The sequence below is a fragment of the Tasmannia lanceolata genome, unplaced genomic scaffold (genome assembly GCF_043159265.1).
Source record: "Tasmannia lanceolata isolate RefF3 unplaced genomic scaffold, GAP_Taslan_0.1 ptg000012l, whole genome shotgun sequence".
Lineage (NCBI taxonomy): Eukaryota > Viridiplantae > Streptophyta > Magnoliopsida > Canellales > Winteraceae > Tasmannia > Tasmannia lanceolata.
In genome coordinates, this window is record NW_027518689.1 from 56799597 (window position 1) to 56863086 (window position 63490).

The following is a 63490-nucleotide window of genomic DNA, read 5'->3' on the forward strand; positions in this document are numbered from 1 at the left end:
ACTAGGACACCGACCTAGACGGGATTGACTGTTTCAACAGTTTTAGGAGAAGTTATTTAATTCAAGTTGAGGATTTTATTATCTTAAGATTTCATCTAAGATGCTATATGATTCTCATCTAAATGCAAATGGTCCCTTAGACTAATGCAGGTTTGCCTACATCCTAGTTTACTAGGCTTGTCCTAGGGAAAGATTGGGTGACTAGTGTAACTAGACCTATGGCACGGTTGCTATACATAGCAAACGTCCGTGATGAGGCTGGACTCCTAACTCTAGGACTCCCTAAAACCTAAGACTCCCTAAAACTTAGGACACGACACGACACCGGTGTTCCTAAATTGGGCTCTAAGGGTCCTTACGACGGAAACCGTAATCCAACGGTTCCGAGAGACACGAGGTGAATCGATTTCAGTTCTTGAGGTTAGTGAAAAAAGGGATGGAAGAGATGATGAAATAGTGTGAGGGAATGAGAAAGATAGAGAAAGGTGCGACTGAACTTGGGAGTGCCAAATTGCCTACGTACCCCGCGATGGGGATCAAGCCACACGTAGTTCCGCTGGGGAGGTTACTTGGATTTTGGAAAACAGAATTGGTATTTGGATCAGGAATCGGGTTTGTATTTGAGCATTGGACTTGAGATTCAGAAACATTGATTTATCAATGGGATTTTGGAATTGGGAATTTGCATCAAAGAATTGAGCATATAGGAATCATCAAGGGTTTGAATTTTGGGAATTCAAAATGGGCGGGCTTATGAGATTCGGCCAAATGGATTCAGACATGCGACTCAGATTGTGTTGGGATATGACTTGGTTAGGCAAAAGGGAGGAAGTTCTATTAGGTGTAAACGGGCATTAGTAGAATAGGGGAATGACTCGGTTGTGACATGGAAGGCCGCCACTTGGTCGAATGCGACTCGGTTGCATTGGGATGGGTTGATTAAGGAATTGGATTGAGTCAACTAAGGGGAGAGTCCAATCGGTTAAAGAGGTTGAGCATACTCGACTAGAGAGTTGGGTCAACTCGACTAGGGAGGTTGGCTAGAGTTGACTCAGTTGAGCTGGGTTGGGATCCCACTTGGTTGGATTGTATTGGGGCGATTTGACTTAAGCTGCAGGTGGCCTGGCTGGGTTAGATTTAATGTAACCAGATTTATGGATAAATGGTGTGCCTCAGTGAGTGGACAAAGGTATGGCTTGGGTTGATGTGACTCGGTTATCGGGTTTAAGGCTTATGGGTATGGGGTTTAGTGAGTTGGGTCTAAGTTAGGAGCAAACCCGAGACTAGCCATGGTCTAACCAGGAGGAAGCAGGGTACAAACCAGGGTGCGGACCAGGGTGCACCAGGGTGCGAACCAGCAGGGGAACCAGGGTGCAACCAGCAGGGAACCTGGGTGCAACCAGCAGCGAACCTGGGTGCAACCAGGGTCTAACCAGAGTGCGAACCAGCAGGGAACCAGGGTGCGAACCAGTATCGAACCTGGGTGCAACCAGCAACGAACCTGGGTGCAACCAGGGTCTAACCAGAGGCTAACCAGGGGGAACCAGGGTGTGAACCAGGGTACGAACCAGAGTACAACCAGGGGCTGGCCAGGGTGCGAACCAGGGTGCGAATTAGTAGGGAACCAGAGTGCGAACCAGCAGGGAACCAGGGTGCGAACCAGCAGGGAACCAGGGTGCAACCAGTATCGAACCTGGGTGCAACCAGCAGCGAACCTGGGTGCAACCAGGAGCTAACCAGAGGCTAACCAGGGGGAACCAGGGTGTGAACCATTAGGGAAAAATAAAAATGAAGATCAGATGGGTTAAGAGAAGAGGGAAACATGTATAACTTCAAAGTCTACCATCAAGAAGAATATGAGTAAAGATTGATCCTAGATGCTTCCTAACATGGTTTTTCTTTTAAAGTAAAAGATATGCATGAAAACAGACCCTACATAAAATTAAAATAAATGCCTACCTCTTTGAAAACCCACTTTGTGTTTGATTTTTCTTTGATGTTAATTCCTTGAAGATGATTCCTTGCTTGATAATGACCGCTTTTGATATATATCACCCAACGTATAAAATCACCCGATCCGGCAAGGATGGCCGATCCCTTGAAGAGATGAGGGAGAGGGATGAGTTTTCTAAGAGAGGGGTTCTTTTTTTTCTTCTCTTCTTCCTTCTCCCCCTTTGGATGGTGGGATGAGAGGGTATTTATAGGAGAATGGGATAGGAGGTTAGGTGAGGTTAGGTGAGGTTAGGTGAGGTTAGGTAAGGTTAGGTGAGGTTAGGTGGTTAGGTGAGGTTAGGTGAGGTTAGGTGAGGTTTGGATGGTTAGGATGAGAGGAGAGGTTAGGTGAGGTTAGGTGAGGTTTGGATGGTTAGGATGAGAGGAGAGGTTAGGTGATTTTGGATGGTTAGACCTAGGTCGAGATCTGCCATTGATCTAACGATTTACGGAAATCGGGTCTCGGAATGGAATCAGGGTCCGGGCTATGAAGTGACCCTAGCTTATTTTGTCCCGATTGATGATCCGTAAAGTCAGATCAAGATATTAATGACCTAAAACATATAAATCAATGATAGAGGGGGTTCTCACATGGATTTAACACACTAAATTCACCAATCAGGGTATTTTTCAATTTTTCGGGTCTAATCATCTCACCAGGTACATCTCTTTATCATTTTGTTTTTTTCAAAAAATTTGAGGATGCATACTTTACCAATGAAATTCTACGGATCAATATATTAGGTTATTGTTGGTTAAAGTAAGGCAAAATGTGGGTGTCTACAGATGCCCCTCTTTGGTAGAGACGACGTAGTCATCGAATACCAAAGTCAAAATGACAGAACCATTTTGCGTAGCTTTAATCGACAAAGAACCCCCTAAACACAATGCAACCTAATATAATGCAAGACCTTAGATGAAATCCTAGAATTGGAATGCAATAAAACAAACCCGCTGCGGTGCCGCTGGCAACGAGAGAAATGGGATACCATTTTCAAATGGATTTTCGGAGGGAAAGGAATATCGCTTTTGAACAGCTTCAGAGGAAATGAGACGTCATTTTCAAATGGTCTCAGAGAGAATAATGGATGACTTTTGAAAGATTCTTAATGAAAACGCAGCATCATTTTTGAATGGGCTTGGGCAAGATGAAATACCGTATTTATACGGATTCGAAGGAAATGAGACATCATAGTTGTATGATGTTCAAAGGGTATAAGAGACCATAGTTGTATGGACTCGAAGAGAATGAAATACCGTATTTGTACGGATTCCAAGGAAATGAGACATCATAGTTGTATGATGTTCAAAGGGGATAAGAGATCATAGTTGTATGGACTCGAAGAAAATGAAATACCGTATTTGTACGGATTCCAAGGAAATGAGACATCATAGTTGTATGATGTTCAAAGAGGATAAGAGACCATAGTTGTATGGACTTGAAGAGAATGAAATACCGTATTTGTACGGATTCCAAGGAAATGAGACATCATAGTTGTATGATGTTCAAAGGGGAAAAGAGACCATAGTTGTATGGACTCGAAGAGAATGAAATACCGTATTTGTACGGATTCCAAGGAAATGAGACATCATAGTTGTATGATGTTCAAAGGGGAAAAGAGACCATAGTTGTATGGACTCGAAGAGAATGAAATACCGTATTTGTACGGATTCCAAGGAAATGAGACATCATAGTTGTATGATGTTCAAAGGGTATAAGAGACCATAGTTGTATGGACTCGAAGAGAATGAAATACCATATTTGTAAGGATTCCAAGGAAATGAGACATCATAGTTGTATGATGTTCAAAGGGGATAAGAGACCATAGTTGTATGGACTCGAAGAGAATGAAATACCGTATTTGTACGGATTCCAAGGAAATGAGACATCATAGTTGTATGATGTTCAAAGAGGATAAGAGACTATAGTTGTATGGACTCGAAGAGAATGAAATACCGTATTTGTACGGATTCCAAGGAAATGAGACATCATAGTTGTATGATGTTCAAAGGGGATAAGAGACCATAGTTGTATGGACTTGAAGAGAATGAAATACCGTATTTGTACGGATTCCAAGGAAATGAGACATCATAGATGTATGATGTTCAAAGAGGATAAGAGACCATAGTTGTATGGTCTCGAAGAAAAGAAGCACCGTTCTCAAACGGGCTCGAAGAATTTAGAGATTTTTCATAGGATTGGATTTATTATTATTTTTTTGAATCGGGGATTGGATTTGATGAATTTTTTTTAATTTATTTTTTTAAAATTTTATTTTTGAGAAATGAAACATCATAGTTGTATGATGTTCAAAGGGGATAAGAGACCATAGTTGTATGGACTCGAAGAGAATGAAATACCATATTTGTACGGATTCCAAGGAAATGAGACATCATAGTTGTATGATGTTCAAAGGGGATAAGAGACCATAGTTGTATGAACTCGGAGAGAATGAAATACCGTATTTGTACGGATTCCAAAGGAATGGGACATCATAGTTGTATGATGTTCAAAAGGGGATAAGAGACCATAGTTGTATGGACTCGAAGAGAATGAAATACCGTATTTGTACGGATTCCAAGGGAATGAGACATCATAGTTGTATGATGTTCAGAGAGTATAAGAGACCATAGTTGTATGGACTCGAACAGAATGAAATACCGTATTTGTACGGATTCCAAGGAAATGAGACATCATAGTTGTATGATGTTCAAAGGGGATAAGAGACCATAGTTGTATGGACTCGAAGAGAATGAAATACCGTATTTGTACGGATTCCAAGGAAATGAGACATCATAGTTGTATGATGTTCAAAGGGTATAAGAGACCATAGTTGTATGGACTCGAAGAGAATGAAATACCGTATTTGTACGGATTCCAAGGAAATGAGACATCATAGTTGTATGATGTTCAAAGGGTATAAGAGACCATAGTTGTATGGACTCGAAGAGAATGAAATACCGTATTTGTAAGGATTCCAAGGAAATGAGACATCATAGTTGTATGATGTTCAAAGGGGATAAGAGATCAAAGTTGTATGGACTCGAAGAGAATGAAATACCGTATTTGTACGGATTCCAAGGAAATGAGACATCATAGTTGTATGATGTTCAAAGAGGATAAGAGACCATAGTTGTATGGACTTGAAGAGAATGAAATACCGTATTTGTACGGATTCCAAGGAAATGAGACATCATAGTTGTATGATGTTCAAAGGGGATAAGAGACCATAGTTGTATGGACTCGAAGAGAATGAAATACCGTATTTGTACGGATTCCAAGGAAATGAGACATCATAGTTGTATGATGTTCAAAGGGTATAAGAGACCATAGTTGTATGGACTCGAAGAGAATGAAATACCGTATTTGTAAGGATTCCAAGGAAATGAGACATCATAGTTGTATGATGTTCAAAGGGTATAAGAGACCATAGTTGTATGGACTCGAAGAGAATGAAATACCGTATTTGTACGGATTCCAAGGAAATGAGACATCATAGATGTATGATGTTCAAAGAGGATAAGAGACCATAGTTGTATGGACTCGAAGAAAAGAGGCACCGTTCACAAACGGGCTCAAGGAGAAGACAAGACCATTCACAAATGGACTCGAGAAATGAGGCACCATTCACAAACGGGCTCAAGGAGGACGATACCATTCACAAATGGATTCGAGAAAAGAGGCGCCATTCACAAATGGGCTCAAGGATAAGACAAGACCATTCACAAATGGACTCGAGAAATGAGGCACCATTCACAAACGGGCTCAAGGAGAAGACGAGACCATTCACAAATGGATTCGAGAAATGAGGCACCGTTCACAAACGGGCTCAAGGAGAAGACAAGACCATTCACAAATGGACTCGAGAAATGAGGCACCGTTCACAAACGGGCTCAAAGAGGACACGAGACCATTCACAAATGGACTCAGAAAATGAGGCACCGTTCACAAACGGGCTCAAGGAGAAGATGAGACCATTCACAAATGGACTCAGAGAATGAGACACCGTTCACAAACGGGTTCAAGGAGAAGACGAGACCATTCACAAATGGACTTGAGAAATGAGGCCCCGTTCACAGACGGGCTCGAAGAATTTAGAGATTTTTTATGAACTTGAATTTGACGTAGGATTGGATTTTTTTTATTTTTTTTTTTAATTAAGGATTTGGATTTGATAAATTTTTTTATTTTTGGAAAATGAGGTACCGTCCGCAAACGGGCTCAAGGAGAAGATGAGACCATTCACAAATGGCCTCGAGAACAGAGGCACCGTTCACAAACGGGCTCAAAGAGGACATTAGAGCATTCACAAATGGACTCAGAGAATGAGAAACCTGTTCACAAACGGGTTCAAGGAGAAGACGAGACCATTCACAAATGGACTCGAGAAATGAGGCACCTTTCAGAAAAGGGCTCAAAGAGGACATGAGATTTTTCATGAACTTGAATTTGACGTAAGATTGGATTTGTTTGAATCGGGGATTGGATTTGATGAATTTTGGATTTTTTTTTTTTTTTTTTTTTTGAACTCAATGAAATCGGGGACATTATAGATCGTGCCCAGTAAAGATATTGGAAACCAAGACTTTGACGAATGATGAGACGACCAACCTTATGAACGAAGAACCATTAGTAACAAGAATGGATTAGGAACACTTTTATGAAACTTCAACAAGATTTTTCTCAATGAGACTGTTGGTCTTGTCTTCTGGGGATTTTGATAACTGAAACCTTGAACAAGATACTTGAAATTGGTAATTTAGAACAACGGCTCTCTAACATGGAAAAGCGGGATCTGTTTTTTGACAGGTGCTTAGATGAACATTTCTTGACCAGGATAGTATTTAACTAACCGGAAGGAAATTCTGAATTTTAATGGTTCATCTTTCTGAGAAATTGGCTCAACCACCATTGCATCTGGGGCTCTTCCAAGCTTAAGGTGCCTTCCTGGGGTATGATCTTTTTACGGAAGCTGGGCTTTCTGATGTTTCTACTTCTGAACTCTTCTGAGTTGATCTTCTTTGAAATGTAGCTGTTTGACTAGATTCTCGAACCCTTTCAGGTATAATTGCAGGGAGCTGCCTAGGCCGGGCCTCCTTCACCAAGACAGTTACATCATTTGGACATAGGAACGACGATTGACTCTTTCTAAAGAGAAAACTTAGATGAAAGGCACTACTCAAAGGATTGAGCAGCCCTGAAGGAGTGAACTTAGAATAACAAAGATTGACTGACTATACTGACAAACACAGTGATGCTTCTGACTTAGTTAATATTTTGTTTGGTAAGTCTATCCTTTCGAGGAATAGTTTTTCAATTGGTAAACACTGGACTTTTTCCTTAAAACAGTAATGCCTCAAGGATTTAATTACGCCCCCTAAGATTGCTTAGCTTCAATGCCCCCAGTTTTGAGGATATCACTTGAATTTGCTTGAACTTCAGTTGATCTTCAGTCTTGATACCAGCTGTAGCCTTCTTATACTGATTCTCTTACCGTGACCAAGTCACCTCTTCGGGGTTTTTAACTTGGCGGACCGTGCTAGCCTTAACTTTTGCCTGAACCACCTTTCTAGGTTTTTGATCCAGCAGGCTATCTCCTTAGCTTCTGCCTAAGCCGCCCTTTCGGGTTTTCAACTTAGCAGGGGAATGATCTTAAATTTTGCCTAGACCGCCCTTTCAGGTTTTCAGTCTAGCAGATCTTCAAACTCCGCTCTTTTTCTTATTCATCATTTTTTTTTTTTTTTATTGTGTCTCGGGATCTAGCTCATTAGTTCTGAACACCAGAAGGACTTTTATAGGTAGGATAGGGCTTTTCAAAGAATGGCTTAAGGCTCAACAAAGATTTCGACCGAACCTGTGAACAGGTCGCCTACATATCCCAAGGTAGGAATCAGGTCGTGTGTAGTTCAGGGCGAATGCCCTTAGTTTGAAGATAAATTGTTTGAAGGTTAATTGATTTTTTCCTTTTTTTTTTCTTTCTTTCTGGAATAATTGACCTCTCTTCTACTGGAACTTGTCCCTCTTTTTTTTTTTTGAAATGATTGAATTTCTTTTCCTTTTTGAATCGACCGAACTCGGTTCAACCGAGTTGCCTACCTACCCCAGTATAGGGATCAGGTCTCGCGTAGTTTGGGGAAATGCCCCTGGTTTGATGGGTTTTCAAGAAAATTTTATTCAGGCTCGAAGGGTTTGCAAACCGGTATTCTTTTGACATTGGTTCTGATTTTGGGATTTATTCGGCCAAAGGGGGCCTTCCGATGTTCAGATTGGCTAGAGTCCGTCTGGTACTGATTATTTTTTTCTTTTTTGTTTTGTTTTGTTTTTTTTTTTTTACGGAGTTTGACGGCATTTCCAGGTAAGAGATAATGGATCTTCTTCTTCCAAGATTCTAAAGTGTGCTTTCGACTTTCATAGAGCGAAACTTGTTCTTTGACATCCTCCATCTATGGATTCGTTCTGATGATCACTTTTCAATGCTTGCTCTTGAACTTCTTATCTTGAATTTGTTGGCTTTATGTTATGAATTTGAGAACCAAGGTCATTAATTGGAAATATGAAAGTTGTTTCCACTCTATGCCCCTTGTATAGCATATATCTTCTCACTTTCTTCATTTTCTTTGAGCTTTCCAACTATGTCTTGCCCCTGGTATCGGTTGTAGCTTTTCTAGACAATCATCTTATTCTTGAAATAATTTTATCAATTCTTCACACTCTTCAGAGGGTAATGTATTTTCAATCGGCATTTACTGAATCAAAGTTTCAGTGCCAGCGTTTACCACTTCAATTTCATTTTTGAAAAGCTGGGATTGGCGCTCCTCCTCTTGTTCAAGTAATTGCTGTGACTCAAGTGGAGTTTCGTCAATTTTGTCCTCATTTGAGGAGGGAGTCTTATTTTAAGATCAGAAGCACACTTAAGAAACAAACACAAGTGAATTATTGGACACGACCTATCCTGAACATGCTCAGGATTCACAACTCTAAATAAAAAAGAGAGATGATTTGCCTGGACTAGGCATTGACCTTGAAATGTAAGACCGGACTCAACAATTGTACTGACCATGATGACTGATTCGCATAGGGGAATGCCCCTAGTTCAAGGATTATGATAGTGAACTCTGAAGGACTTAGCAAAATATTCTTGAAAAAGGTTGCCCTTAGAGTAAGAAAGGACTAAGGGTACAAGTAAGATTGGATCATCTGGACCAGGCATGATCAGATCATGAGATTGCATAATCGAAAGATTGTGAGATTCTGCTCCTGCCAGTTAGGGGATGGCATGAAGATACGATCGAATTGTATGACAGAAGAATGAAAGACGCACGATCAAGAGATTAGATGAGATAGCATAAGATTGCTTTCAACGGATAGATCATGAATGACTAATCCTATGAGATCTTTGAAAATGATGGGATTTATATCCTAACCCCAAAGGGAAAGTTTTTAATCTTCACACATTTTAACAGTGTTACCTGAGGGAATCAACCCTAATCCTAGTCTAGCGGAGTGGAGAGAGGATCTCGACTCATGACTTTGTTCGTGTATCTAAGGACCGATCGTAGCCATTGGAAGATGGACTACGGCCTAATCTAGACACAAATAGGTAGGATATCCTAAACTAGGCTCACACACGTGATGCACATGTGTTCGTATACTACATGCATGTGTGGGTTAATCTAGGGGTAAGGCCAAGAGTTCCCTTAGCGCGAATCCATGTTCGATATACTGTACCAGTGTCCGGCGTATCAGTACGTGAACAAGAGATCCGTTTACGTACCATAAAGGTACTAGGCTAAGGGTGGAATGCTTCTCTAGCACAGAGGCACCAGGTGATGAAATCCCAGTCAACCATGCTAGATAACACTCCGGGTTCCTAAAATAGGATGTGTGTGCACGTGAGATGCAAGGGTTTAGATGCAAGTGATGTAAGTGTATGCAATATGTTTGCGCAATCTACGATGCCTTCAGGTTTTGTTAGATTAAGTTCAAGTAAAATGTGATGAGAAAATAAAACAAGACAAAGTAATCTATCAAGTATAGAGTTTTTATGAGCCAGTTAAATTAAATTCAAATGAATTATCTTTTGAAATTTTAATGAAGTTAGGTGATCCCCAGCAGAGTCGCCAAACTGTGGGACCCGATCCCGCGAGAGGGGTGGGGCGCGAGCCGCCGCGCTCTCTCTCTTGGTCTCTCGTACCCACGCGATTGGCGTGTGCATTTTAATGTTGATTTGAATTAATCTTTCCTGTGAACTTGGGATCACTAAGGCAATCCGAATTCCACACGAAAGAGACTGACAGAGTCGCCACCTAGATGTGGGATCTAGGACCCGTAATTAACCAGAAATCTAGACTCACTACCTGGTTACGAGAATGGAAGGTATGGGGAGTTATCCGCCACATGCACCATTCCTGCCCGATAATCGGTCTTCGATTCCAAAAGCTAATTCTTTTAAATTTATTTTAAATGGCTCATTCAACTCTATGTTAATGTGCGAACTAAGTGACATGCATCCTATGATCTAATTTTAATGTGAATCCTAGATGTGTATCTTGATTTATTAATTTGTCTGGATTCATTCTAAGTGAAAGTTCTCCTAGAATTCTAATTTCATGGAAAATCCTAAGTGATTTGATTAAGCATTTACAAGAAAATTAATATACAAAACACCACAATTTGTTTGTGGTGCCGACTCGCGGGTGGTATGCCATCAGACATCCAAGCTGCCTACGTACCCAAGCCTTACTGGGATCAGAGTCGACGTAGTTCGGTGCACCTAAGCTAAGCTACTTATGCCTAACTCAACTAGGACACCGACCTAGACGGGATTGACTGTTTCAACAGTTTTAGGAGAAGTTATTTAATTCAAGTTGAGGATTTTATTATCTTAAGATTTCATCTAAGATGCTATATGATTCTCATCTAAATGCAAATGGTCCCTTAGACTAATGCAGGTTTGCCTACATCCTAGTTTACTAGGCTTGTCCTAGGGAAAGATTGGGTGACTAGTGTAACTAGACCTATGGCACGGTTGCTATACATAGCAAACGTCCGTGATGAGGCTGGACTCCTAACTCTAGGACTCCCTAAAACCTAAGACTCCCTAAAACTTAGGACACGACACGACACCGGTGTTCCTAAATTGGGCTCTAAGGGTCCTTACGACGGAAACCGTAATCCAACGGTTCCGAGAGACACGAGGTGAATCGATTTCAGTTCTTGAGGTTAGTGAAAAAAGGGATGGAAGAGATGATGAAATAGTGTGAGGGAATGAGAAAGATAGAGAAAGGTGCGACTGAACTTGGGAGTGCCAAATTGCCTACGTACCCCGCGATGGGGATCAAGCCACACGTAGTTCCGCTGGGGAGGTTACTTGGATTTTGGAAAACAGAATTGGTATTTGGATCAGGAATCGGGTTTGTATTTGAGCATTGGACTTGAGATTCAGAAACATTGATTTATCAATGGGATTTTGGAATTGGGAATTTGCATCAAAGAATTGAGCATATAGGAATCATCAAGGGTTTGAATTTTGGGAATTCAAAATGGGCGGGCTTATGAGATTCGGCCAAATGGATTCAGACATGCGACTCAGATTGTGTTGGGATATGACTTGGTTAGGCAAAAGGGAGGAAGTTCTATTAGGTGTAAACGGGCATTAGTAGAATAGGGGAATGACTCGGTTGTGACATGGAAGGCCGCCACTTGGTCGAATGCGACTCGGTTGCATTGGGATGGGTTGATTAAGGAATTGGATTGAGTCAACTAAGGGGAGAGTCCAATCGGTTAAAGAGGTTGAGCATACTCGACTAGAGAGTTGGGTCAACTCGACTAGGGAGGTTGGCTAGAGTTGACTCAGTTGAGCTGGGTTGGGATCCCACTTGGTTGGATTGTATTGGGGCGATTTGACTTAAGCTGCAGGTGGCCTGGCTGGGTTAGATTTAATGTAACCAGATTTATGGATAAATGGTGTGCCTCAGTGAGTGGACAAAGGTATGGCTTGGGTTGATGTGACTCGGTTATCGGGTTTAAGGCTTATGGGTATGGGGTTTAGTGAGTTGGGTCTAAGTTAGGAGCAAACCCGAGACTAGCCATGGTCTAACCAGGAGGAAGCAGGGTACAAACCAGGGTGCGGACCAGGGTGCACCAGGGTGCGAACCAGCAGGGGAACCAGGGTGCAACCAGCAGGGAACCTGGGTGCAACCAGCAGCGAACCTGGGTGCAACCAGGGTCTAACCAGAGTGCGAACCAGCAGGGAACCAGGGTGCGAACCAGTATCGAACCTGGGTGCAACCAGCAACGAACCTGGGTGCAACCAGGGTCTAACCAGAGGCTAACCAGGGGGAACCAGGGTGTGAACCAGGGTACGAACCAGAGTACAACCAGGGGCTGGCCAGGGTGCGAACCAGGGTGCGAATTAGTAGGGAACCAGAGTGCGAACCAGCAGGGAACCAGGGTGCGAACCAGCAGGGAACCAGGGTGCAACCAGTATCGAACCTGGGTGCAACCAGCAGCGAACCTGGGTGCAACCAGGAGCTAACCAGAGGCTAACCAGGGGGAACCAGGGTGTGAACCATTAGGGAAAAATAAAAATGAAGATCAGATGGGTTAAGAGAAGAGGGAAACATGTATAACTTCAAAGTCTACCATCAAGAAGAATATGAGTAAAGATTGATCCTAGATGCTTCCTAACATGGTTTTTCTTTTAAAGTAAAAGATATGCATGAAAACAGACCCTACATAAAATTAAAATAAATGCCTACCTCTTTGAAAACCCACTTTGTGTTTGATTTTTCTTTGATGTTAATTCCTTGAAGATGATTCCTTGCTTGATAATGACCGCTTTTGATATATATCACCCAACGTATAAAATCACCCGATCCGGCAAGGATGGCCGATCCCTTGAAGAGATGAGGGAGAGGGATGAGTTTTCTAAGAGAGGGGTTCTTTTTTTTCTTCTCTTCTTCCTTCTCCCCCTTTGGATGGTGGGATGAGAGGGTATTTATAGGAGAATGGGATAGGAGGTTAGGTGAGGTTAGGTGAGGTTAGGTGAGGTTAGGTAAGGTTAGGTGAGGTTAGGTGGTTAGGTGAGGTTAGGTGAGGTTAGGTGAGGTTTGGATGGTTAGGATGAGAGGAGAGGTTAGGTGAGGTTAGGTGAGGTTTGGATGGTTAGGATGAGAGGAGAGGTTAGGTGATTTTGGATGGTTAGACCTAGGTCGAGATCTGCCATTGATCTAACGATTTACGGAAATCGGGTCTCGGAATGGAATCAGGGTCCGGGCTATGAAGTGACCCTAGCTTATTTTGTCCCGATTGATGATCCGTAAAGTCAGATCAAGATATTAATGACCTAAAACATATAAATCAATGATAGAGGGGGTTCTCACATGGATTTAACACACTAAATTCACCAATCAGGGTATTTTTCAATTTTTCGGGTCTAATCATCTCACCAGGTACATCTCTTTATCATTTTGTTTTTTTCAAAAAATTTGAGGATGCATACTTTACCAATGAAATTCTACGGATCAATATATTAGGTTATTGTTGGTTAAAGTAAGGCAAAATGTGGGTGTCTACAATGAGATGTTAAACTCTAAGCTTAAAAATCACTCAATTGGTACTCTTAGCCATCTTAGTTCTCTAAGATGGAGAGATACCTTCACCTTAATTAAAATACCTAACAATTTGGCAGTATGCCAACATCTCGATCATGAACATGTATATGTTCATTACTTTGCTATATATTTTATACCATAAGCATTGATTTAGGGGGAGTACCTAACTCAATCATCTTTTACTCCTGCTCATCATGTTAGTTTCACACTCTATCTCATTCTATTAAAAAAAAGGGGGGGAGTTTGCATGCTTAATTTACTATCACATGCTTATCCATCTTAGTTTGCCTCATTCAAAAGTTTGAGAGGAAGTTTTATAGCTAATCAACGTCAATTACTTCTTGAATATATCCTTGTTCATGTATACGCTTAAAACTTGATAAACTCGCCTTTTTGTCGATGACAAAAGGGGGAGAAGTTTGGAAATTGATTATCTATTCATGTTATATCTGCACTATATGCTTTTACTTGTTATTGTTTATCATTGTGCATATATTGAGGGGAGTTCCTGCATTCACTTGCCTATTATGTCACTCCACACACACACACACCTCATAATCAATTTTGTTTGTCATTATAAAAAAGGGGGAGATTGTAAGCCCAAGGGTCTACCCTCCTATCTTGTTTTGATGATTTTAAACACAATTGATTATGTTCTTGAATACTAATCAATTTGCCTTGAAGTGTTGTGATAAGATAGGTTGATCATAGAAGGAACCATCACATCACTTGATCGTGCTTGAAGATGTACCATACAAGAGTCAAAGGAGCTAGAGACCACATAGGACAACTTACCTTGGAAGAACAATCAATGTGGAGCTCACCTCAACACACTCAAGCAAAGTAAGCACACAATAGAAGATCTATGAAGACCAAGACCAAAGAGGAGCGTAATCATATTTAGACTTGTTGTAAATCCTCTCTCTTTGATTTCTAAGTCAAGGCAAAATCTTTCAAATGTTTTTTTTCAAAACTAACCGCACTCCCCGTATTAAAATTAATTGGTTAAGTGAATGGTTATGTGGTGGACCAACATGTTGGGACCCTCATAACATTCCAAATTATCATAAGATTTGAGTTCTAAAAGCCCAAAATAAATCAGCACCAAAATCAGGGAAAATCTGCTGATTTTAGGCTTCTCTGAACTCCCAGTTAGTATATTTCATACTCTGGACAATTTCTCGGAATTCCGAGAATTTTCTCGGAACTCCAAGAAATGGTCTAGTAAGTATTTTCCAACTTCTAGCCATTCTCTCGGAACTCCGAGCATTTTTCTCGGAACTCCGAGAATGGTTCTCGGAACTTCGAGAACGTCGCGACAGCAGAAAAAATAGCCGTTGGGTTTGAAATTAAAAATTGATTTTTAGGGTCTTTTGAGACTCACACCCCCAAACGGTCATATATTCTCAAAGGGCTATAATTACACATTCAAGATGATCATCTACTTCTCTTGAATGATTTGAAAAACATCCTTAGGCATTTAAAAAAAAAAAAAAACTTGCAAACCCTTTTAGCTTGAGCCTGTTTTTCTTCTCGACCAAAACTTGCCTTGTACTTACAAATCATTAGAGTTTGGATTTAGGGCTTTCATTTGCAACCTATTGTGGAGAGCACTCAAGGGGACTTCATTGTGGATCAAGCTTTCAAGAGAAGCCAAGCAATCTTTATCTTCTATTCATTGTAAAGGTGGCTAAGGCATCCTATTTTTAATACCCTAAGGAGTAGCGCTTAGAACTCGGCGAAGAAGGAGAGTCGGTGTAAATGTGTCAAGGGCATCCTCATTTAATACCCCTTGGGAGTGTAATCACCTCGGAGCCGGGCATCGTGGAGGTCTCACATAGTGAAAATCCTTGAGGACGATCTCAAGAAGAGTGGAGTAGGGCTTTGCCCGAACCACTATACATCGGTGTGTTCCTTCCTTGTCTTGCACTTTCATTTTTATTTTGGTTTGGCACTTCCTTTTGATTTGATATTATTTGAACTAACCAAAATCTAAGTAAGAGAAGAAAAAATCAAATTAGGTTTAATACTTGAATTTAAACTGGTATAAATTTTTGATAAAACCAATTCACCTCCCTCTTGGTTCTATAGACCTTTATTTCAAAACATGTGGAGTGCATGTTTATCAAAACATTGGAGCGTAGAAATCATTTCCCTATGAAAATAATGTCCGTGCTACAAAAAAATGATAAGAATATAATATCCAGGATCTCGGGTCACCATTGGTTAATCCCATCTTTTTACCTCCATCCCATCTTTATCTCCCTCTCCTGTCCCTGAAAAGGTGAGAAAGAGAAGGCGAATCATAATTTTCACCCTTTTTTGCCCTTGTAGTGTGAAAAGAGAATGATAAATAGACTGAAGGTAGCTTACCCGGTGAAGAAAAGGGGAAATTTTAGGGATGCAACTCGGGTCAGGCGGGTCGGGTTTTGAAGAACCCTACCCTACCCGAAAAATATCTCGGGTCTGATCGTGTTGGGTTTTTATAAGCTCAAGGGTTCCCATGGGTTCAAACATTCACCTTTTCCTTCTTGTTTTGATGCTAGCAAACTCAAATTGATTAGCATTTATGGACTAATGTGTTGCTTTGAGACGTTGTGCTCTATACAGGATTTTGATATGTCATATCGTCATTACACAACTCATCTCAACACATGGCTTGTGGATCCACACACACATGATCAAAGAGCTTGCACCTACATTGGAGACATCACCATTTGAAGATGATCAAGTCAAGAAGCTCAAATTAAAGATTCCACAAGTTGCCTATCAAGTGTCAAGAAGAAGCTTGGAGTTGAACATGCCATGGTGACACCTCATGTACCTTTCAACATGCATTGAAGATTGGAGGAAGTCACAAGAGCCAAACATGTTCAAGAAGTTCACTCACAAGCTGAAGAAGTCCAAGAAAGTGCAAAAGAGCAAAGACATTCCAAGAAGACTCAAAGTTCTTTACTTGTAGAATGTATTTAGAGTCCTCTTGATTTTATGTTAAATACACTTTCAAAAGGTTTTCAAATGATTTTCACGCTTAAACTTTTATATCTTGGAAACCATCAACACACCCAAAAATGTGTTTGAAAATCTAGGACCAGTTTTTTTTCCGAAAAACTCACGATTCCCAAACCCGGCCCTACTCATGATAATTCTTGGGTTGGGTCGGGTCGAGTCGGGTTTTTTTCGTGTTGACGCGTTGTAGGAAAAATAACAAATCTTCACACCAAAAATCTCTAAATTTATGTAATCAAAGAAGGAAACTATATTTCCACATCACAAACATGATCACCTCAATGAAAACGATTATATCAATATATTGAAAAATAATTTGTTATGTTATTCAAGAGATAATTAAAAATGTCATAGTCTACATAAGTCGGGTCGGGTTTCGGGTTTTTTTCCTTTAAACCCGACCCTACCCAAGATTGAGCCAGGTTTTTAAACTAAAACCCGACCCTACCCAAGACCCATGATATCTAAACCCGACCCATGCTATTTTCGGGTCGGGTCGATCGGGTCAGGTAAAACCCGACCCAAGTTGCACCCCTAGGAAATTTTATCAGTTCAAGGAAGGGAATATTTTTTGTAATGATATGGAATATTTTAATAGGCCCGCTGTTGGACTGACGGGTATTGATGGAAGCTTAAATGTAATTAGCAGTTTACGAAATGCAACTTTGACTCATGTTGCATCGTAGAGAAGTAGGCTTGTGACACCTCTCATCACCATAAAAAAAGGAAGTGATGAATTCCCCCACGCTTTTATACTTGGGCAGCCCCTTTTTTGTTTACACCCTTTTACACTAGAAGGGCTGTCCCAAGTAAGAAAAGGGTCGAACATATTATTTTTCTATACAAATTGCTATCTCAAGGCGTGAAAAATATTCTTGGTTAATTGACCAGCTTAGGTGTTATAACGTCGGACCAACTAGAAGGTTTTTTTTTTTTTTTTGAGATTATCAAAGGGAAATGATTTCAGCACAACTATGTTTTGATAAATGCTCATGTTTCTTGTCTATTAGCATTTAATTGAATAATTGTGAAGAGGTTTTTGGGGACCGTAAAAACCCTTTTACAGCCCTTTAAATATAAAAGACAAGAAACATGAGCGCCTTGTATCAAACATGTTTGTGCTGAAATCATTTTCCTTATCAAATATTTGATACCTGTTATAACGTGGGGCCAACTGGAAGGGTTTTTTTTTTTTTTAAGATATCAAATATTTGATAGCACATCATGAACGTTCACGTGAATTTAACCGGATGAGAGAGAGGGTACCATTCCCTAATAACCATCCATCTCACTCTACCAAGGTGGGACTACTCGGAACCCCAACACATGCTGCCATATGATCAGACGTACAGAACAGAGGATGCTTTAATTTCTACTAGAAGATAAATATCTTCATTGCGTAGCCGAATAGTTGAAAAGAGTGAGGCTTCTTCAGCTTGCTGCTTGCTTCTGTTCCAAACGGTGTGGGATGGAGCCACTTCGTCTTATCATCCTCTTTCAAGTTCAACGGAGAATCTTTAGGGAAAAAGAAGTTTAAAAAACCATAGTTCTTGTTTCTAGATATGGTAAATTTATACACTACAGGCTAACTAACTCTATGGGTTGGGTAACATAGAACAAAGAAAGAAGTACGTGTCCACTTTCCCTCATTTCCTTTTAAGGGATTTGCTAGGGTCCATCGCAAAAGGCATTTCACCGCTGGTGTGTCGCATGTCAGACCAGCGACCTCGTGAATGAAGACAAAAGCGTTGTTGTCTCCATTCACGAGGTGGCTGGTCTCACGTGCGACAGACCAAATGCGAAATGCCTTTTGCGGTGGACACTAGCAATATTCCTAGAGATACATGTCTAATTTCATTTTTAATATTTGGATGCTTAGCAAAACAAATATGCATTTATCCCAAGTTTTCACCACCGTCCAGTCCCGCATTCACTGCTTTTAACAGAAGGGTTAACAATTTTACCTGGCAGAGGTTACATGCAGTTCAACTTGTACTTAACTTTATATTTAATGAATAAATTGATTGTTTGATGACATCTATTGGGTAATTCTTGGAGTGTGTGATATGTTTCTTGACATCAGCTTGTCCTCAGGTAGCATCATAGGATACGCCATGCACATAGAGTTAAGTGGCGGGGAGATACAGCCTTTCAGTTCTTTGCAGAACCAAAAGATGTGACTTTCTTTCTAAAAATTTGAAAAACCTCTAAGAAATCAATGGGCATAGAGAATAAAGCGTTCTTACTGGATCTTTATCTTTTGCGGTGCTTCGGACGACATGAGGATGTGGGCTGCTGATGTGGTGGGTAAACCGTTTCAGACCCATAATAGATTATAGACACTCTTAAAACTCGGCATGACTGGACACCTATAGTGGTTAATCCTATATGTAAAAAGGTAGAAGCAAATCGAACAAGATAAACTAATTTTAGTGAGAATGTCTTCTAACAAGAATGGAGAGAAACCTTCAATAATATTCCAGAAGATGAGCTGATATGCTTACATATATTTCATAAATGAAATTGGATGAAATCAGAAAATTCAGGTCCAACAAGCTGGTAGGCAATTCGTCTATGCTTTGAATCAATAGTTGAAAACAATGACGAAGCCACGTCCAGACTCACCTTAGACTCACCTTTACAGCAGAAAAATCAGGTCTTATAAAAAAAATAAGCATGCAGTCACGCAAAAGGTCATCTAATGCGAACAATAAGCTCCTAGCAACCTGCTCCCAATAGCATAGTATTTGATAAGGAAATACCTTAAAGAAAATGAATATCCTGGCTCTTCAGAGTGGATCAACCCTGGTTTTTGTCTTGCATATCATCTTCACTCTTCCAAACGACATCCTTCAGCTCGGTTGAAAGGTTTTTATAGAACTGCAATTAAAATATCACAACACATGCAATCAATAAAGAAGACATATTAGAACTTCCTGCTACGCAGATTTAATCAACAAATATATTAGGTTCTTGGTTAATATTCCTAGAAACTAAATGATATATTTATTCAAATCATAACTCACCTATTTATCCATTGATAAAAAGAACAATAAGGTTCAATTAAAATAAATAATTTTGTGATTTAATAAAGGGAACTGACACCTGCATGACTTTGTTTTGATATAGGGCGGACTAACCTAGTTGATGTTGCATAAATAGCTGTCAAAGGCTATTACAAGCCCCAAAGAGCTCTCAGAAGCCAATCACACAGTGAATTTGCCCTTTATCAAAACATGTTTGCCCCATTATCAAAACTTAGTCATGCGGATATCAGTAGCCTCGAAGAAATAACAGAACATCTGCAACTAGGAGCTTTCCAATTTCCAAAAAAATCATAGTTTGCAAATTCATTTCTTTACTTGACTCACTTATCCTACTAACATACCCTGAAACTTCCTCAGTGAATCACAATTCATCAGATTTCAGATAGGCATAACTAAAAAAAACCAGGAATTTAAGGCAAATGGGACATTGCAGCAAGTGGGAAATATCATTAAAAATGATTTCTGCCAGTTCAAACAATACTGAAACCAAGGGTAAGGAAAAACCATATACATTGATTATATATATAATATTTACATAGCTTTTTTTTTGGTACCGAGCTCTGATATCTTGTTAGTGATCTTTATGCCACTTATTTTATCAAGAAACAATTAAAAAAAAAAAAAAGAATACCTTGTGAAACTCCAGAGTATCTCCTTTCGCTTTCCGTACCTCAACCATATGAAGTGAAGGTGCGACTTGAAATACCTGATTAAAAGGAGGAGATTGTAAGAACAACATGAGAATTACTCTAAACCCTTGAACCAGTTTTATCGAATACCATTTTCAAGTAACAACCTCTGTAGAAATATTAAGATTTCCTTTTCGACCAGCTTTCATGTTTTCCAGCCTCATCTAAGAGAAAGATAAGGGAACATTATTTCAGAGGGAAGTGAAAATCAGAACAAACCATACTTATATGCTGCACCACTTGATCATGGATAAACATGGGACATGATCGTGAATCAAATGCATTCTGCAATTCTGTACAAATCACACCTTATAGTTTTTCTTATGAACATCAAAGCCAAGAGGTTTGGCAGCTTCTTCAATCTTACTGATGATTTCATTGGCTGAACATTTTGATGTAAACCTTGTTTCCCTCTTGAATTCCTATCAAGGGTGAAATAAAGAGAAGGAACCAATCAGAAGTATGCTAGATATAATTTCCAATCCATTGGGAACAAAAGGTTCTCTAATGTCATTTCAAGAGAGGGCAATCTCAAAATTGAGTTAAAAGATCGTGTTTAATATATCAAAAGCACCTACATTTGGAAAAAAAAAAAAAACACACACACACACACACAACCATAAGTGTCATCAATTGACAAAACATTAAGGGCATGTTCGTTTGAGATTGTGACAAACGATGTGAGCCCAAAACCTGTTATTAGACTCAAAATTACATTTAAATTTGAGTCCGATAATAGGTTTGGGGCTCACAATCTCAAATGAACAGGGCATAAATTGAAACTGGCAAACAAACATAAATTGTAGGTGAACCTGCTCAATCTCAAACAAACTTCCAAGGTTTAACCCTTTTGACATGGAAATCAGTTCAAATGCATTCATAGCTGCTGGCTGCTCTTCTTCCTTCTTCTCTGTTACGTGGTATTCCTGATAAAGATCCAACACACATTTAGTTGAAATTACTCTATAAAAGGGCGGCCCAGCGCACAAGGCTCCCGCCATTGCGGGCTGGGGAAATTACTCTATGTAAGTACAAAACAAAGAAAATGCTTCTTGTAATGGAAACAAAGAAACTGCCTTTGACAACATCAAGAATCAAACTTTCATAGAATTGTTAGTGGATCTCATCGTTAACTCACTTCTGAATCCTTAAAGACGGCATCCACATCATCCAAGTTCGTCTCATATTTCTCCTCAAATAAAGGTGGCTTAAAGCCTTTCTTGAACCATTCATCCTCCAAAATCTCAGGGATAGTAATGCGCTGCCATCAGCCATGGTACATTAAATTTCACAATAGAATGGTAATTTGATGATCGCAGTAACTTCACAAATTTACTGAAGATAATGACCAAGATATAGCTTCCAGTTTACCAACTCTATTTATAATGCAAATTCAGTACCATTCATTTGATCAGAACATATTTTCCATTTCTATATACAGGCCAAGTCACAAGCTAGTCATTATTCCATTAGTCAATTGAATCATACATAGACACAACAATTACAAAGAGCAACAAGAGCGTAAAAAGTGAATCTAGAATGCCCCACACAAAAACACATCATAAACTTATGTATAAGTATTCAAATATATAAAAGGGAAAACTACTAAAAACCTACTACATCAAAACATATACAAGAATCTCCCCAAATTTTTCTTAGTTACCAATAGTAATGTCTTGCACCATAGATAGCTTTTAATTATTTCTTTTAAACATTTTACTGTTCATTATATTACCCATAGTTACAAATCCTTAAAATCAATCCCTCCATCGATAAAGGTAGAATTAATTCCTTTGAACTCTCACCCTCTCTCTATCTACACACACCATGCGAACCTCCTCACTTTTAGTAATTCTCTCCCTATTTCTCAATTTCACTTGACTCGCTGTTCTCACTCTCTTTCATTCACAAACATATGCATAACCACAGCTCCCTCCCTCCCTCCCTAAAATCAATCAAGGTAGAATTAATTCCTTTGAACTCTCACCCTCTCCCTCTCCCTCTCTCTCTCTCTACACACCATACGAACCTCCTCACCTTTAGTCTCTCTCTCTCTCTCTCTCTCTCTCTCTCTCTCTCTCTCTCTCTCTCTCTCTCATAAACATGTTTTTTTGTTGGTAAGCTGGGATCAAACCTGCGACCTCAAGGTTGAGATACAAAGCCTCAACCACTGAGCTACATGTCCAACCCCGTCTCAGTCATAAACATGTACGTAAATACAATTGATGCATTTTCGTTGGGGAGCAATAAATGAACACTTTAGGTCATCCGACCATGTGGACCCTACCATATTGGCATGTTGCCTTTATTGATGAAGGGAAAGATTTTAGGGATTTGTATATTATCTTTAACTGAGGGTAATATAATGAAGGGTAAAATGGGTAAAAGAAAAAAATTAAAAGCTATTTGTGGCACAAGACATTACTATTGGTAATTGAGAAAAGTTTGGGGGAATTCTTGTAGATATGTTTTGATGTAAAAAGCATCCATTCTAATAGAAACAATTTAATCCATACAAATGCTACATAAAAAAATTTACAAGAAGGGACATTGCGGTTCTTTCCGAGAAGCATTTTGAAGTAGGTCAAACTCATCCTAACACAGCAGATTTTAAAACAGGAGTGTTCCTTTAAAGTAAAGCATTAGATACTGGCAAAAGCGAGTTACTTACAGTCATTGGGTTCGGATCCAAGATTTTAGTAATTAATCTCATGGCACCTAAAGAAAGCCAAGATGGGAAGGTGAATTCACCAGCCGAAATCTGCATGACACAAGTGCATCTAATAAATGACATGGAGAATAAAATAAGAAAGTGGCAGTTTAAAATTGGTAAAATGCTCACTTTTTTATACAGGGTCATAAGATTAGAATCATCAAAAGGCAAGTAACCTGCAAGCAATACAAATAGGATGACCCCACAAGACCACAAGTCAGCAGTTGCTCCGTCGTACCCCCTATCATTGAGGACCTAGCCAAAGAGAGTAAATTGATGGTATTAGAAACTGCGTGAATAAGAATTATGAAGCAATTAAGTCAATTAACAGCCACCAGCACCTCTGGAGCAACATAGTTCGGAGTTCCACAAGTGGTATGAAGGAGCCCATCATCCTGCAATGAACCATGTTTAAACTCTCAACTAAGTTCTGGTTCTCAAAAAGAACTAGAGAGAAAGGATATCAAAACTATAAAGAAATAATAGACAACCTCATAACCGAGTTAATGTGGACTAACGAGGATGATGATGTTCCTCAGACGGTCACAGGGTTTTTTTATGAGATTTGGAATATGAAAGACGAATTGAGAGGGGATAAAAAATGCTGTGCCAGACTCTTTGTTTACCCAAGGCATTGAGCAATCACAAAGTTGTATGTGATTGGGAGGGGGTCCTGTCCGTTTCCCAAGCACAATACCACTGTTGTATTCTTGTTTTATCAATAAAGGTTTGTTTCTTGACATGTATGTATATATATACATAGGCACATACATATAATATATATATATATATATATATATATAGGACAGGTCACAAGTTGACAAATCCTACAGCTTTTGTTACTAAGTTACTAACAACCTAAGTAGGGCAGGTATCTACTATTGGTAGAACTTTGGGTCAGTGTAGAGGGTTGTATCTTATTGTTTGAGGCTCTTAAAGGGTATGTGACGTATGTCTAACAAGTAACAACAACGATAATCATACAGAAATAGCATGCTGGAACCACAAAAATTAATCAAATAAGCAGATCATTACAAAAGAATTGCAGAAAAGTAACACCTGCGGAACCTTAAGAGCACCAAAGAAGGCTCAAATAGAAATGGATTGGAAACTTCATTGCTACTCTTAGGCTTGGTGTCCACAACATCAAAGAGGCATAAAAATACCCTATATCGTGATTTGCATAACAGTGACGGTGATGGTGGTATTGCGAGTAAAGGCAAGAGTGGGGAGGGAGCGGTGGGCATGATTTTAAATTTCAGCCGAAACCTTTCCATTTGGTCAACAAATTTCGATTTCGAGTGCTACCGAAACGAATGAAGTAGGAATCTCTACTCATAATGGGGAATCTCGATTCCCTGAAAATCGATTCCGAAACGGGAATCTTATCGATTCCTCAATTTTTGGGAACCCCGTTTCGGAAACGTGGGAAACACGATTCCCACTCTATGGGAAATTCAATTCTCACTCTATGGGAAATGCGTATCCTACTCTATAGGAAGCGTGGTTCCTATCTACCCTCCTTGTCTCTTGCTAGTCCTCTTCTCTTCTTCTTCTTAGTATTTACATGTAAAGTAATTTAAGTACTTAAGATTTACATGTAAATAAGGGAATAACCCCCATTTGAATCCATTAAAAATAGTTTCAAGACCCAAATCTAAAAAGATAAAAAGTCAACATTCCAGTTCTAAGTACAAAAAACGAAAAAGGGTAAGGTCAAAATCTTAACTTCCAAACGATGGGGTATTCTTCCATTTTTTAAAATTCATAAATTTTATCATGTCCAAAAATTATTAAATCTCAAAAGTCCGGTAAAAAAATCTCATAATTTAGTTTCTAAATTTTTTATTTCTTGCCAGGCACTAGTCAATGCACTGGTCAACAGACTAGTCAACACGGGCATTTCAGCTGATAGTGATTTTCCTTTCAGTAAATGTTGGATCTTTTAATAAAAAAATATTTATTTTTAATATTTGGTTCATACAAGTATTTCTTATATCTTTTAGTAATTTTTTATTTTTTAAAAATATTTCACTATTAAAAAAATTCTCCGACCCTTCCTGCTTCCCACCTTCCTGAGAGCCTTCGCTTCCCGCTTCCCGCTTCCTGCTTCTCTTCCCACTTTCGCTTCCTGCTCTGGCAACCTTGACCGAAACGAAACCCACTTGGATTCGGAAAAATATGAGAACGCACGAAATTTTGGGATTTCATTAATATTTCGGTCGAAATGTGTGAAACATGCAACTTTTCAGATAAAAACAAAGACATTTTGACAGAAACCCTGAAAAAATCAACTCCACTCGCTGAAAAGAGAAGAACTATGAGATTCCTTTAAGATATTTATAAAAAAGAACAAAAATTAAAAGAACACCCATTGTGGTCGTGATTTCGTACTGAAAAATTTCCATAATTTTACAAGATGTTGGCAAAAATTTCGTACCATTTCGGTTTCGCTGATGACCGAAACCGAAACTAAAATTTAAAAATTTGGTGGCGAGGGTTGGGTTATCACCAAACTGGCCAACCCTTTGATTTGTGGAGGTTTTCAAATAAATGTGGATTGATGTTCATTTATTTTCTGCTTGTCCATTAGGCTACGAAGCTTAGAATCATCGATGGGAGAGAATTTTGGTGCATGTGACCAATAGATAGCAAGCCTTGCATGGTTAGATCACGGAGAAAGTGACCCCTACTTGCAGCCTTGAAGCTGAATTTGAATCCTAGCTTAGCTACCAAGTTGTTCATAGAAATTCTAAACTTAAGAGTTCATTCATACAAAGTAGGTTTCATGCATCAAGTCCATATACAAAATTGTGAGCTGATGATGGAACAATAAACAAGACTAAAATAACGTATTACAAATCAGATCTATGATAAAAAAAAAACGTAATTATGGCCCAATCAACATCTAATGGAGGTAAGGGAATGATCGTGGATGATGTGGTCAGGGTAGGATGATAAGGATAGGTCTAATCACAAAATATAAAGTTGTAGATCCATTGAAAAAGGTTTAGCAGGGTAGGGAATATCAGTGTAAGTTGTTAAAATGAATAAAAAAGATTTGTATCTGAAAGTAACGTTACTAGCTTTGTGCCTTGATCGTCTGCTGCAGGTAAAGGCTAGGAGGAAAAAGTGAGAAACCTAGAGTGAGGGAAAGAATGGTTGTTCTCATCCAAGACAATGAGATGAAAGAATTAATGATCAAGAACGATCAAGATCGAGAAACGATCAAGAAGATGAACAGAATGGAAGATCATGATCCAAAAAAAGATCAAGATCAAGAAAAGAAAAAGATATCAAGATTCAGGAAAGATCAAGATCAAGAAAAGGGAGAAAGAGGAACAAGGGTGTTAGAATAAGCCTATGGGCATTCTAGTAATTGTACTTTGCATTTCAGTATATAAATAAATCAGTGAGGGAGAGACAGCCTTAACTCACTTTTCTCCTTCTCAAATTTCCTCTTCAACATGGTATTAGAGCCCTAGGGTTTCTGATCCCTAGGGACAGCCAGCCTCTAAACCTCCATCTTCTCCACGACCAAAACCCTAACCCTAACCTTCCCCTTCTCCCACATCTCCCGTCTCCTCCCCTCCCTTGCTCGAAGCCTCCCCGACTCCACCCCTATTTCCCGCACCTCCCTCGCCCGACACCTCCCTCACCCACCTCTACCCTCCCGCTCCTTCCAGTCCCCTATCCTGCCCCACCCGACCACCCACCACTCTCCGGAACCCAACCCTCCTTCCCGTGACCCTCCAGCACCCACGCCGACCCTCCAGAACCCAATCCCTCTCCCCGCGACCTTCCGGAACCCAAAGCCCCCTCCTCGTGCACTCCGGCACACCCCGCCCCCCCTCCCCTTCCAGCGGCCCTCCAGCACCCACCCACCTCCTCGCAACTTTCTGGGATCCCTCCGGCATCCATCTATCTTCCCCTCCATGCGACCCTACGGACCCAACCCCAGCCCTCCCACGACTTTGTGGGCCCTCTTCCAACCCCACGATACCCCCCATTTTCTCCAAATCCAACATTTTCTTAAAAACCTAACCCTAGTTTCCACTAGTCTTCTTCTTTTCACTCTCATGTACTGATCTAGGTCAATTCTCTTCACTTTCTCTTCGCGGATTCGTCCCGTCTTTGATATGTCTCCTTCTCGGTTCTTATCCGTGGCCCGTGGAGCCGGGCTATGAGTCGTTGTTTTGATTAGTTGGTTTGTCCATCGCTCCTTTTTCCTCTCTTTGTAGCCGTTGGTTGTTAGTATTTCAGTCTCTCATCACTTGATGTCCTTATGGATCCCCCTGTCATTGTGGATCCATCTCTCGGCATGACCACGGAAGTCCATGCTGCTCCACCTTCGGCCTCTTCCTCTTCTCCTCCTACCTTGGCACCTGTGGAGGGTTCTTACCCACAGTTGAACATTGTCAAGTTTGATGGAACCAACTACATACCCTAGAAAGTTGCAGTTGAGACATACCTCCTGGGACAAGGTAAGGTCAGTTTTCTTCATCAGGATCCCCCTCCGCCCAATGACCCTTTGTATACTCGTTGGGAACAGGAAGATGCCTTGATTCGTAGTCTTCTCTAGCAAGCATGACCCCTGTCATTTCCTCCACCATGATACTCCTCCCGACTGCTAAGGAAATCTGGGGTCACACTGCCTTGACCTATTCTGGAGTTGAGAACCTCACCCATATCTGTGCCACTTACTCTGAGTGGATGCGTCTGCGTCGTGGTGACATGTCTCTTGAGACTTACTATGGGCAGTTTATTTTCTTATGTCAACAGCTTGACATCTTCATGCCCCTCAATTCCGATGTTAATGTTCTCCATCGGCAGCGAGAACAAATTCAAGTGGCGCACTGCCTTGAGAGCACAGGTCCCGAGTTTACCCATCTCTGTCATCAGATTCTCGGGTCAGGCAACATTCCATCATTGCGTGAGGCCTATTCTCGTGCACAACAGTGCCTTGGCGAGTCTCCATCACGGCTCCCCTCCGATAGTTCGGCTCTCGCACCATATGATGGTAGTGGTGGTTCTCGGCCACCCAGAGGAAGCGGATCTTTTTCCAGAGCTCGTGATCGTGGCCGTGGTGATGGTTGTGTTGGTAGTGGACGTGGCCGTCCTTATTGTACCCACGTCCTTATTGTACCCACTGCCAACGTGATGGCCACCAGATCGAGACTTGCTATACACTTCATCCAGAGCTACGCCCACCTCGATCAACTCATCTCACCACAGCTAGCCCTGTTGACACAGTGACTTTTGTGCCTGGTTCTACCTTTGTTAATAAGTCCTTCAGTTTTATGAGGGCAGATTATGAGGAGTTACAGCGGCTTCGACAGAGCGCCTCCCATCCCACTGCAGGCTTTGCTCAGGCAGGTAGTTCACCAACGACCTTACTCTCTAGCTCAGGGTCCTGGATCATTGACTCAGGAGCCTCAAATCATATGACTGGTAACTTGTCTCAGCTCTCTTCGTTTCGCTCTTTTCCTTCTAATTTCCAGTCTATTACTCTAGCTGATGATTTCACTACTCCCATTGCTGGGATTGGCATCACTTGTCCTTCACCTCATCTACCACCATCATCTGTATTATGTGTTATTAAGTCTCCCTTCAGTTTACTTTCTGTGAGTCAACTTACGAAGAATCTTGCTTGCTCTCTCATTTTTCCCTTCTTATTGTGTGTTTCAGGATCTTTCGACTGAGAGGACGATTGGATCGGGACGTGAGGTAGATGGTCTTTACCGCCTTGACTGCAGTCCTTCTACAGCTTTACATAGTTCTGTGGATGCCTTTCAGTGGCAGTGTCGGCTTGGTCACCCATCACTTCAGCGCCTCCGACAGACATCTTTAGTTCCTGCTTCTGTTTCTCCTTTTCAGTGTGCGTCTTGTGACCTCAGGAAGCATCACAGAGTGTCTTTCCCTTCCCAAGTCGTTAGTCAAGTCGATAGTCAGTTTCAGTTGGTTCATTCGAATGTATGGGGACCTTCTAGGGTGGCGTCAAATAATGGATTCAAGTATTTTATTGTCTTTATTGATGATTATTCACGTATGACATGGGTGTATTTACTGAAGGACCGCTCTCAGGTCTTTTCTGCATTTAAAACTTTCAATGCTGAAATAAAGAATCAATTTGGTTGCAGTCTAAAATGTCTTCGTACAGATAAAGCTCGTGAGTTTTTCTCTGTTATTCATGGGTTTCAGGACTACCTTTCCTCTTATTGTATTACACATCAATCCTCCTGTGCGTACACCTCGCAACAGAACGGTGTAGCTGAAAGGAAATTGCGCTACCTCCTTGAGGTTGCACTTACTCCACTTTTTCATATGCAAGTTCCTAATCTTTTTTGGGGGGAAGCCATTCTTACTGCATGTTTTCTGGTAAATCGCTTTCCGTCTTCTGTGCTGAATGGCGATTTTCAATATCACACATTATACCCACAGCAAGACCCCTTTCCCTTACGCCCCGTGTCTATGGCTACATCTGCTTTGTTCATCATTTGGGTCCTGGTCAAGATAAAGTTGATCCTTGGTCAGAACGGTTTGTCTTTCTGGGCTACTCTCGTACCCATAAAGGATATCACTGCTACAGTCCCCGTCTACGTAAGTGGGTTGTATCGGTCGATGTTACATCCTTTGAGTCCAAACCCTTCTTTGGTTTTGGTTTTGTCCCTACCACCTCCAGGTTGGAGCCTGAGGTGTCCATTTCTCTTCCTGTCCTTCTGGACATTGCTCCGGCATCTTTACCATCCACTTCTGACAGCCCTCCTGGTCAAGTCGACTCATGTGTTCCCAAAATGGATCCTCCACCGATTAAGTTTCAATATCAACGTCGTCAGCAGCAAGCACGACAGCCTCTAGCACACCCCGCCAAATCACCTTCATAGGCAGAGATCCCCTTACACTCTACTCAGGTATCCTTCACCCCTTCTCCTGTATTTGTATTCTGACCCACCTATTGCTTCGCGTACTCATTCTCATTCTACTGCACACCCAATATCTCAATTTGTTTGCCATGATCGTCTAACTCCTACTTTCAAAAGTTGTGCTCTCTGTTTTATGTTGTGTTACCAGTCTTTGGATGAGGCTCTCAATCACCCAGGGTGGCGGGCTGCCATGGATCTTGAGATGGGTGCTCTACATTATAACCAGACGTGGGATTTAGTTTCTCTACCTGCCGGTGCTCGACCTGTTGGTTGCCGTTGGGTGTTCTCCATTAAATATCTACTTAATGGTACTGTCGAGCGACTGAAGGCTCGTCTCGTTGCTAAGGGGTACACTCAGACTTTCGACATTAATTACAATGAGACATTTTCTCTAGATACGAAGATCCCTTTCATTCGTGTTCTCCTATCCCTTGCGGTCAATAATGGTTGGCATCTTCACCAATTAGATGTGAAGAATGCTTTCCTGCATGGCGACCTCCTTGAAAAGGTGTATATGGAGCAACCTTTAGGGTATGTTGCTTAGGGGGAGTTGTCCTCTTCCGTCTGTCGCCTCAGGAAATCCTTATATGGGTTGAAGCAGTCTCCATGTGCATGGTTTGGCAGATTTAGTGAGGCAGTTATGAGGTTTGGCCTAAAACAGTGTGATGTGGATCATTCAGTCATCAGTCCTCAGTAGGATGCATTATGTTGATTGTATATTCGATGATATCATTATTACAGGTAGTAACTCAGGGGGGATTCAGAAACTGAAGGCTTTCTTACAAAAAGAGTTCGCTACAGACGACTTGGGACGTCTCAGATATTTCCTTGGGAAAGAAGTTGCATACTCCTCTAGCGGCTTATCTTTATCACAGAGAAAGTATGTTTTGGATTTGTTGGAGGAAACAGGAAATCTTAGCGTAAAACTTGTGTCTGCACCTATGGATCCCAATGTAAAACTAGTTCCAAAAGAGGGTGACCTGTTGAAGGATCCTGATAGGTATAGAAGGCTTGTGGGCAAGCTCATATACCTTACTGTTACTCGTCCTGATATATCCTATGCCGTTGAGGTGGTCGGTCAGTACATGACCTCTCCTCGTACTTCACACTGGAGTGCAGTAGTTCAAATCCTCGAATATCTGAAGGGTGCACCAAGAAATGGCTTATTATTAAAACGTCATGGTCATATGCGAATTGAGGGGTTCTCTAATGCTGATTGGGATGGATCTCCTGCCGATAGGAGATCGACTACCAGGTATTGTACCTTTGTGGGAGGCAACCTGGTTTCATGGAAAAGCAAAAAGCAGGACATCATTGCAAAGTCAAGTGCTGAGGCAGAATACAGAGCAATGGCACATACTAGAACAGAGATTACCTGGTTGAGATCACTCCTGTCTGAGATTAGTATTGTGTTTCCTTCGCCTTCACAGTTGTATTGTGACAACAAGGCTGCCATCTATATTGCGACAAATCCAATCTTCCGTGAGCAAACAAAGCATATCGAAGTCGATTGTCATTTCATTCGTCAGAGAATTCAAAAGGGGGAGATATGTACTGTATTCACTCGTTCTACAGAACAGTTGGCTGATGTGTCCACAAAACCATTGAATAAAGCAAAGTTGAGTGACATTTGTAGCAAGCTAGGAATGTATAACTTATACATTCCAGCTCGAGGAAGAGTTTTAGAATAAGCCTATGGGCATTCTAGTAATTGTACTTTGCATTTCCTTATATAAATAAATCAGTGAGAGTGAGGGGGAGACAGCCCTAACTCACTTTTCTCCTTCTCTAATTTCCTCTTCAACAAAGGGGAAGAAAGATAAGAAGAAAAGGGGAACAGAATGGTGAAGAGGAAAGGAAAACTATGAGAGGAAGAAAGATTACGAATGTAGGATGTAACAAAGGAGAAAGAGGGAGAAGTAATAATAGAGGTGGGAAGGTGGGAAGGTGGGAAGGGAAAGAAGGGGGGAAAGATGGAAAGAAGGGAGAGAGAAGCAAGAAGTGGGAGAAGGGGAAGTATACCCTGCCGTTGGGAGCTCCTTGAGCTTTCTTTCAAACATCCAAAAATTACTCTAGTACTTCCTCCTTTTAGGTCTTTTATGTGGGGCTGAAGCTGTCTTTGGCAAAGGTTTGTATTTACAAAAAACAGTAATTTCATATTGACTAAAAATAGTAAGTCCATGTTTTGAATTAGTGATGTGTTTGAGCTCGGTAACGGCCAGTTGATGGTCATACGCTGACGAGGGCATTTCCCACATCTAAGCTAAATAAATGTTACTAAATCAAATAAAATCCACAATAAAAGGAAAAAAACACAAGTCCGATATAAAATAACCGAAACTAATGACTAAGACTATTGAATCACGTCTGTTCCTCGCATGTGGAAACTCAACTCTGTCAAGTAAATGTCTACAATGTGCCGAAACAGGTCCTTGCGAAGTAAATGTCTACATGTGCCGAAACAGGTCCTCGCGAAGTAGTTGTAACTATACCACATTCAACTACGAACACTTGATCAGAGATCGTCCTCGCCAACAAACAAGGTACCTCAAGAAAAATCCTAGGCAGACCCCGTTGCTTGAATGTCTATGTCGTAAACTCTAGAAGAAAATAAAGCGATGATGATAGGATCTGGCAAGTTTCCAAAGTGTGGATGATGATAGATTCCAATGACGAACTAAACCCCAAGGACAAAGAAGTGACTTCTCAAGTGCCGATGAACGGCCACCTCATTCCTCTCAATACTCAGTTGCAATCTCTCTAACACATCTCCGTATGTTAAGCGAATGCCACAAATGGCCTCAAAGGAATGGGTAACGAAACAATGATACGCAAACTCTGTTACATACAAAATTAAGTTCCATTGATGGTATTCCTTGCTAGCTAAGCATTTCAACAAATGATCGAAGCTACTAGTGATCACATTTGTCTGTCCATCTGTTCGCGAGTAGTATGTACTGTCAAATTGAAATATAACCCCTATTTGCTCCATAAAATTATTTAGAAATGAGACGCATGAAGAACCCAGCTATACAATCGACATGAAATGAGATATATTAGAGAACCTATCAGCTATAACGACGATGGACTCAAATCTCCTAGCTCAAACTATATAGGAATACATGACAGTGTTGGGAGTTTGACTCTTAAAGGACCGTCTTACATTACACTTGGTCACACAAACTGTCTATACATTATCCCCATCAAGTACAGTTTCATCGTGCTGGTGAGCACGAGATTGTTCATCCGTCCCCTCGCATGGAGCAACATCAGAAAGGAGATCATTTCCTCCTTCACGGTCAATTTTATCCCCATCATCTACGGATTATGTTAGATTAGTCTGGGGATTGAATGCCCCACGCAGACAATCTAATGACCTTTGACCTTAGAAGCAAGAACCTTCCTCATGGGTGCCGCTCTCATGTAAAAACCGTGATTCGGCGTTCCTTAGAGAACCGATCCCATGACGCTCTCGAAGAGACTGGAACCGCTCCCATGGCACTCCCAACCTCCTCCTATTACACCATCAGCCCCACGATCGCCAATTTTCTTGCATCAAACTCCTCCAACTCTTCAAAGTACTTTATTGAGCACAAAGGCATCTTCAGAAGGCAAGATGAAAGCGAGCACAAAAATGAAGATTGTTAGAAATTATTACTTTTTGATGTACTTAAAATTTGAAAAATATGTGAAGATGGTTCGAAATTACTATTTTTTTATTTACTTGAATTTTGAAAAACATATAAAAAATATTACATTAATGCTCCCACGACGCTCCCAACCTTAGACTCTTCTTGATTACCACGCCTCCCTGCCCCCGCCCCAGCACCCTCACCTGCTTCGTGCTTCTAAGCATCTGACCCTGTTGACCACATGTGAAATATTCGAAGGTGGTATCTTGTGGTTTGGGCCCATGACCTGTACTCATCTCACCTACGAGTGGCCTCATGGTCATGCTCTCAGGAGCTGAGTGGGGTTCGAGCGACTGGCCCCGAGACCTCTGTTGGCTTAGAAGAGACTTTGTGATGTGGAGCGCTTAACGGAAGCTATGCTCTGATATGGAGCACGGTAAATTCAGTCCTTGGATGGGAAGATCTATCACCTTCAAAGCAATTCAGTTTGCATTGAATTTGCTGCATTTTCAACTTCTATTCCAGAATCTTGATAAGTTCACTTCCAAGCTGAACTGAATTGTCTGCACTATCACTTCAGATTCTGCGGACTGCAGTTCAATCCTTGTTTACTCCAAAACAGTTCTTAGTGAAACAAATCTGCATATAATTCTCGCAGATTCGGTACAGTGCTTTGAGCTTGCACAGGATATATCTGCTCAGTTTTGAGTTGAACAGGAAATGCAGCTACAGTCCCTCCCTTTTTTCGAACAGAAACTCCAAGATTTGGAATTTGTTGAAAAGTACACCAACCACAATATTATTGATCTGTAGGAACAGATCTATGTCAATCCGCATTCAATTTTTGAATTTCCAGCCCTTGAATTTCCAGTAGAGAATGATTCCAGAAAACTATTGGTTTTGATTTAGATGTTCTTGGCTTCTGAACTGAAAATTCTCTATAAGATTTGGTTCCCTACAGATCTAAATCAAGTCTTGTTGATCTGTTTCGTAAAAGAATTCAAAGGGAGATGGATAAATCTGGTTTCATAAAACAGTTAATTCTGGCATGTCAGCTCATGGTTTGATCCAGTCAAAACTGAACTGGTTTCAGTTCGAGAAAGACCATATCTATACCAAATTCCCTGAAAAAGCTAACTTTTGATCCAGTCAAAACTGAACTGGTTTCAGTTCGAGAAAGACCATATCTATAACAAAATCCATAAAAAAACTAACTCCATGAAATAAAACTACAAGACAACAATGTTTTCTTTACTTCCAGGTCAGACTGTCTAGAACTGAGCTTTACCTCAACCTTGCTGGTCCGTAAACACAGATCTGAACCAGAAATCTACATGTAAACTGTAGCTTTCCTTTTAAATCGACAATAAATAGTTGAAGACCAGCTATGAGCCTCATAATTCTAGATTTTCAATTAGTTTTAATAGGAACAGTTTCAGAGGAAAGTTTCTGAACAGCTCAGATAGAACTAAAGTGCAGCACGATGTAAACAAAACTGCAGAAAGTTAGAACTTCGCAGTTTCTGGTTTTGTTCAGAGCAAATCTAAAATGATTCATGAATGGTTAAGCACTGAGGCGTCTGGATCAGTTCCTTTATATTCCAGCACTTGCAACGAAAAAATTTTGGCTTTGATTTTTGGAAAATACAGGACAAGAATCAGAACAGAAACAACTAACAGGATATCTAAAGTAGTGACAGAGATAAGAGGGAGTCGACTCAGGCGACTTCCGAGTCGAGTCAACGAGTTTTTAAACACGAGACAAAATACCTCTTCTTTCAATAAATTTACAGGACTGCCCCCGCAACGGCTATATTCTGTTTTTGACCATTTTACCCTTAATTTTTGACCTTTTTAATGTTTTATAGCCATTAGAAGGGTATTTTGCACCTTTTGGCATCTACAAGCACCTACACCTCTATATAAACTGATCTACGCCTTATTTTCCTACTCACTTCTTCAACCTCTTACAAATTACCTTAATTTTTCCGTACAACTTTCTATTACTCAGTATTCTGAAGAAAGACAGAGAAATACCTTCTTGACAAGGATCAACCACAATGTGTAGTAAAATGCCAAGAAGCGATGCAAAGAAACACAATCACACAAGAAACACAAGGTTTACGTGATTCGGCAATGCGCCTACATCCACGGGAGAGGAGTTTCCACTATTTCAGTTCTAGGTTCAAAAACTCTTCTTCTTTGCAAAGAAAACAAAAACAAATTCTCTCAGCCCATAACATAACATGTGGCTAATATATTAATGCCGCTATATGTAGAAATTTACCGAAATATCATTTACAGCAAAACCGTAAATTAAATTTACCCTCTGGGGCGCGGTCCTAGAAGCCCCGTTAGGGGCGCATGCGCTAGGGGTGGACATGGTTCCGGTTCGAACCGAAGAACCGAACCGAACCGGCACATATGGTTCGGTTCGGTTCCATATTTATATGGTTCGGTTCCGGTTCTGATATCCTGGAACCGATGGAAAGTCGGTTCGGTTCTGGGTTTGGGATCCCGGAACCGAAAACCGAACCGAGAACCGACCCTCACCTTAAAACCCAATGCCTCATCGCTTGATAAAATCACCCCACCCCCTTTTAATTCACCCCTCTTTAACGTGTTGCTTTGCCTTTAAAATTTTAATTCACCCCCCAAATTTGTGCTTGATTATTCCAAATTTGTGCATATTTGTAGGTCATATATAATTTTTGCATTGTGCAAATTTGTGCCTGATTATTCCAAATTCGTGCATGTTAGTCTTTGTAGTTCATATATAAACAGGACCGAACCGATTATAAATACGATTAGGCAAAATATCTACATTTGGTGAAGGTTGGGTAAACCCAGAACTGAACCGAACCGAACCGATTATATATGGTTCTGGTTCGGTTCGGTTCCAAACATGTATGGTTCGGTTCTGGTTCCAATTTCAGGAAACCGATTATATATGGTTCGGTTCTGGGTATACCCTACCCAGAACCGAACCGAACCGAACCGAACCATGTCCACCCCTAGCATGCGCACTTCCCACGCACCACAGCAAGCTAACCGCGTACCTCGACCCAAGTGTGAGTGGGGCACATTAGTCCGGCAGGATCCTGTAGAGCCATAATACAAGACATCTACACAACATACTCTCCACATTCGTCTACTTTCTTCTTCCACTCATTGCATTCTCTACTACATTATTCTCACTAAACTACTACTACTACTACAGTACTACTACTACCAATTTCAAACCAAAGGCTTCAAAGTACTACAATTATGCAAAGATTCAAGTCCAAAGATCCAAAGTCCAAGCTTCTACTCCATCAAAAATCCAAAGATCCAAAGCTTCTAACCAAAGATTCAAAGTACTACTCTCTTCTAAGTCCAAAGACTTCAAGTGAAGTGAAGGCTTCCACTATGTCTATTCCAAAGGCTTCAAGTGATATGAAGTGAAGGCTTCTACTCCAAACGAAGACTTCCAATCCATTTCTTTATCATTCACAACGGTACCCCACGTAGCGAACATATTCTTTGCATATTCAAAAGAGGTACCCAGGTATACCTTACTGTAATTCTATTTCATTTTAATTAAATTTGAAAAACAATGTGTTCGGGACCTTCTAGAGGAGCCTCCTCTATTGGTTCCTCACTCGTTAGATCGGATGACCCGGCATGGGCTTATTGCTTACTGGTTCCGCACCCATGTCCCGCACGAATTCTATTTTTTCAGAAGAATCAGACACATCATTATCTCTTTTATGCAAATCCTGTATACTTTTCCTTTAAACGTGTTTTCTTAACTTTTTTTTTTATAAAAGCACATCCCATCCTCTTTTCATAAAAATCCTAGCGCCTCAACCCTTCACCCTCAAACATTAAACCACTTACCCCCTCCTCTTCGATTCTCTTAATAAAAACCCTGATGCCTCGGTCCTTCACCCTCAATTTTTTATGAAGACACACACACATGTATAAAGTTTTAAAATTTATTTTTATTTTTTACTTTATTTAATAAAAATCATTGAATCGACTAATCATAGTTTTTGGGGTTTGCCGAATCTAACACCTCAAATCCGTGTCAGATCCCAACATGCGAATCTGAATCTTTGAAACAGAGGTAAAAGGTAAAAAGGGAATTAGTTAACGCCCAAATGCCCTTAACATGCACAATATTTTCAATCACTAATATTGCAATAGTAAGATTAAGGTGCTAGTGACAAGATAACAAGTTCAATCACACCTTGCCCGACATAATTGTTGCCGGTAGATACCAATAAATTTCAAGAAGGTTGACCTCCAAAATTATTCTCACAAGAACCCTGTATAGCTCTAATAAATACATAAGGTAGGAATACTTCAATATTTTTTCCTTACAAACACGTATCCCATGTATCAGCCATACTATCCATCATAAATTAGATCAGGTCAACTAACAGCTAGTCATTTAACAGAAATATAATTAGAGCATACCATTCATCTATGGCAAAACGATCCAGTAACTGCACATGCATTCAAGCAAAAAAAAATAATAGAAGTAAAAATGGTTTTAAACAATGTGCAGCTATTATTACCCTGACTTGTTGGGATAGTGCACTTAATCCAAAATCAGAAACTTTGAGGTTCCCATATACATCGAGGAGTAAATTTTCAGGCTGCAAGAAATTGAATGAAAACAATCAACCTTCATCTTCTTCCGAAATCATTGGAATATCGCATTACAAAATGAAATAGACACTCCCTGTCATGTGGCATACAAAGCAATTTTTACCTTTAAATCTCTGTGATATACACCCCTGCTATGGCAATAGTCAACAGCATTAATAAGTTGTTGGAAATATCTCCGTGCTTCATCTTCCCTCATCCGGCCATGGTTGACCTATTTGACAACAAAATTCACACACAGGTTTAACATTGGAGCCATACTGTGGGCGGCACAAGTATAGCAAAGTAAAATCATTTCAAATCACCACAAAATATATGTTTAATAAAAAAGCGTGGATCTTTACCTGTTCTTTTTGGTGAGTAAACTGTGTGTGAACTCATAATTTGAAAGCCATCACTGCTGTGTCTTCAAGGGCAAGACACAAGTCTTGAACCCCATAACAAGACTTGTCTTGATGCAATTGAAAAAATGACTTGACTTGCTTCCTGTGTTACTCGAATCCTTTAAAAGCCAAGAGTATCTGAGTATTGGTATAGTCCTAATCCATATATCCATATCCTTTTTCTAGTTTCCTTCTTTTTATTTATGCTTTCAAGTTATTCGTGTGTGGTTAGGATGGGGCCCATCATAATGGACACCCTAATGGCATTATTGCAATATTTTTGGGTATTATATAAGAGATTTATGGGAGTCGTGGGGTTGTACTTCACATGCTATAAACCCATCTTTTCCTGTTTTCTTTCCTCTCCTTTCCTTCTTTTCTCTTCTCCACTGCATCCCCCCACACCTTTGGTGGTTCCTACAAGAACTTTTTCTTATTCACTTTAGCATGGTATCAGAGCCAAGATCCACATTATTCTTGGTCTGATTTCTAAGATTTTCTCCTTGAAACCGTAGATTGATCTCCCGTTCCCTCCTTTGCTTTCCTTAGATCTCTGGTGATGAGCAAACCTTCAAGTTTTCTCCCCTTTTTGAATGTAGAAAGACCATGGAGGCCTCTACGCTTTTGTGCCCTAGTTTGTGTCCTTGAGGCTCCATTTCTTTCGACGTAAAAAATGAACGTGAAACAAATTTTACGTCCATTTTTACGTCGAAAGAAACGGAGCCTAAAAGTATTCCGCTTTCAATGATAAATCAATGAGGAAGTTCTACAAGAAGAATGATATGTATGCATGGAAGCATAATGCCTCCCTTGTGTGGATTGATTAGATTATTTCTCTAATTTGTGCCTAAGTTAATTTTAATGATTGGGTGGTTGTGCTGCCTCATGTGGAGTGTTGATCTCCTTCGTATGGACTGCTGTGCGGTATTTATGTAGTGTAGCCATGGATTTAAATTTCGGTTTTCGTTGTAATTTCGGCTGAAATCCGGTGAAAAAAAAAAAAGAATTAGCTAATGATTTCGGTAATTTTGGCTGAAATTAACGGGAAATACTAATTTTTTGACAAAAAAATGAATTTCTCAAAATTTCGACCGAAACTTTTCGGCTGAAATTTGGGAAATCCGAAATTTCGGATTTCGTGAAATTTTTGTTTAGGTCCCAACCGAAACTCCGCCTGTGTTTTCACAGCCTGTCCCAAGCCAGGATAAAGGAGGGTTGGTGTCAGGTTGGCAGCCGGTCCTAAACTTTGCCACTCTTCTATGAATTGAATCCTATAGAAAATTCTATGGTCCCAATTCGGATGAAATTTAAAACCATGTGTAGCTAGTGTGTCACCCAAAACAATGACTGCTCTGTCTTCATATGGAGTAGCTAGTGTGCTTCCCTAAATTGTGATTGCGTTGCCTTCATGTGGAGAAGCTAATGTACTGCATCAAATTGTGATTTAGCTGTCCTTGAGTGGATTGGCTAGAGTGCTTCCTTGCATCCGTCGTATTGTGATTGTGATGCCTTCGTGCAGATTTTGCTATCTTGTTGCCCTGTTTTGTGGTTGTGTTGCCTTCTTGTAGAATGTGCCAGCTTGCTGCTCTATTTGCAAATCGAGGAATTAACATTGGTACAATTCAGTTGCCTCCCTATTTGTGATTATTTGCATAAGACAGTTTGCTGACCTATATGTGAATCCCCATAATATGAGCTCAATATGTGAAAATAGCCCTCGGTGGAGAGGGGAAATTGAAAACATTGACAGGAAATGGACCGAAATAGGTCAGACAGTAAGTATAAAGAATGGATCAAGGAGAACTATCAAATTACTACTTGGCTGCGGAACAATATGAAAAAAAGGTTAATGCAAACACAATGTTCCTTGAAATGGTCAAAGAGGTATATGAAAGTATATGTGAGACGCATTCCTCAAATGAAAATATATCACGTGTGAAGTAGCTACTGTGCTACCATAAATTGTGATTGTGATTTCCTATGCGGATTGGCTAAAAGGCTGCCTTGCTGCCACATTAGTGATTATGATCACGGTTTTAAATTTTGATTTCGGTCATCAGGGAAACCAAAACAATTCGGTTTCGATACAAAATTTAGGCCAAAATCTTTTAAAATCATAGAAACATTTCAATACAAAATCACGGCCGAAATCAAGCTAAGATTCTTCACCTCTAGTGTTTCTTCTAATTTGTCTTTTTTTTTTAGAAATATCTAAAAGGAATCTTGTTGTTGCTCTCTTTTCTTCGAGTAGAGTTAATTTATGTCACGGTTTCTATCGAAACATTGACATTTCAAGAGAAACTTTGCTTCTTATGTTATATGAAAAATTGCATGTTTCGCATATTTTGACCTGAACGTTCATGAAATCCTGAAATTTCGGGCGTAATCTGGTATTTTTCCATATCCAAGTGAATTTCATTTCGATAGGCGCAGAAATTGAAATATTTTGGCCGAACAAAATGTTTTATCTGAAATTTAAAACCATGATTGTGATGCTTTTGTGTCCATTGTGCTAGTTTGCTGCCCTGTTTGTGGTTGTGCAGCACTCTTGCAGATTGTGCTCACTTGCTGCCCAAGTTTCTAATTGAGGATTTAATGTCAATATAGGTAAGTTGTTTCCCTATTGTGATTTTTTTCATACAAATCGGGTTTGTTGTCCTATTGGTGAATCCCGATAATGAGTAAAAATAAACCCAACTTTGCAAACATCATGTAGATGCAAGGGATGCAGCTTTCTTATATATATATATATATATATATATATATATATATATATATATAGAGAGAGAGAGAGAGAGAGAGAGAGAATGGTTCCTACACATATGTGTAGATAAGTTATCTACACACTAGCTTAAAATACAGTGGGGGCCACATTATTTGGGTGATCCAAACCATTCATTTTTAAGGCCCTCACATAGATAGGGTGTCCACAAAAAATCAGATCCATAGGATCATCCTAACCATTCGAACTGTGGAGGCAAAAAATGGACTAATTTGTGAAGGTTTAAAGACATCCATTTTACCTCCACAAATCGTAGGGTTGGGATGATCCTATGGATCTGATTTTTTGTAGACACCCTATCTATGTGAGGGCCTTTAAAATGGATGGCTTGGATCACCCAAACAATGTGGGCCCCCACTGTATTTTAAGCTAGTGTGTAGAGAACTCTCTACACATATGTGTAGGAACCGTTCTCTCATATATATATATATATATATATATATATATAAAGGTAACAGTTTATTTATTTCCGAAAGAAAATTACACAAAGAAGGGACAAGATGTCCCTATGTTTACAGAGAATTACAGGAGATTCGCACCTAGAGCATTAAATACAACATTCGGAACCGATAATCCCACTCCGTCGTTTGCTAATCGATCAGCCAAAGTGTTGGCCGTAGGCCTTCGATGCGTCAGCAATGGACGTATGATACCCATGAGATCTCGTATCTCATCGATCTGATTTGCGAGCTGCCAAGGACCAGGACATTGATTCCTCGCCCATCCAATGACGTTGGTTGAATCACCTTCCACGATTAAGGACCCCAAATTACGATTCCTAAACCTACGAAGCCCGAATAATAGTGCTCTAGCCTCCGCCTCGTTCACATTGCAGACACCTGCCGGTCCTGAGAACGTCATAATGATGTTTCCGTTGTGGTCACGAATTCCTCCCCCCCCCCCCGCAAGTCTTGGATTTCCCAGCAAGCTTCCATCAAAATTAAGTTTAAGAGTGCCCTCCAGCGGTGGTAACCAATTCAGCTTGGTCGCCAGGACTGTGAATCCGTTCCGCAGTATATGTGATATTGAATATGGCACACTCCCTTTACAGATTGCCCATGAGATAATTGCAATAACAATGGAGAGGCATAAAAATCTGGCAGCCTTGCTCCGATCATTGAAAATTCTGTTGTTATGTACTATCCATAAGAACCATATTATTGCAAATGGAATAGCATTCCACATCTTCTGCCCCAAGCAGCCATGAAAAGTTCTCGTCCAGTTCATGAGCATCTCTGAAATGTTATTCAGGAACACCCAACACATTCCAAAAAATCTGAGGATCCCCATCCATACCTCATAGGGGTAAGGGCATAGCAACAGCAAATGGTCAATTGATTCAGTGCAATTACAACATAGGGCACACCTGCTTGCCAGCCGAACACTCGTCCTCTGAAGCCTTTCACAAGTATTAATGCATCTGTGCGCAACCGACCAAGCAAAAGTCGTTGCATGGGATGCAGCTTTCTTAAGTTACCCTAAATTGGCCCAATTACCTTAGATTGGATCAATCTTTGAAGGTAGCCTTTGATGGCAAGGAAAAATTGAAAACGCTAACTTAAAATGGACCCAGTAAGTCTGATTGCGTTTGAGGACTGTCCACCATCCATTGCGAGCTAGATATGGAAAAGCGAGGATGCCAACATTCGTTGGGTTTTTTCTAGGCAGAAATTTCCTAGGTACAAGCGTACAACCACCAAGATTATATCGCAGATGGGATATTTTTAATTTTTTATCATGGAAAGGTCTCAAAAGAAAAAGAATGTGGCGAGATGGAGAAGGCCCATTGGGAATGCAATCAAACTCAATATTGATGGCTTTTACCTGGAAATTTGGGCCAAGTTGGGCTGGGAGAAGTATTCAGGAACAAAAACGGTGAGATTTTTTTCTTTCTTTGTCCCTAACGGGAGATCAGACGTAAGAAGGCTGAGATCAGGGCTATCCTTATGGGATTAAAGATCTATAAGAATCAGTTTAATGGACCAACTATTATCGAAGGTGACTCATTGAATGCAATTTCTTAGGTGTAAAGAAAGAGTTTGGGGCCTTGACGTTTATCATCTTTCATAAATGAGATTGTGGACAGCTGTAAAATCTTAGATTTCTCGTTTTCTAGTATCCTTAGATCAGGAAATGGTTTATCTGATTTGCTTGCTAAATAAGGTGCTCATCGGGATGCCATGTGTGAGGGGCAACCTCAACCCCCTTGTAAGCTTTTTTCTTCTTAGTATATTGTGTTATCTTTTCAAAAAAATGGAAAATGGCTCGAAGAGAATGACTTCAATGTAGAACAATATGGAACCACAAGTTAATGCAAATATGTTTCTTGATGTGACCAAAGAGTTTTGAGAAATTATACTTGAAAAGTATTCCTCACATGAAAATATATCATGTGTATGAGTGTTTGAGTAGTGTTTCAAAATACGAATCAGGTCTAAACACACCCAATGAAAATCCTAGTTGACTCGTCGCAATGGGCCGAGTACTTGATTGACGCAGTTGAGTAATCGGTTAACGGGCCAAGTACTTGATTGAGGCAATCGAGTAATCGGGAGAGTCAAAGGGTTTTGATTGACTTTGTAGGGCAAATGCGGGAATCAGACAAGAAGGCAGCCAAAGTAAAAAGAGTCGACTCGGGTGAGTCAATGATTATGCGGGCAAGTTTCGAAACTGTGTTTGAGAATATATTCTTCTTCCAACAAGAAAACAAGAGTTTCAATGAGCACAACATTTTATAGTACATGGGAAGAGTTAAACTGGTATCAACCTCACATCTGACTTAACTATTGAAAAGGTAACGAGAAAAGTTTAAGGTTGCTAAGTTCTTCTCTGGATTGAGTCCAGAATATCAATCAGTTATTGGGCACAATTTGATTAGCAAAGAGCTTCCCTCTTTATATATCCTTTACTTATGACTTCAGCGCGTTGAGATATCAAAATCATCTTCACATATCAATATTGGAAAGAAGACTTCATTGACATCCTTGGTAGACAAAAGTGATAGTGGTAGTGAACATGGTTGTAAGGGGAAGACGTTGTGGTAGAGGATATGGCATCAAAAACTATGCGCATTGCGGCAGATCCAATCATATACCTGAGAATTGGTGGGACTTCAAAAAACCAGCATGGGAGAATCTATTCTCCTATATAGCTGACAAGGATGAAGCTTCACAGCATGCTCCCATTAAAAATCAACAGCACAGTACTCCCACTAGCGATTCAATTGTGATTTCACAAGAGTATGAAAAATCTATGCAGAGTAATTAGCAATAACAAGATCGTCATTCCTCAACCATGGATACTGTTAAAGAATAAAAAGACAAATAACGCCTTTCCCCAACAGCTTAAGCTGTTGGAGAAGTTGGTAAGTTAACATGGTATCAGAGCCAAAGGTCTCGAGTTCAAACCTCCTGGATAGCAAAAATCCACATGCGATGGTCGGCCCAAAGTGGGACCACATGTGCCACATGTTTGCCAATTGGGCCACACATGCAGGGGAGTGTTAAAGTATAAAAGGATAAATAACGCCTTTCTCCAACAGCTTAAGCTATTGGAGAAGCTGGTAAGTTAACAGCTACATTGGCTCATTCAGGCAATAGATCTTGTTCCCACACAGTCCTCACTTTGGGACATTAATTCAAGAGCCTCTAACCACCTGCCAAGTGAGACTTTAGCTTTCTCAATATTTGATATTCCTCTGTTACTCTAACTGATGGTTCACTAGCACCTGTGATTGGTTATGGAACAATGAGCCCTACCAAGTGAATCGAAGAGTGCCGGAGATGGATTCAACGACGGCAGTGGCTAAGCCGCAGGTGGTAAGGTGGGTGACAGCGGTGTATGGGGGCAAGGCGGTCACGACCACCCCCCCAGGGGCGATACCTTAGTGTTGGCCGTATGATCTTTTATCCTTTTTTTAAGTGAGAAGAAAGAGAGGGGAAATAGAAAGAAGGCGATTGACAATCCTAAATAAGCTCAGATACCATATTGATGGTGATGATGGAGAAAAAGAGGAAGAAAGGAGAAAGAGGTGAGAAATTGAGTCTGAAAGTGGACCTCTCACGTAACACAACATATACTAGGGTTACGTAAGATGGTGGCTGTTAGAATAAGTCCAGTAGGGGCATTATAGTCACTGTATTTATTTCTATCTCTTAATATATAAATACTATAGTGAGGGGGAGCTAGCTCTAACTCACTTTCTCTTCTATCAATCTCTCGTAACATGGTATCAGAGCCCTAGGGTTTCTGATCCCAAGGGACTTCCATCAACCTTCATCTTCAACCTTGACCCTAACCCTAACTCCATCCCATCCCCTCCCCTCCTCTCTGCCCCACCTAACCCTAACCCTCCAAAACCCACCCTCCACCACCACCCATCTTTGAAGAAACCCAAAACCTAGAACTTCTAAAACCCTAACCCTGAAGACGCGACGAGAAGAGACGAACACAACACTGAAGACGAGAAGAGAAAAGACGAGACAAACCCTAACCCTGAAGACGAGACGAGACGAACACAACCCTGAAGACGAGACGAGACGAACCATAACCCTGAAAACGAGACGAGACGAGACGAACCCTAACCCTGAAAACGAGACGAGACGAACACCTAATCTCCTTTCCACACCCCTTATTTTTGCAGCCCTAATGTGCTGATTTTTTTTTCATTCTCCTGACCTTTCTTCGTGGCTTCGTCTCATCCTCTCCATGCTTCGTCTCCTGGCTTGTTCCTGGCTAACGAAGCCGCATTCTGAGCCATTCCTTTGTCTAGTTGGTCCCTCCTTTACTCCTATCCGTCTAGTAGATCGTGTGAGGGCTATTCTCTCTTAGTTCTTTTTTGTCACTATGGACCCTTCTGTCATTGTGGATTCATCTCTTAGCATGACCACTGAGGTCTGTGCCTCGCCACCCCCCCTCTACTATCTCTTCTTCTCCCACCTTGGCATATGTGGATGGCTCTTATCCAAAGTTGACTACTGCCAAACTTGATGAGACCAACTACCTACCTTGGAAGGTTGCCGTTGAGACGTACCTTCTAGGGTGAGGCAAAGTCAGTTTCCTTCGTCAGGAGCCTCCCTGGCCTACAGACCCTTCATTCAGCGTGATGGCCACCAGATTGAGACTTGCTACACTCTCCATTCTGATCTTCGACTGTCTCGCTTCACCCATCTATCTACGGCCAGCCGCTCCGAGGCGCCTCTTCCACCACCTAGTACTGTCGTTGCACATGCCGATGATGCCTTTACCTTCACCGGGACAGATTATGTGGGGTAACATCGCCTTAGTCAGAGTACACTCACTTCCACTGTAGGATTTGCTCAGCCAGGTAGTTCACCCACTACTTTACTCTCTAGCTCCGGGTCATGGATTATTGACTCGGGAGCCTCCAATCACATGACTGGTAACTCATCTCAGCTCTCATCCTTTCGCTCTTTTCCCTCTGACTATCAAACCATTACTCTAGCTGATGGATCTACTACTCCCATCACTGGTATTGGCACTGTATGTCCTTCCCCTAGTATCATATTATCTTATGTACTCTGTGTTCCTAAATCTCCTTTCAGTCTACTTTCTCTTAGTCAATTAACGAAAAACCTTCAGTGCTCAATCTCATTCTACCCTTCTTATTGTTTGTTTCAGGATCTTTCGACTGTAAAGACGATTGGTTCAGGTCGTAAGGTGGATGGACTTTATCGTCTTGATTGCAGACCTTCTTCTACTGTTTTGCATAGCCTTGTGGATGCCTTTCAGTGGCATTGTCGTCTTGGACATCCTTCTCTTCAGAGGCTCCAGCAGACGTCATTAGTTCCTGCCTCTGTGTCTTCATTCCAGTGCGAGTCCTGTGAACTCGGGAAGCACCGCAGGGTATCTTTTTCTTCCCGAGTCGTTAGTCGAGTTGATAGTCATTTTCAGTTAGTTCATTCCGATGTCTGGAGACCTTCTAGGATCGCATCAAATATTGGGTTCAAGTATTTCATAGTATTTATTGATGATTATTCTCGTATGACTTGGGTGTATTTACTGAAGGACCGTTCTCAGGTGTTTTCAACCTTTCAATCTTTTCATGCTGAAATAAAAACTCAATTTAATTGCACTATTAAATGTCTTCGTACTGATAATGCTCGAGAATTCTTCTCGGGCACTCATAGCTTTCAGAATTATCTTTCCTCTCATGGGATTCTTCATCAATCCTCTTGTGCCTATACTTCGCAGCAGAATGGTGTAGCCGAGAGAAAAATGCTCTATTTACTCGATGTCACTCGTACCATAATGTTTCAGATGCGAGTTCCTACGTCCTTTTGGGGCGATGCGGTTTTAACTTCATGCTTTCTTTCGATTCGCCTTCCTTCATCGGTCCTTCGTGGTTCTTCCCCTTTCCAAGTCTTATATCCTCAACAAGACCATTTTCCTCTCACACCTCGTGTATTTGGGTGTGTTTGCTTTGTTCATCATTTGGGTCCAGGTCGTGATAAACTTGATCCAAGGTCAGAACGGTGTGTTTTTCTGGGTTACTCTAGAACTCAGAAAGGCTACCGTTGTTATAGTCCTCGTCTTCATCGGTGGTTTGTATCTGCCGACGTTACATTCTTTGAGTCTGAATCCTTCTTCCACTCTCCATCTTTGCCTACTTCCACTCTTCTGGAACCTGAAGTGCCTATCTCTCTTCCTGTACTTCCTGAGTCAGTTCCTCTACAGACCTCTTTACCATCTGTACCATATGTACCTCCAAGTCAGCCTATTGTTGTTCAAGATGGCACTTCAGTCCCTGTAGCAGATCCACCACCAGTAACAAAGCATTATCATAGGCGTCAGCACAAAGATGGGCCTCCACCAACTCTGCTCGAACCATCTTCTTCACAGGCAGAGATCCCGATTACATCTACACAGGTATCGTCTATTCCTTCTCATGTAGTTCTCAGTGACTCTCCTATTGCCTCTCGTTCTCATTCTACTGCTCACCCTATTTCTAATTTTTTATCTTATGATAGTCTGACTCCTACTTTCAAAAGTTTTGTTTCCTATTTGTCTTATGTTGTGTTACCACAATCATTACATGAGGCTCTCGATCATCCAGGTTGGCGTGCTGCCATGGACCTTGAAATGGGTGCACTACACTCGAACCAGACATGGGATCAGGTTCCCCTTCCCTCTGGTGCTAAACCTGTTGGTTGTCGATGGGTATTATCTATCAAATACTTGCCAAATGGTATTGTTGAGAGACTAAAAGCCCGTCTCGTGGCTAAAGGATATACTCAGACATTTGGAGTTGATTACCAAGAAACATTCACTCTAGTGGCAAAGATACCATCTATTCGCGTTCTTCTATCACTTGCAGTTAATCATGGTTGCCATCTTCATCAGTTGGATGTGAAAAATGCCTTCTTACATGGCGACCTTCATGAAGAGGTGTATATAGAGCAACCTATAGGGTATTTTTGCTCAGGGGGAGATGTCCACTTCTGTATGTCGCCTCAGGAAATCTTTGTATGGCTTGAAACAGTCTCCACGAGCATGGTTTGGTAGATTCAGTGAGGCCGTTATGCGCTTTGGTTTGAGACAGTGCGATTTAGATCATTTGGTATTTAGTAATCAGTCCTCAGCCAGGTGCGTTCTATTGATCGTGTATGTTGATGATATCATCATCACAGGTAGTAATTCAGGTGGAATACAGAAGCTGAAGACCTTCTTGCAAAGAGAATTTGCTACAAAAGACTTGGGGCGCCAGATATTTTCTTGGGATAGAGGTAGCATACTCCTCTCGTGGTTTGTCCCTATCACAGAGGAAGTATGTTTTGGATTTGTTGGAGACAGGGAATCTTGGCGTAAAACCTGTGTCTGCGCCTATGGATCCCAATACAAAACTAGTTCCAGAAGAAGGAGATTTGTTGGAGGACCCTGGCAGGTATAGAAGACTGGTGGGCAAGCTCATATACCTCACTGTTACTCGTCCTAATATATCTGATGATGTAGTGGTAGTCAGCCAGTATATGAGTTCTTCTCGTACCTCACACTGGAGTGCAGTGATTCAAATTCTTAAATACCTGAAAGGTACACCAGGAAAGGGCCTATTATTCAAAAGACACGGTCATATGAGAATTGAGGGGTTCTCTGATGCTGATTGGGCTAGATCTTCTGCAGATAGGAGATCGACTACTGGGTATTATACCTTTGTAGGAGGCAACCTGGTGTCATGAAAAAGCAAGAAGCGGGACGTCATTACAAAGTCGAGTGCTGAAGCAGAATACAGAGCGATGGCGCACACGAGCACAGAACTTATATGGTTGAGATCACTTTTGTCTGAGATCGGCATTATATCTTCTCCACCGTCACAGTTGTACTGTGACAACAACGCTGCCATCTATATTGCAACAAATCCAGTCTTCCATGAATAAACAAAGCACATCGAAGTCAATTGTCATTTCATCCGTCAGAGGATTCAGAAAGGGGAGATAGGTACTGTGTTTACTCGTTCTGCAGAACAGTTGGCTGATATGTTTACAAAGTCATTGAATAAAGCAAAGTTGAATGATATCTGTAACAAGCTAGGAATGTATAATTTATACATTCCAGCTTGAGGGGGAGTGTTAGAATAAGTCCAGTAGGGGCACTATAGTCATTGTATCTATTTCTATCTCTTAATATATAAATACTATAGTGAGGGGGAGCTAGCTCTAACTCACTTTCTCTTCTCTCAATCCCTCGTAACAGTGGCAAAGACTAAAACACCCCTCGAATATATGTAATGTTTGATTTCTATGTATAATATGCATATGCTCTTAAGTTATTTGTTGGTAGTTAGGACGGGGCCCATCATAATCGATGCCATAATGGCATGATTGTAATATTTTTGAGTAATATGTATGAGATTTATGAGAGCCGTGGAGTTGTATTTCACACCTTAGAAACTCCATTTTCTCCTCTTTGTTTCTCCTCCTTTATTTCTCCCTTATCTACTTCACCCTCCATGACTTGGGGTGGTCTCCTCTTAAGGTTTATCTTCTTTTTCACTTCAACAGTACCCATACTGGATTAGAAAAAACAATACCCATACCAGATCCTTCCATTCTCACATAGAATGCAACACATCAGATCCTTCCACACGTAGAAAATTTGAGAAATTCTGTTATTAAGTCACATAATGGTTTTAACTATAATACCTCCGTACGTAAATAACTTATGTTCCACCAATGACTTGAACCAACGAGCAGATAACTAATTCTGCCTTAGCAGATGGGCTGCAAAGGAAGACACCATTGTCTTTATGAAAAAACTATGTAATTTATACTGTATAGTTTTTATTTGCTTTTTTTATAGTCGTGTGTACTTTTTTATACGTATTATTAAAGTACTTTATGCATGCTTGACTAGATCAATTCGATGTTGTACTTTATGTATGTTTAATAAGATAAATTCAATTTTGATTTGGCTTTTATTAGTTCTTCATCATATTATTATAATTATGTATAATAAACTTTAAAATTAGCAATGAAAATTTTTGGCTAATTTAGCATCAAAATTGTATTCCAATATCCTAGATTTTAAGTATCCTTACTCATATGCAGAAAAGAGCATAGTGGATCCTTGCCGTACCCATATCTTATGATTTTAGGTTCAGGGGAGCCCATACTCAATTTCTAACGGTATGAGATACCTATATCATATCTAGGTAAAATAGCTTGCTTCAGGACAAAAACGGCTGTAAATAGGATGAGCAAGAAAGTCACAACTTACAATTTTGTCAAAGAGCTCTCCCCCAGTAACAAACTCCAATACAATAAAGATCTTAGTCTTGCTCCCCATGACCTGCATACAAAGAACTATGTTTCAGGAAGGCAAAACAAGCAGATGAACAAAATAAGTATTTTGGATCATCAATGTTCTTTAGTTTAAAGATAGAGACAGAAACCATAATTTGGCAGCCGATAGCTGTCAGCTTAAAAAGAGTCTTCCAACAAGTTGGCAATATGAGTGATGAACTTATCTCACAACAGCAATTGAAAATGCATATAAAATCGAATAGGAAATGCTAAGCCCATTCTAAGAAACAATTTTTTCTTGGAACAAATCCCAGCATAATAATCACAATTCGAACATTATCAGTCATGAGCTTCTTCTTTTTTTAAAGGTAACGAATTTTATTATCAGTCATGAGCTGGACACCATAATCACAGTGGAATGGGTGCATGATTAAAGTACTAAGAGCAATCTTATAAAAGACAAGTTCTTCTAGAGAAAAGAAATGTACAGATCAAAAATTCAATGAGAATAGGAAGAAGGTGGCAACATATGCAAGGTTAGAAGTTTTTTTTTTTTTTTTTAAAGATACAAGGTTAGAAGTTAAAACCAAGCAAACAGAGAACGGATTCTAATGGTATTATCTTCGCTATATCTCGAATAACAAGAATCCATTTTGTTGAATAATTGGATGTTGTTCTTTGTGTGTACAAAATACTGGATATACAACACTACGAGTGAAGTTAGCGTGGAAGGTTATTTTAATGGGATGATGAGATGAGTTAGTGTCCAATTTTAATATGCAATTATTAATTTAGCAAAAGTGTAGATTGTGGAAGGTTATTTTTAATGGGATGGTGAAATAAGTTAGTGTGCAATTTTAATATGCAATAAGTTAGCGAAAGAGTAGATTATGGAAGGTTATTTTAATGGATGATGAGGTGAGTTAATGTGTGATTTTAATATGCAAGTATTTCTGGCATCATGTAGGATTATGCGTTGTGTTTTGTATTTGATATTATACTTTTTACTTGTGGTGATGAATGTTGTATGAGGTGTTGGTACAAATCATTCTTTTTGTGAGGAGTGTAGTATTTCCATGACTATCGCGAGCGTTTTAATCTTTGCCGATAATTTTTCCCCATGTGATTTTATTTTGGGGTTTGATTGTGTGTGTGTGTGTGAAACATATTGTTGATTTTATAAATAGATGGAGGTGCCAGGGTGTTGGTTAAATGGAATTGTCGTTCATGGATGAATTTATTTTCCATTAACTTTTATCGGGTTACAGCTATAGAATACTTGTTTGTGGTTGTCAGACTATTATCTACTACTGTCACACATTTTTATGATTGCCGGGCATCACATTGTTTATGGTTTCCGGGCATCACAATCTGTATCAAAGCTTGATCATGCCTGCCTAGTGGGTTAGGTACATCTTGGAACCTCCATTGCTAGGGAATAAGTGAATTACGCAAAGTAGTGACATGAAGCAACAATAAGTGGTTGCAGGTGCAGGCAGACCAGCAACAAAATGTAAAAAATTGCTAATTTATGACTCAAGGCAACTACAAATAATAAAACTGAAAAATAGGAGCGAGGCGTCCAAGTAGAAGATTTGTGTAACACCCCCCCCCCCCCCCCCCCCCCCCCCCCTTAAAAAAAAAAAAATGTCCCAACCAACTCTCCCCTCTGAAGGTTGAAACTCCTCCTCTCCCCTAGATTATTTCAACCAAGCTATTCTTGGGAAAATACATCATATTGTTTGTCATCTTTCATGTTCTCCACAGAACTAATGGAAGCTCGAGTCACAAATATCAAGATCCCTGTCCATTTCCCTATGGAAACTACAGCCATGCACTTGCAATGAGAACTGAGGAATTATACTGTCTTACAATGTTTACCTGAAGAGTAATAAGTTAATATTTGATCTCCATTATATTCCACTTGCAATCCAGTAATTTTTTGCTCATTCCACTTTCGTGATTAAACAAATAGAACGAAACATGAGAGAAATTTTCATCATCATTTTGAGGAAGACAATTGTTTTTTACCATGGATAACATTAAGAACAAAAGGCATTACAACCCTATATCCTCTAAACAACCATCTAGGATAACGAGAATAATGTAAAAGCTTTAAAAGGGAGTACTTCATAGAGGCGGACGACATTTGGATGCTTTACTAACTTCATTGTTGCAATCTCCCGCTTTATCTGCACAAATATATATATATATAGCATCTCCCCTTAGATAAAGAAGTTTACAAAAACAAAGTTGCAAATCACATGAATACAAAATAATCATCAATGCCTTTTGGTTTGGAAGCCTGTATCTTAGAAGCATAGTATAAGCAAGTCAACACAAAGTGACAACAATAAAGTGCAATAGATTAAGATCAAACTTGAAATATCCATATAAAAACACATCCAAAACTGTTTAGCTATGTAATTATGATTATTTCTTCAAAAATGTTGTAGAATTCTTAGCCTTTAATAAACTTTGCAAGCTATGTTTTCCTCATCCTGTTTGGTAGCTGTGTGGAAAAGGAAAACAACATAATTATTACCTCTCAATTCCCAAGCATTTGTGACCATATTGTTTAGACTTACATACATGGGAAGCAAAGTTTTTCTCCCATCCTATTCGGGAAGCTATGCAGAAAAGACACGCATCCCTCCCCCCCCCCCATATTGTTGAGCACAAATCAATTGAGTGTTTAGTCTTACATTCATGGGAAGCAATGTTTTTATCCCATCCTATTCGGGAAGCTGTGCAGAAAAGACACCTCCCCCATCCCCCCCCCCCCAAAAAAAAAAAAAGGAAAAAAAATCCCCACCACCCCACCATTCTGAATCGTTTGAGACCGAAATTACTGAGCACTAAACTCACATACGTGGAAAGCTATGTAATTACGATTATTCCTTCAAAAATATTGTAGAATGATTAGCCTTTATTAAACTTGGCCAGCTATGTTTCCCCTCATCCTCTTTGGGAGCTGTGTGGAAAAGGAAAACAACATACTTACCAATTCTCCATTCCCAAGCATTTGTGACCATATTGTTGGATACAAATCATACTAAATGCCCTTAAAAAATCTCAACTCCTTCATATGCTTCATTTGAGTTAAAACTCACATACATGAAAAGCAATGTTTTCTCTCATCCGATTCGGGAAGGTATGCAGAAAAGTTACACATCTTCTCGTCAAAAAAACTAGTTTCAACACAAATCGGAATTATGAAGCCTAATCTCAATCAAAGTGTCAACGATTCAGTATGTATAAGTTTTATGGACAGCTTAGTTGTCGATACCGTTTCGTTATCCATTTTGTTTTGGTTGGTGTAATGGAACGTTTTGGCTTTTCAATTCAGAGAAGATACTATCGAAGAAATTTTTTTAAATATTTCAAAATTTCAAAAAATCCAGAAAAGAAATAAAAATTTGCAAAAACTTGGAACAACCCAATCCATCATAACATCAAGGTTGTAAAGATCCAACATTTACTTAAAGGAAAATCACTGTCAAATGCAATGCCAGCGTTGACCCGTGCCTAACTAGATCAAAAAAATTTAGAGACCAAATAATGAGATTTTTTTTACTAGACTTCTGGGTTTTAATAATGTTTGGACATGATAAAATTTATGAATTTTTAAAATTGGAAAAATACCCCATCATTTGTAAGTTAAGATTTTGACCCGGCCTGAAATGATCAAAAAGGTCGAATTTTGTAGTAGAACTGGAAAGTTAACTTTTTATCTTTTTAGAATTGGGTCTTGAATTTTTGTTAATAAATCCAAATGGGGGGGGGGGGGGGGAATTCCCATGTAAATACCTTGTTGAGGTCCAAATCCGGCCAAGTGTTCAAGTGGTTCCGCCTCTAAGCGCTCCAGGGTTCAAAACGTCTACAAGATGACTCTGGGAGAGGTAATTGCGTTCAAAGACAAAGTGTTAAGGCAACACGGAGTTTGGAAACTCCGGGGGAACCCTTCGACACTCAAGTCAGCTTTGGAGGTAACAGATGGAACTACGCTCAAAGCAAGGACTTAAGCGTACCTTGGTTACACTTCTCCTTTTCCTCTCTTGTTTTTTCCTCCTCGTCCTTGGCTGGGTGTTGGTTCCCTTTTATAGGTGGAGTTCCCTTGGGTTGTGGGAGTGTTGTGTGTTCTTGGCGAGGACTGGCATTGGTGCCTTTGCCGGTGCCGCCAATCTGCTTAGCCTTTTCAGGTGGCTCTGACCATAGACAGAACCTCTCCAAAAGTTGCCATGTTTGGCACTATGTTGCATCTTTCCCAGTTCGTCGGTGGCTCTTGATTGGCTAGTGAGGTGGAGTGTGGCCTTTTGCGGCATCGTGCTGGAGATGACGAACGTGCTGATGCAAGGAAGTCATTATGCTGGGTGGTGAATCTCGCCACGTGGCCTCAAGGCTCCTAGTGGGCTCAGGAGCAACGTGTCGTCGTGACTGGTGCGCCGATTTCGACCCCAACATACCCAATTCTAAGAAGAGGTGGGAAGAGAGAGAAAAAGTGGGTGTTTCGGCCGAAAGGGACCAAAATCAACTGAAATGCCGGACGAAACAGAAAGTAACCACGTTCCGTTTCGGTTTTCCGGGCAAAACGGAATGTTTCAGCTGAAACAAAACGAAATTGACATCTAAGATGGACAATCAACATGGAAAGAAATGCATATTGTCCAAGCCAAATTGTATTTCCATTAACACTCATAGCACATTCATTGTTATTGGTTTTTAGACATGACAATTAAGAAAACTCAAGATATTAGTACCTATCTCAATAGATGACACCATTGAAACATAGGATAGGACTTCCCAAGGTCCACTAAAAATTAAAAGATGGAATCTGACCCCACATCATGAAATCAAACTGAGATTTTCTAGAATAAATCACTTGAACCAGTTGACTAAATCAGATCAAAGATAATCATCCCTCCCACATCGTTAACCCTCAATTCTATGATTGCAATGTTTCCTTTCCCACACACGAGAGAAAATACAATAAAACAGGCCCAACATCACTATTGATTCAAACATTCCAACTGGATATTCACCAAATATGAGATCCAATAAAAATATATAAGAAACTATGAATGGTAAAATCAGTGGCAAAGCAACAAGAAAACAGGAACCAAAAACCAAATAGCAATTCAAGAAAGACCTGTTCAACCATCTTGTGCTTGAGAACCTTCTCTTTGTCAAGGATCTTGAGAGCCACAGGTTCCCCCGTCTCAGAATTTCTTGCAAACTTTACCTTTGCAAATGTTCCTTCCCCAATCGTCCTTCCCACCTCATACTTACCCACTTTACGCTTGATCTTAGGTGCATTCATCCTCACTCTATCCTCCTAGTACCTCTCTTGGGATCTAACCAGCACACTTCTAGAATGCCTTGCTCAGATCCACCTAAGATTCCCGAAACAAGTCTGCAGAAAAAAAAATTGAAGCCAAGCCCTGAAATTTTTCCAAAATCCACACATTAATATGAATTCCTCAAGACAGTAACTCTATCTTGAAACTGATAAACCCATGGCAAACACAATTGCCTCCGGTCCTGAAAGATGAATAAATTGCCAATGTCCAACCATTTAATACAAATTGGATGCTCAGCATGAGACCAAACTCTATCAACCAACTAATGTAGACAAAATTGTAAATCAATGTTGCAAAGCTCGCTAACCATGAAAAATTAAGCTCCATTAAAACCTAGATTGACACCTACCAATGAGACCAAATTTCCAACCAAGGAAACACCCTAAAGCTGTTACAACTTCTATCCATGTCAAACTTTGGGTCAGTAAAAGAAGAAAAAGAAAACTAACAAAAAATGCAACTGCCTAAACCCATAGCATACTTACAAAGTTTGAATGCAGCATAACGTTAAAAACAACAAAAGAAAAAGAAAAGAAACAAAAACAGAGGTTTTCAAAGTCCTCCGGAACTAAATTTAAATGCATAATCCTCATATCATACCAACAAGGCTTATCGTAACCCCAAAACATTTCAAGTTCCACTCAAAATTCCATTTCAAATTTACGAAGACAAAATAATGTCAAAAACTTCCATGTAAACACTCACTGAGCTCAAATTTCACAATGAGGATCACCCACCTAATCTAATTCCAACTGTTTAGAGTTTATTTTTTACAGCTATTAAAAAAGTACCCAATCTTTCTTTCCAAAAAAAAAAAAAAAAAACCCAATCTCTACAAACCTCAGTTCGTAATCCTATTTCTCAAATGCCATATAAATCAGAACTCCAAAACCCAAACGTTTGAATTTAAATTATTTGTAAGACAGGGATGCAGACCAAAATCCCAACAATTTCAATTTACACCCACCACCCAGGTAAGAGTTCTATAGCACTGGATCGAAGTTCAAAACCCCTTGAAGAGAAGAAAGAGGTAACACCAACAAATCTCAAATGGAAGGCCACCAACAAACCCTTAATTCAACACATTACAAAACCCAGATGAAAAATTAACTTCTAAACCCCAAAGGAAAACACAAAGATATCAAAAGGCACATATCCTTGAATAAAGAGGGAACAACATATCAAGAATCCAGAGTCTTCAGATGAAAACCATCCAATCCACCTCAAGATCCTATATTCTGATAACAGAGTATCGTAAGCCTTTGAAATCCCAAAAGCAGCAAAATAGGTATAAAAGAAAAAAAAAACTTAGCTTAAGCTCAAGGGTAGAGAAACCAAAAGACAAAGAACCCAAAATTTTCACACTAATTTCCAATAACTGATCAAAAAATCCCCAACACTGCAAAACCCTAAGGCCATGTACAGCATGGGGATCAGAGAATCCAGGGATGGCCATCCCTGGGCACTGATCATCGGCAACAAACAAGAAAGGTAATGCAAAAGTTGGATAGTCGCTTTTTTTACTCCCACCTTCAATGGTTTTACTGAAATCTCCCTCCCACCGGTTTCATTGGTCACACAAGGATGACAGGGAGGATAATGAAATCCCTTTTTCTCCTCGTGATTTGGTTATCCCTTCCCACCCTCCTTGCGTGACCTAGAAATTGGAGGGATGTTGGAGATGACTAATTTTTTTTATCCTAGATTTTAGAGGCAGATGAATAACAGACTGCAATTCTTCGTTTTTATCATAGATTCATGCTCTCCACCCACAGAAGAAACCAGAGACTCCAGCTATCCCTGGATTCTAGTATGCCAACGCTGAATAGGACCAAATAAAAGAACTCTACTGTGAAAACAGTAGAGTTGGAACCAACCAGCTTCAAACCTAGATTTCAGTGACAGCAACAGACCAGAAACCCAACACCACCTAAATGAGCTCCCAAAACCAACACCACCAACAAAATCACCAAAAATTTTGAATTTTTTCAAATTCAAAACCACCTAAATGAGCTCCCAAATAAAACAGCAACAAAAAATCCTGAAAAAGGAAGTTCTATCCTTTTAAACCAGAAAATAAATGATAATAAATTTTAAAATCAAAACAACAGAAACACGAATTCCAGACCTGGCAACATACTGAGAACCACAGACTTTAAATCAAAACTCACCAACCCAACCCAAAAACCCCACCTACCCAGACAACCCAGATAAAAACACAGCGACTTAAGGATCAATTTAGACAGAAGTAGCAAAAGGTCAAAAGCACAATACTTTCAAATTCAGATCCAAAGTGTAAAGAAGATATAAGATTCAGTAAAAAACAAAGAACCATAAATTTATAACTCAAACCTCACCAAGAACCCCTAAAAGTTCCAACCTCCAACCTCCAGAAACAACAAAAAAAATCGAAATTCTAAAAGAAAATAACAAATAAAGGAACAGACTAACGAAGAAAAGCCAGAAATTCAAATTCATAGGATCACCTACAAAATCGCTCCCTCCACAAAAGGAAGAAAAAATACCCAAATTTTCAAAACCCAGAATCAACAAAAAAAATTAAAAACTCAAAAACAAAATAACAGACTAACCACTGAAACTCAGACTTTGCAAATGTCAAAACCCCCAACATTTCAAACAAAAAAACCCACCTCAAAAATCCCACCTGCCACAAAACCCAGATAAAAAATCTTACCTCTCAAAACCCTAGAATCCTGAAACCCACAAAAAATACAAAAGTGCATTGAACTTAAGTATTTAACCCAGTATGCTTGAGAGATTGAATACAATAAATAAAGTATAATCATTTTTCTAAGGACCTGATAAGAAGAGGGAATAGTGATTCTCACGGCTCTTGAGAGGTGATGAGGTCAAGATGGTGAACTTGAATTATAAGACTGCAAATGATAAACATGCGTAATGAAAGAGGTGTAAAGGGCATGGGCAGTTTGAGGGCGAGAGAATGTGGTCCATGTGTTTCTTCTCCATAGGGGTGGTGGGCTCTCGGACAGTGACAAAAATGTGGTCCACGTGTCCCTTTCTCCTCCGTAGCTCTACGGTTCTACCTTCATAAAAAGACAAGTCTCTCTCTCTCCACGGGTGGATAAGCATAATCTTTTTTGAGCTCTCTTGAGTGTACTTCATGTCCTCTGAGGGAACTTCAAAGAAAAAAACACAAACACCCTTTAATTCTGATCCATATTAATATCAATCCTTTCCTTTTTATTAGGTTAAGAAACACAAACATCCTTTAATTCTCAACCATAATAATTAAGGGTGTCAATTTTAGCTCGGGCTCGGAGGCTCGCTCGAAAAAAGCTCGGCTCGAGCTCGGCTCGAATCCTTAACGAGCCGAGCCGAGCCGAGCCTGCTCACCAGGCTCGTTAAGCTTAACGAGCCGAGCCTAATTTAGGCCAGGCTCGGCTCGTTAAGGCTCGTTAAGAATTTAATATATTTAAATATATATATATATATTATATTAATTTATACATTAAAAGGGGGGCAAAATATGTCACTTCATTTTTGGAATCCCATTTGTTACTAGGACCACCCCCCATAGTGTAAAAAAAGTAGTCAAATTACACTAGTAGGGCTGTCCAGGGAAGATGAGGGGTATGAACATAATATAATCCGAGCTCGGTAAGGCTCACGAGCCTGGCCGAGCCGAGCCGAGCCTGGCCAAGCTCGGCTCGGCTCGTTTACACCCATAATATTAATATCAAACCTTTCTTTTATTAGGTTAAAAGGCATCACTTCCTCCCCCCAATTGATTTATCCATTGATAAATCAACCCAGTATGGCATATAGTGAAAATGAATATGAATGATTGAAATTTGAATCTTAGCCAAAGAATAAGATGTATAAATAATAGGCCTTACTTATAAAGAGTGAGGGGACTTGATACCCAACATATATTTTCTTTTAAATTATCTACTTGGCACTATATTATTTTCTTTTTTCAATTGATGACTGACCTCCTCACCTATTTATAAAATTTTACATGCACAAGGCAAATACAACCTCAACACCAGGTATAGATGGGTAGAGGTTAGGTTATTTCCAGCCGACTCTGTCCATCCATCAAAGTTGTATCTGTTCATAATGACAGAGTGAAGAATATTCAACTTCAATATTCTTGTAAAGATACATGATCCACGAGATATCACTAAATGTAGACGCCATAACATGTCAAATCTAGGGTTGTCGTACATGAAAGGATACAAGAATATCTTTTCCCTAACTTTCTTTACACATATTTTCTTTTTCAAATCTCTCTCTTTGATGGCATGTTCCTCTTTGCTCACTATTCCTGTGAAGGTTGGCTGCCACTCTCGCTTGTTTCTCACATTTGTGGATATGACTGTCGTTATTTGTTGCACGGTTTCTCTCTTACTTGTTACTCCCTATGGCAATAAAGATCATCGTCGTCTTACAGATTAGTGCTTGAATCGAAAACTTTGTCTGTTTGTCGGATTCCCTTCTCCATCTCTTACTTGTTCGTAGTCTTTTTTCTTGCTCATTGAATCTTCTTTCCAAAGCAATCCTTAACATGCTCATGCAAGAGTTATGATGAACATATAGGTTACTATATTTTTTTTATTTGTTCATATTTGTGCTTTTGTAGCACATTTTTTGTAATTTTATATTGCTATTTGCATGCTATGGTGTCTTATCATTTGTATTGAAGACCCCCGCTTTGGGTATATGGTTAGACCTTTTTTAGATATCTTTTTTTTTTTTTTGAATTAGCAAACACGGTTATTTCCTATGAAACATGCATTTTATTTTTAGGAACATTCAATCAATCGTTTGATCTTGCAATGCGTTTACTCATTTAGGACAGTACATTTACCTAGTTAGTTACTCAGTTAGAGAAGAAGCATTTATCTAGTCAGAAACAAATATTTATTCAAATTGGACACTAGATTTACTTAGTTAGGAAGATGCATTTACTGAGTTAGGCAAATGCATATTTTTAAATGGCTAAATGCTACTTTTCTATTTGTATAAAATCTTATTCTGCTATTGGGTAAATGCTTATTTTCTACCTGTGTAAATGCTACTTCTTGATTGCGTAAATGCTTCTTCCTAATTGGTCATATGGATGTTAGGAACAACAATTACCCATTAGTAAATAACATCTTTGTAGTTAGAAATAAAAAATCTTATCAGTTAGAAATAAGATTTTACTCGGTTAGAAAATCGGTACCTACCCGGATAAGAACATACATTTATCTAACGGGGCAAATACATCTTCGTAACCGAGTAAATGCTTCTTTTTTAATTGGATAAATATTTGTTTTCTAACTGGGCAAATCCTACTTCCTAATTAGGTAAATGCATATTTCTAGTTAACTAAATGCGAAGTTATAAGATCTTATTGACAGTAATAATTACATTTTATTTTATAATGGCACATGAATTTTTTTTTTAAATCTTTTTACATTCAAAATGAAACAATTTTCATATACATTTATCAAGAACCTGAAAGAATTATAACAACTAACATAAAAAAATACAGTTTCTAATACATTCAATGTTCATATCATCACAACACAATAAACATGTACTGACCTATTAAGATCATCAGAATCTGAGAACATCAATGAAAAAAAATGAAAATATTTTTTAAATACAAACAAGGCATAGTTAAGCTGATTCTAAAGCAAAAGAGAAAAAATTGATTTATAATGTCAAGCAATTTGAATTTAATCCAAAAGATGAATAAAAGGAACAATTCCTGAAACAAATCACTCAACGAATTTTATAGCATTATGAATAAAATGAACTGTGAATACCAATTTAAACTAAAATCACATACCAAACATTATTCATTCTAAGAGAAACTCATCCAAATAAAGTCCAAACATTAAAATCACCAAAACATGTTTAAAGAGATGAGGAAATGGATCTTACCTTAGCAATTTAGCTTTCCTCTTGATATTCTAGCTTTGATCTTGTCTTTTCCCTCTTCAAAATTCGAGACTCTCAATAAAAGATAATCAGCAGCTTAGAAACTAGATTAAAAGCTTGGACTAGCTGGATCTATGAAATGCATATATAGATCAGAGATGTAGATGACCAGATCTAGAGTTTAGTGCTAAAAAAATTTCAAGAGCTAAAATCCCCTTGATGAGATAACAGATGAGTGTAATGGTGATAAACCTAGCTAATGAAGAAAAATGAAGCAATTTGGGAAGGAAAACGAGGCCGGTCGGAGCTTGGCCGGAGCATGATCAGAGAAGAAGGTAAAGATAGGGTTAGGGTTCGAAGGAGTTTTTTCCTCTCACTCTCTACAGCTCTCTGATCGAATGAAAACCCTAGAAACGATGAAGATCCCCTAAATGAGCTACTTTATCTCCTATTTACAGATATTAGATAAGTTTTACCCCCCAAATGCTCCTTGGGAGAGTCCTATTTCAAAAATAATTTCACTATCATATAGAGTATAATGTAGAGTATCCTTAAGGTATCTCATCAGTCTCATAAGGGCATTCCAGTGCTCATGGCCAGGATTATTAGTGAAACGACTCAGCATGCATACTGTAAAGGCTATGTTTGGTCTAGTGCAATTCATCGCATACATGAGACTACCAGTCAATTTAGAATAATCCAACTGATTCACGCTTGTTCCTTCATTAGGTCTCAGCTTTTTGGTACAATCAAATGGTGTCTCAATCGGTTTGCAATCATTGTATCCCCATATGGAAAGTAGTTTCTCAATGTAATGAGCTCGGCTAAGAGTTATCTATTACCTACTAAAACTTACTTTCGTACCAAGAATGGTGTCTACCACACCAAGATCTTTCATGTCGAATTCTTTAGCCGATGTTGATTTCACGTCACTCACTACAGAGAGATTGGAACCAAGAATCAACATGTCGTATACATACAAACAAATAATTGCAACCTTATTCGACACATAACGAAAGTA

The 63490-nt window shown here is 39.8% G+C and overlaps 1 protein-coding gene across 5 annotated transcripts; it reads right to left on the reverse strand.

The window, feature by feature from the left end:
- Positions 1-19026: 19026 nt before the first annotated feature.
- LOC143888468 (CBL-interacting protein kinase 32-like) lies at positions 19027-59543 on the reverse strand. 5 transcript variants are annotated; one of them, XM_077392931.1, is made up of 15 exons: positions 59376-59543; positions 56346-56637; positions 53326-53388; positions 51171-51242; positions 38380-38487; positions 38183-38263; positions 23408-23461; positions 23025-23321; positions 21492-21614; positions 21166-21279; positions 20662-20775; positions 20461-20517; positions 20296-20370; positions 19380-19497; positions 19027-19253 (listed from the first exon to the last, which is right to left on the reverse strand). In XM_077392931.1, the coding sequence occupies exons 2-14, from the start codon at positions 56514-56516 to the stop codon at positions 19417-19419; spliced, it is 1410 nt and encodes a 469-aa protein (XP_077249046.1). In that variant the 5' UTR covers positions 56517-56637; positions 59376-59543; the 3' UTR covers positions 19027-19253; positions 19380-19416. The 5 variants fall into 5 exon arrangements, with proteins under 5 accessions (XP_077249046.1, XP_077249047.1, XP_077249044.1 ...); XM_077392932.1 differs by having other exon boundaries at positions 19027-19497; positions 23025-23114; positions 23196-23321; positions 59376-59532; XM_077392929.1 differs by having other exon boundaries at positions 19027-19497; positions 59406-59539.
- Positions 59544-63490: the final 3947 nt, after the last annotated feature.

Excerpts from the sequence above, each read along its gene's own strand:
- LOC143888468 (XM_077392931.1), bottom strand. The coding sequence starts at position 56,516 with ATGAATGCACCTAAGATCAAGCGTAAAGTGGGTAAGTATGAGGTGGGA. Across the intron at positions 23,462-38,182 it reads CACTATCCCAACAAGTCAGG|GATGATGGGCTCCTTCATAC; the intron begins GTAATAATAGCT and ends GGTTCATTGCAG. Across the intron at positions 21,615-23,024 it reads TGGATCCGAACCCAATGACT|CGCATTACTATCCCTGAGAT; the intron begins GTAAGTAACTCG and ends GGCTGATGGCAG.